Source organism: Ranitomeya imitator, chromosome 4 (genome assembly GCF_032444005.1).
Source record: "Ranitomeya imitator isolate aRanImi1 chromosome 4, aRanImi1.pri, whole genome shotgun sequence".
NCBI lineage: Eukaryota > Metazoa > Chordata > Amphibia > Anura > Dendrobatidae > Ranitomeya > Ranitomeya imitator.
This window is the reverse complement of record NC_091285.1, coordinates 399,348,892-399,420,980: the sequence shown is the minus strand read 5'-3', so window position 1 is coordinate 399,420,980 and position 72,089 is coordinate 399,348,892.

Genomic DNA, 72,089 nt, shown 5'->3' with positions numbered 1-72,089 from the left:
AGGGAATACTTATCTGGTAGTTGCAACATACGTCCGGTTTAGTGTGATAGTACACAGCTGACACAGCGGTGTCAGGAGCAGGAGTGGGAGATCCCAGGTGAAGATAGCCCTCTGGATATGGCGTTAGGCGGGGACACAGCCGTGTCTGTGTAGGTGCTGGCGCAGGCGTCTGGGATTCCAACACAGGGCCGGTGCTGACACAACCGTGTCTAAGCTGTTGCCGGCGTAGTGAGGGTACAAGCTGCGCGCTCAGATATAGAGCGCTGCTGGGACATGTGGCCGGAAGTGCACCGGACGCCGGCGCATGCGCATGAGGAGTAGTGGGACGGAAGAGCGTTGTATGAGGCAAAGGGAGCGCCGTTAGAGTCGGCGCGTGCGCATAGTGGATAGCGTTCTAACTAGCGCAGGGCACGCTATGGCTAGCGGCGTGTGTGCATCTGGGGTAGCGTTATATTAGATCAAGGGGGTAGGGGGATCGCGGACCACGTGATAAGTGATGGTCAGAACAGATGTCCTGTATATGTGCGGATAAATGGGATTACTACGTAATGTATGCGTGGAATAAGAGTGTAATGATATCCTATGGGTCTGGAATAAAGAGTATGAGAGATGGTACAATATATTGATGTATGGGAAAACATATGTGCTGAGAAATAGAACTGATGTTGGAACTGGTACTCTTCCCTACAGTGCTCTGGTGTGTCAGGAGTAGCCAGAGGACAATAATTAAACCAATACATACGTCTTGAAATGTGCAATCATGATATATCAAGTATTGCAGGCAAAGTGTAAAAAACCACAAAAAAAAGCAAATTCTATGTAATGGTGATACATGACATAGCGAAATATGAGTAGGAGTCCAAACCATAGACATAAAAGAAAATTAAAAAGGAAACTTAGAGGAAAAGGTTAGAAAACGGAAGGAAACTTAGACAAAATCTGCACTAAAGTGGGGAATCTTACCAACTCCACAAAGAGGATTGCCGAGTGGTTGCGTGCAACTATTCAGTGGGTCTAGGGGAAAAAAATGCATTATGTTAGCCAGTCAATTTCACGGTTGAGGCCTCTCGGGCTGAGCGTGTCCAACGTATAAATCCAGTACGTTTCACGTTGTTTCAATAGCTGGATATGATTACCACCCCGTCTCGGTCTACGAAGTTTTTCAAGGACCTGGAATCGTAGTTGGGATATGTTGTGTCGGGCCTCTTTAAAATGTGCCGGCAGGGGCAGCCAAGTTTTTTCGCATCTAATCGTAGACTTATGGCTTGTGATTCGATCCCTAATTGCCTGAATAGTCTCGCCCACATACAGTAGGCCACATGGGCATTTGATGATGTACACAACATAGTTTGATTCGCAGGTGTGGTATTCCCTAATAGGGTATGATTTCCCCGTACGAGGATGGACCACTTCACTTCCTTTAATGATGTTGGAACAGCATGTGCAATTCAAACATGGAAATGTGCCCCTTCTTGTCTGGCCACTCAGTGTACGGGTTACAGTTTGTTTAGAAGATCCAACATCGGCCCTAACCAGTCTGTCCTTTATATTAGGTGGTCTGCGTAAGCACATTAAGGGGGGATTTTTGAAGATCGCAATTCTGGGGTATGCTTTTGAAAGAAGGGGCCATTGTTTGTGGATTAAGTTGTGAACCCTCTGCATGGATGGATGGTGGCTGTGGACGAAGGGTAACCTAGATGGTTTAGGTAACTGAGTTGGTATGTGATCTATTTCAGACAAAACTTTGGTCATCTCTGTATTCAGGAGTGTGCATGGATATTCTCTATCCTCAAACTTTTTGGACATTTCGTGTAGTCTGGATTGTCTGACGGTGGGGTTCGACACAATTCTGGAAACTCTCTTAAATTGGGATCGGGGAAGACTGTTTCTGGTAGGTTTGGGGTGACAGCTGTTGTACAGTAGAAGGTTATTCCTATCTGTAGGCTTGGTATAAATATCAGTGGTAAGGGAACCATCAACATCCTTACACACTTTCGTGTCCAAAAATGTGATGGCCTCCATGTGGTGAGAGATAGAAAATTTGAGCTCTGATCGGATGCCATTTATAGTGTTGTAGAAAGCCGTTAAGGAAGTGTGGTCACCTTGCCAAATGCAGAAAATGTCATCTATGTAACGATACCATAGAAGAGCATATTGCTGGAATAGTGTATCGGGATAGATGAAATCTCTCTCAAAGCGATCCATATACAGATTTGCATATGCGGGCGCTACATTTGAACCCATGGCGGTGCCGCATATTTGAACATAAAAGTCATCCTCAAAGAGAAAGTAATTTTCTCTGAGTACCAAATTGAGTAACTCAAGACAAAGATCTTGTGAACGTGTGTCCACTCCTGCTTCGGATAAAGTTAGGGAGACTGCCTCAATCCCTGTGTTGTGTGTGATTGAGGTGTATAAACTGTTGACATCTAAAGTACATAGGATGCTATTAGCTGGAACTATGTTGATGTCCTGAATTTTTCTGAGGAAGTCGCTTGTGTCAAGGATAAAGGATTTGGTTTTGTGGGTATATGGCGTGAGTATCTTTTCCAGATAAATGGATACAGGATTGAGGATGGAGTCCGTGGATGCCACGATGGGGCGTCCAGCGGGATTCTGTAGGTTTTTATGGATTTTTGGAAGAATGTATAGAACTGGAGTTACCGGGTGGTCGTTTGTCAGGAACGTTTTGGTTTTGGCGTCGATGGTTTGTAGTTGTGAGTGTTTGGTCAGAATGGTGTCAATTTTTCTCCGAATATTATAGACTGGGTCTGATTGGATTTTCTTATATGTGGTAGTGTCTGCTAGTTGTCTCCTAATCTCAGCTATATATTGATTTTTGTTCATCACTACGGTGGCCCCACCTTTATCCGCAGGTTTAATTACAATGTGGCTATTATCCTTAAGTGAGGCAAGTGCTTGTTTTTCAAGAGGTGTTAGATTATGTCGGACCGGGAGGAAGCCTAAACGTTGGTCAAGGATGGTTTCTTTAATATCTCTGTCTAGGAGAGTAATGAAGGTCTCTACAGCGTGATTCGTTTTGGGAGGCATAAACTTACTGGGGTTCCTTAACGCTAATTGATCTAATGTGATTAGTGGTCCTCCGTCTCTGTCTGGTACTGTTCCTAGTGTGTTGATAGTAAAGAGTGGGTTGTCCTCAAAGTGCACTTTAAGTTGTATACTGCGGTAAAAGCTCTGTAAATCCTTCTCTAGCTGAAAAGAATCCCATCTGGGAGTGGGGCAGAATGACAGACCCTTATTCAACACCCTAAGTTCAAGAGGGGAAAGAGAATAGTCAGAAATATTCACTACCAGGTTTGGACCCCTACCTGTGAACGAAGAGTCATCTGGCGTTCTCGATCCTTTCCTTCTCGACCTCCTGTTCCCTATATGAGAGACGAATGTGCTAATAGACGTGGTACACCATAGCAAGCTCCCACCCGCCAAGGTCAGAACCGCTATATGCACAAAACAACCAGTTCTCTATAGAAAGTATTGTCTGGTACCAGAGGTTCGGCAAGAACCATAAAGTAAAGCCCATAGTGTACAAGTACGGAACTTCCTAATTTTTTTTAGAAATCCTACAATAAAATGATCATGCCCGTATCATCAACATAAATATAAGTAATATAAATGGAAGCCAAAGTTTTGTGTAGCAAGAGTCATAAAACAGTCAAAGTTAGATAAATGGTCAAAAATGTTTGTGAGTAATCAAGTCCTAGAATTCATTTTCAGATGATTTCACTTTTCAAGATCATTTCTGGGGTCCACATTCTAACGCTTATTGACATAGGTACGTGGACGAGAATTTGTTGGAATAGTAGTTTGGTATGGGATTGATCGAGTCGTAGAATTTTCAGATGACCTGACTTTGCAAGAACATTTGTGGGGTCCACACTCTAGAGCGTACAGACGTGGGTACGTGGACGAGAATTTGTTGGGATAGTAGTTTGGTATGGGATTGATCAAGTTCTGGAATTAATTGTGAAATGGGGTAAAATGGGATCTACTAATTAAAATATTATTTATCAATTGTTCCAAATTGTACTACTGGGGCCACTAAGCAGAAAATAAAAATTATTGAAAAAAAAGCAAACTAATAATTGTAGGTGGTGTGGTAGGTCTCAAAACAGGGGGAGATACAAAGGCCTGGTTGGGATGGGCATGTGGGGCAATAGAATCGGGAATCACTCCGCCTGCCATGCTTTCTGCAAACTCGGCACCTTTTTTGAGGATACCTTTGGGTGGGAGTGACAGGGACAGGGTGAGGAAAATGGCGTTCTGACAGTCTCCGGGAATCCTCAGAGTCGAAGGCTTCCCCCGGTGCCATGGACTCAAATATGAGGCTCTCTACTACTTTTTCCTGAAAGTGCAGGAAAGTTAGCGGTCCTTGAGATTTTTTATATAGGACAAAGCTGTTATAGGTGGCAGTCTGAATTAGATAGATTCCCACCTTTTTATACCACGCCCTGGTCTTCCTCTTGACCAGGTATGGTTGCAGATCCTGGTCTGACAGGTCTACGCCACCCATATGTCTGTTATAGTCTGTGACGCAGACAGATTTTTCTTTGTCCCTGGTGGCACCCCTCTCTCTGACCGTCACAGTGGTGTCCGTATGCAGTGTGGAAAGCATATAGACGTCCTTCCTGTCTTTCCACTTCACTGCAAGAAGTTGGTCGCTTGCAAGTGAAAATGACGCCCCCCTCTCCAAACGTCTGGACACCAACTGTGACGGAAACCCCACTCTGTTTTTCCTCACTGTCCCACAGGCCCCTGTATTTGCAGCATGGAGGGATTTGTATAGGGGGATACTCGTGTAATAGTTATCGGTATACACGTGGTACCCTTGATTGAGAAAGGGCGTCATTAGCTCCCAGACAATTTTGCCTGGGATACCAATTGTCTGGGGGCAGTTTGGGGGGTTTATTTGGCGGTCCCTACCTTCATAAATTAGGAAGGTGGACGTGTACCCTGATGAGCTCTCGCAAGCTTTATATAATTTTACGCCGTATTTGGCTCTCTTGGAGGGAATAAATTGGCGGAATAACAGACGGCCCTTGTAGCTCATCAAGGACTCGTCGACTGCCATATTTTGCTCTGGGGTATAGGTATTTAGAAAGGAAGTTTTTAGGAGGGAAATTAGGGGTCTTAATTTATTTAGCCGATCGTAGTTGTGGTCAGTTCTTGGGAGAGCTTGGGAATTGTCACTGAAGTGGAGGAATCTCATCAGGGCTTCGTAACGGGCTCGGGACATGATGGCTGCAAATACAGGGGTGCAGTGGACAGCTTTTGTTGCCCAGTAAGAGCGGAGAATGGTTTTTTTTACTATACCCATATTCAGGGTGAGGCCTAAGAATTTTTTTATTTCAGGGACATTTGTGGGGATCCAGGAACGGCAGTGGGTTTTTGGGAAATATATTGCCGGGCATATAGATTTGTTTGGTGGACGATTAATTGCAGGACTTCGGGGCTAATGAAAATTTCAAAACAATCAATGGGGGTAAAATTGGCGACATCTACTTTTATTCCAGGGACTGCAGAAAAAGGGGGAATTTGAAGGGAAAATGAGGTGTCATTATACCACAGCGGTGTCTCTGAAGCTTCAGCAGTGACGACCGACTCCGCTACCACCGGGCTGGGGGATCCCGTGGAGGAAGAGTCGTCATCACTGTCTGAAAACTGCTCAACTTCAGGGGCAGAATCTGTTTCGCTGCCGGAGCTGCCGGAGCAAAGCAGGCTGTAAGCTTGCTCCGCGCTAAAAGTTCTGCGGGCCATTTTATCTAATTCCTACCCTAACCCTAACAAAAATTTAAAAAAAAAATTATAATTTTTTTTTCTTCTTTTTTTTTTTATAATCCTCTGCTGATGATGCAGGGATTACGGAGAACGGGGGTGGGTAAATTGGATGCTGGAGGAGGCAGATATTATGTTTTTTGTAACTGACAGGGCAGCACTTGAACTGTAGTCTCTCTCTCTTCTCTCCTAGAACAACTACAAGGAGAGAAGAGAAAGGTACAGCCCAAGTGCTGCCATGTTTATCAAATATTAGGGGTTTTGATCACTGTAATTGGACATATTACAGTAATCAAAACCCAGCAGCCAATGAGAAAATTCTCATAGGTTGCTGGGTCTCTGCTGGCAGATCATGGCAGGTGCACTGCGCATGCGCCCGCCATTTTCTTCCAGCAGAGAAGAAGAAGGGGGGCCAGGAGCCGTGGGCTGAGGACCGGGGACCATGGACTGAGGACCGGGGACCGGGGACAGGAGCACTGATGTGCAGGCGGTAAGGTGGGGGGCTCGGGGGCTCTATTTCTCTCCCTTCTGATGTGCGATCACATCAGAGGGGAGAGAAATGCAAAGCATTTTTTTTTTTTTACAAACTATTTGCAGCGATCGCAACCCCGGGGGTCTGTAAAGACCCCCGGGATTGCGATCGCTCCAGGGGTCGGTAAAAACCGACCCCAATACACTGCGGGGGAAGCTAGGTTTTGGCGGGCGCATCTGCACTTGCGCCCGCCATTTTGGAGCCCGCACAGGAAGGAGGAGGGTCGAGGACCGGGGGGGCACCTTCACCGGTACATTAGGTACCGTGGGGGGCTCGGGGGACCCTATTTCTCTCCCCTCTAATGTCCAATCACATTAGAGGGGAGAGAAACACAACGCAAATCGCGTTTTTTTTTTTTTTTTTGCGATCGCCGGTAAACGGTTAATTACCGGCGATCGCAAATGCGGGGTGGGTAAAAAACCCCCAAATCATGTTCTCTGGGGTCTCGGCTACCCCCGGCAGCCGAGACCCCGGAGAAAATCGGACTCTGGGGGGCACTATACACTTTTTCCACAGCGCCGTTAATTAACGGCGCTGTGGTTTAAGTACCCTTAGCGGCCGCCGTTAAAAGGCGTATCGGCGGTCGCTAAGGGGTTAAATGTCGGCATAAATCCTGTTGTAAACATTTCTTTTGTTGCACCAAATGATGTCATTTGGAAGCAGGAGTTGTACTTCCTGATGTTGTCCAAGAAATGCTTTGATATTGTACTGGTACCTGTCATCAGAGACTTTAGGGGATCGGGTGGTGACAGGAGAGGTGGAAGTTTTATCTTGCCATTTGCACAGCATAAACCTGGTGGTTCATCTTTCCATTTTAGGGCACTGCAGTACATGCAGACCACATCCATTTTTCCTATCTGAACTTTAGGATTATCCTGATAGTTTATGTCTGACTGGTAACAAAAGGCAGCATGTTTCAAATCTCCAACCATTTCCTGTGCCCTGGTGGAAGAAATAGCAATTCTCTTAGCGGCAAGTCGGCCTTCTCTCTGCTGACATGACTCATTGGCCCTTGAGGAAGCAGCTCTTGTTTTCATGTCTGCAAGCCTCGCTTCCCTCTCCTCAGAAAATTCATTGGCTCTTGAGGAAGCAGCCCTTGTTTTCATGTCTGCAAGCCTCGCTTCCCTCTACTCAGAAAATTCATTGGCTCTTGAGGAAGCAGCTCTTGTTTTCATGTCTGCAAGCCTTGCTTCCCTCTCCTCAGAAAGTCCATTGGCTCTTGGGGAAGCAGCTCTTATTCTCTTGTCTGCAATCCTCGCTTCCCTCTGCTCAGAAAGTTCATTGGCTCTTAAGAAAGCAGCTGCTGTTCTCATGTGTGTCAGCCTTGTTTCTCGGTCTTCACATTTTTCATTGGCCCGTAATGCAGCTTTTCTTTTCGCATCAACTGACATTCGTGCCATGGAATTCCTTTTCTTATGAGGCATTATTGTGGTAAAAATAGTCTGTAACTGGCAATTTCTATATCCTCTCACATAGAGGTAATGTGACTGACATCAGCCTTTCCACCAACACACCCTAACAACATGCTATTACCTCACACAAGCTTTGTTATACTGAGAATGTCCTGCCTATATTAACCAATCAGAGCTCAGATTAATTAATTGTAGCAAAGTAGAAGCTGAGCTGTGATTGGTTGCTATTGGCAGACTGATAAATGCCAGCCAACAGGAAGCCCTCCCCCTGTCAGTTTTGTGTGGCGACATGCTTGTAGAAACTTTTTGTGTGTCGAGTTGCATGTGACAGGTTAGTGTGTTTTGCGCGTCGAGTTTTATGTGTGGTGCGTTTTGAGTATGTGCAAGTTTTGTCTGAGGCAACTTTTGCATGTGTTGCAACTTTTGTGCATGTGGCAATTTTTCTGCGTGTGCAAGTTTTGCGTGTGGCGAGTGTTCCATGAGGTGAGTTTTGCACGTGTGGCGAGTTTTGCGTGAGCCTAGTTTTGAATGTGGCGAATTTGGCGAGTGGCGAGTTTTGAGCGGCGACTTTTGTGATTCGACTTTTATGTGGCGAGGTTAGTGTATGTGTGGTGAAATGTGTGCTGAGGGTGGTATATGTGTTCAAGCACCTGGTAGTGTGTGGCGCATTTTGTGTGTGTTCATATCCCCATGTGTGGCAAGTATCCCATGTCGGGGCCCCACCTTAGCAACTGTACGGTATATACTCTTTGGCACCATCGCTCTTGTTCTTTAAGTCTCCTTTGTTCACATCTGGCAGCTGCCTTTTTCCCCTGTATGTAGATAGGGGCCAAATTGTTTGGTGAATTGGAACGCGCGGGGTTAAAATTTCGCCTCACAACATAGCCTATGACGCTCTTGGGGTCCAGACCTGTGACTGTGCAAAATTTTGTGGCTGTAGCTGTGACGGTGAAGATGCCAATCCCAGACATACACACATACATACATACATACATACACACATACACACATTCAGCTTTATATATTAGATTGTATATCTAGTAATACAGGTTGTATAAATAGTGATGTAATCAGGAGTTTAAGAGAAACAGAACTATGGATGGAGTTAAAGTACACTCTCAGTGTTGTAAGTTTACATTGCACATAGGTTTTGGCTTCAGCATCTTCAGAATGAGCTCACAGTGTGTACAATGATGATATCATGAAATAATCCTACAAAGGGAACATAATTGGTTCCCGAAATATTTATCAGTCGACAAAATGAAGCAAGCTTTACGATAAGACTATGATTTCACAATGCCCCAACACTTCTTTTGTTAAGGACCATATCTGACATATTATGTAATGTTTGCTAAGGGTTTAACAATTCTAAGGTTTCCATTTATTTATTAGCTCTTTCCAACCATTACACTTGTTTTCTCTTACTCGTTCAAAGCACTATAAAGCTTAAACATTTCTTTAATGAGCTAAAATATGATTTATGATTATGATAGATGAAGCCATAGTCTGACATAAGATTGGTGCAACCACGCAGGTGCCTAAGAGGTGAGGGGGCCACTGTCGCATCCACCTCCAGAGCAGGTGGAAAATATGCATTATGATGAGCTATTGTGCTGAAAAGGGCACATACATTGTTCTTACACAGTGGCCTCTTCCGTATCCGCTCCTGACCAAAACAAAGTTAAATGCTAGAGAAATGTGATAAGAAATATTGACTTTATCCTTGTTAAGGATGTTTTAAAGGGACACTGTCACCTGAATTTGGAGGGAACAATCTTCAGCCATGGAGGTGGGGTTTTGGGGTTTTTGATTCACCCTTTCCTTACCCGCTGGCTGCATGCTGGCTGCAATATAGGATTGAAGTTCATTCTCTGTCCTCCATAGTACACGCCTGCGCAAGGCAAGATTGCACCTTGTGCAGGCATGTACTACGGAGGACAGAGAATGAACTTCAATCCAATATTGCAACCAGCATGCAGCCGGCAGGTAAGGAAAGGGTGAATCAAAATCCCCAAAACCCCGCCTCCATGGCTGAAGATTGTTCCCTCCAAATTCAGGTGACAGTGTCCCTTTAATTTGCTTGATACCAGATCTGAAGGTGAAATACACAAGAAGAATCTGAAAGAGACCGTGCAGTGCAAACTAAAAGGATAATTAGTAGGAGATATTCATATGCTAGCAATGAGAAAATGCAGAGCAAGACCATCCAGAAATAGGACTCGACTACATTAATTAGGGCCGATTCACCATTTGTTTTTTAATCTTTTTTATTATTTTGTTTTGTGGTATTAGTTGATTTTTTCAGCACCAAATTCTTCAAATTGCCGTATGTGGTTTATAAATTTTGCCCAAACTTTAAAATGCTGTTTATTTTTCTCTTTGACCTGTTTTGTGACTTTTGTAACAAAATATCTGAAGTACACTAAATCACTTAAGGGGGGACCAAAGTATATTTTCACCATATTTTGCAACTTTTTAAAGGATTGCAATTGATGAATCAGTCGAAAACAGCTGAAAATTCGAAACTGCCCCCTACCATGACAAACATAAAAAAGAATGTGAAGACATATAATACAGATTGTTAAATAAGCCCAATTCAATGGTAAAATTAGGAGCAAATGAAAAGCAGGCAAAAATTAGACAATAAAAAAGCTCATAGGGCGCTATTTGTCAAGACTGGTGTTTTGTACACCTTTCTTGATAAACTCTGCACTGCCATAAGATGCACCTTATTCATTAAGAGGTGCGAGCCTTTTAATGACTTTGGCCTTTCTTTCAGCAGCCATGTGCCACTGTAAAAAATGTTGGATCAGCCAGGGCCTGGACAATATTTTTGGAATAATTTATGCCATTGTAAATTGTCATGAGTTTATCTGGAGGGCTTAGTTTATTGCTAACAGTTGGCAAAGCTGGCTGCAATGAGTGTAAAAATGACAAAGTTTTCAAAATTTTAATTTGTGCCAACGTTTTGTGACATTTCAAGGTGTTTTTTTTTTTTTACAACAGAATTCAGGTGAAAAAATCTGGATAAATTGGGCTCTTAAAGTCTAGAGTATTGTAAATAAAAATTGTATGGGAGAAAAAGGTACCATAAGTTGGCTTTAGGAAATAAAAAAATTAAAGCACAAGGTAAGATTCAACTCAACTTAAATTTCAGCCAAGTGGTACCAGAATTTTCACAAAACTTGTAAGCAATAAAAAAAATTCCCTTTTATGACAACAGATGACATTGGATATGGAAATGTCATACAGCAAAGATAATCTATCACCAAGTTTATGCTACCCAGTCTGCGAGAAAGCATGAGGTAGGGGAAGAAACCCTATTTCTAATGCTGTGGTTTTGATAAAACGTTATTTTATCTCCTGCATCTCTGCTAGTCCTCGGAGAACGTGGGTTTTCTCTATCCTGCGCCATTCATTTCCAACTTCTGCCTATGCACATGGTAGGCAGAAAGCTGTCAATCAATGGATTGACAGACAGTAGCATATTTCTGGGACTCATCACCCCACGTCTTTAATGAGTGGTGGCAGTGTGTTGTGCACCTGGGGTGTGTGGACTGTGTCACGGTGTAATTTATGTTCAATTTATAGCCTAGTATAGAGGTTGATTGCTGGACTTAGTAAGAGGAGATAAATTAACCCCTGAAGGTGCACCCCACGTCACGTGCTGAGAAGTGTGTACGTGACATACAGTACGAGTCCTTTAATTTGGCATTCATGTGATTATGGAGATGCTAGATTATCAAATATTCTTAAGGATAAGGTAATTAGAAATTATAGGGGATAGGAACCTTTATATTAACAAACAACAATCAGGACAGATGAGTAAAATTGTTCAGAAAGTAAGATGTGAAAGAGGTATCATCAACTGTGTAATATGTCCCTGCATTATTAACATATTATTTCCAATAAAGAACGTACAATACTATAAAAAGCACCAAAGATGTTGACAGCAGAAAGTAGGAGTAACATAGAATTATAGAATGTAAGAGTTGGAAGGGACCTCAAGTGTCATCTTGTCCAACCTCATGCTCAATGCAGGATTCGCTAAACCATCTCAGACAGATGTCTGTCCAGCCTCTATTTGAAGACTTCCATTGAAGGAGAACTCACCACCACTTGTGGCAGCCTGTTCCACTCATTGATCAAACTCACTGTCCAAAAAGTTTTTCTAATATTCCATTTGCTTCTTGTGTTTCCATGTGCAAATGAGAATAAAGATGATTCCTCTACACCATGACAGCCCTTAAGATATTTGTAGACAGCTGTGACGGGGTGTACGGCAGAGCAGGAAGGGACAACAGGCCGAGGGACGATCCAATGAGATTTATTAAAGCAGGGAGCATACAACATCAAATATCCATAATGTCCTTCAAGTCCACAAGAAGTCCACAATAAGTCCAAGTAAAGAAACAGATCTGGAGGTGCTTTCCAGTAATCCCGCACCCGATAAACGAAACAATAGTCCTTCCACGAGTCCAACAGATCCACCACAATCACACGGATACCGATTGCTTCCTCAGACAGCTTCGGTTCCTTCTCTTCCAGTATCCAACACACAACTGGCTAGATCACACATGGGTCTCTTGTCTGTGCTCCTGGGATCCGCCCATGAAGGGGGGGTAGGGGTCACACCTTCTATTCAATGGTTGGGTCCACCAGAAGATTCTAGACTGGTGGGCTCAGCTAATGGTACCTTCACACATAACGATATTGTTAACGATATCGTTGCTATTTGTGACGTAGCAACGATATCGTTAATGAAATCGTTATGTGTGACAGCGACCAACGATCAGGCCCCTGCTGGGAGATCGTTGGTCACTGAATAAAGTCCAGAACTTTATTTCGTCGCTGGACTCCCTGGAGACATCTCTGGATCGGCGTGTGTGACACCGATCCAGCGATGTCTTCACTGGTAACCAGGGTAAACATCGGGTAACTAAGCGCAGGGCCGCGCTTAGTAACCCGATGTTTACCCTGGTTACCATGCTAAAAGTAAAAAAAAACAAACACTAGATACTTACCTAACGCTGTCTGTCCTCCAGCGCTGTGCTCTGCACTCCTCCTGTACTGGCTGTGAGCCGGAAAGCAGAGCGGTGACGTCACCGCTCTGCTTTCCGGCTCACAGACAGTACAGGAGGAGTGCAGAGAAGCAGAGCGCAGCACTGGAGGACAGACAGCGGTAGGTAAGTATCTAGTGTTTGTTTTTTTTTACTTTTAGCATGGTAACCAGGGTAAACATCGGGTTACTAAGCGCGGACCTGCGCTTAGTTACCCGATGTTTACCCTGGTTACCGGCATCGTTGGTCGCTGGAGAGCGGTCTGTGTGACAGCTCTCCAGCGACCAAACAGCGACGCTGCAGCGATCCGGATCGTTGTCTGTATCGCTGCAGCGTCGCTTAATGTGAAGGGGCCTTAAGTCTATCTAGTATGTACATATGACTAGCCACCTGCTGTGAGGAAGAATGGCTATTCTTCACTAGTGGTGTTGACAAAGCTTAATTACATTATAGCTTAGGGCTGCAAGTATTGGGGGAAGGAGACATATTGTTACAGATGAACTCCCAGCACAAGAAAATACATAAATTACAGCTAATAGAAACCAGAGAACAGTTACATACCTCAAATGGCATATTATTCAAATACAGGACAGGGCAAAAGTACACATCATGACAACAGCTATTAAATCTTCTCTTAGCCTTCTTTTTTGCAAGCTAAACATTCCCAGATCCTTTACCCATTCCTCATAGGACATACTTTGCAGTCTGCTCCCCATCCTGGTAGCTCTTCTCTGAACTTGTTCTAGTTTTTCAATGTCTTTTTTAAAATGTGGTGCCCAGAACTGGACACAGTATTCCAGATGCGGCCTGACCAAGGAGCAGTAGAGGGGAATAATTACTTCACGTGATCTAGACTCCAATGCTTCCTTTAATTCATCCCAAAACTGTGTTTTACTTTTTTGCTGCTGTATCACACCTTCGACTCATTTGCAGCTTAGTTCTTCCATTCTGTCTATGTACTTTATCGTTTTTCTTGCCCAGATGCAGAATCTTGGTTAAATAGCATTCTATTAGCCGCTGCTAGAGTTGAGCGAAACGGGTCGAACATTTTCAAAAATCGCCGACTTTTGGCGAAGTCGAGTTTCATGAAACCCGATCCGACCCCTGTGCGTTGTCGGCCATGCGGTACGCGACTTTCGCGCCAAAGTCGCGTTTCAATGACGCGAAAAGCGCCATTTCTCAGCCAATGAAGGTGAACGCAGAGTGTGGGCAGCGTGATGACATAGGTCCTGGTCCCCACCATCTTAGAGAAGGGCATTCCAGTGATTGGCTTGCTGTCTGCGGCGTCACAGGGGCTATAAAGAGGCGTTCCCGCCGACCGCCATCTTACTGCTGCTGATCTGAGCTTAGGGAGAGGTTGCTGCCGCTTCGTCAGAAGCAGGGATAGCGTTAGGCAGGGTACATTAACCACCAAACCGCTTGTGCTGTAGCGATTTCCACTGTCCAACACCACCTTCGGTGTGCAGGGACAGTGGAAGCTACATTTTTTTTTTTTTTCTCAGCGCTGTAGCTCATTGGGCTGCCCTAGAAGGCTCCCTGATAGCTGCATTGCTGTGTGTACGCCGCTGTGCAAACCAACTGCTTTTTTCAAAGCACAAATCCTCTTGTTCCTTCCTTTCTGCACAGCTATCTTTTTTGTTTGTCCACACTTTTTATTTAATTTGTGCATCAGTCCACTCCTTATTGCTGCCTGCCATACCTGGCTGAGATTACTGCAGGGAGATAGTAATTGCAGGACAGTCCCTGTTTTTTTTTTTTTTGTGGGAGATTAAGATTGGCATGTCTGCTAGAGTGCCATCCCTATGTGTGCCATCTCTCACTCAGTGGGCCATAGAAAGCCTATTTATTTTTTGCTTGATTTGGGTTCTAAAATCTACCTGAAAAAATCACTACATCAATCAGTGGGAGAAAAATATTGGCCTCAGGGCTTGTGTGCCACTCCTGACTCCTGTGTGTGCCATCTCTCAGTCAGTGGGCCATAGAAAGCCTATTTATTTTTTTGCTTGATTTGGGTTCTAAAATCTACCTGAAAAAATTACTACATCAATCAGTGGAAGAAAAATATTGGCCTCAGGGCTTGTGTGCCACTCCTGACTCCTGTGTGTGCCATCTCTCAGTCAGTGGGCCATAGAAAGCCTATTTATTTTTTTGCTTGATTTGGGTTCAAAAATCTACCTGAAAAAATCACTACATCAATCAGTGGGAGAAAAATATTGGCCTCAGTGCTTGTGTGCCACTCCTGACTCCTGTGTGTGCCATCTATCACTCAGTGGGGCATAGAAAGCCTTTTTTTTATTTTTCTTTATTTGGTTTCTAAATTGTCATTGAAAAAATCATTTTATTTTATTTGGTTTCTAAATTATTCCTGAAAAAATCATTTTATTTTATTTTGTTTATAAAGTCTCCCTGAAAAAAAAAATAGGTGGGAGATTAATATTGCCCTTTCTGCTTGTGTGCCAGTCTTGACTCCTGGGTGTGCCATCTCTCTCTCTCTCTCTCAAATTGTGGGCCATAGAAAGCCTATTAATTTTTTGGCTTGATTTGGGTTCCAAAATCTACCTGAAAAAATCACTACATCAATCAGTGGGAGAAAAATATTGGCCTCAAGGCTTGTGTGCCACTCCTGACTCCTGTGTGTGCCATCTCTCAGTCAGTGGGCCATAGAAAGCCTATTTATTTTTTTGCTTGATTTGGGTTCCAAAATCTACCTGAAAAAATCACTACATCAATCAGTGGGAGAAAAATATTGGCCTCAGGGCTTGTGTGCCACTCCTGACTCCTGTGTGTGCCATCTCTCACTCAGTGGGGCATAGAAAGCCTTTTTTTATTTTTTTTTATTTGGTTTCTAAATTGTCATTGAAAAAATCATTTTATTTTATTTGGTTTCTAAATTATTCCTGAAAAAATCATTTTATTTTATTTTGTTTATAAAGTCTCCCTGAAAAAAAAAAATAGGTGGGAGATTAATATTGCCCTTTCTGCTTGTGTGCCAGTCTTGACTCCTGGGTGTGCCATCTCTCTCTCTCTCTCTCAAATTGTGGGCCATAGAAAGCCTATTAATTTTTTGGCTTGATTTGGGTTCCAAAATCTACCTGAAAAAATCACTACATCAATCAGTGGGAGAAAAATATTGGCCTCAAGGCTTGTGTGCCACTCCTGACTCCTGTGTGTGCCATCTCTCAGTCAGTGGGCCATAGAAAGCCTATTTATTTTTTTGCTTGATTTGGGTTCCAAAATCTACCTGAAAAAATCACTACATCAATCAGTGGGAGAAAAATATTGGCCTCAGGGCTTGTGTGCCACTCCTGACTCCTGTGTGTGCCATCTCTCACTCAGTGGGGCATAGAAAGCCTTTTTTTATTTTTTTTTATTTGGTTTCTAAATTGTCATTGAAAAAATCATTTTATTTTATTTGGTTTCTAAATTATTCCTGAAAAAATCATTTTATTTTATTTTGTTTATAAAGTCTCCCTGAAAAAAAAAAATAGGTGGGAGATTAATATTGCCCTTTCTGCTTGTGTGCCAGTCTTGACTCCTGGGTGTGCCATCTCTCTCTCTCTCTCTCTCAAATTGTGGGCCATAGAAAGCCTATTAATTTTTTTGCTTGATTTGGGTTCCAAAATCTACCTGAAAAAATCACTACATCAATCAGTGGGAGAAAAATATTGGCCTCTGGGCTTGTGGGCCACTCCTGACACCTGTGTGTGCCATCTCTCACTCAGTGGGGCATAGAAAGCCTTTTTTTTTTTGGTTTCTAAATTGTCATTGAAAAAATCATTTTATTTTATTTGGTTTCTAAATTATTCCTGAAAAAATCATTTTATTTTATTTTGTTTATAAAGTCTCCCTGAAAAAAAATAAAAAAATAGGTGGGAGATTAATATTGCCCTTTCTGCTTGTGTGCCAGTCTTGACTCCTGGGTGTGCCATCTCTCTCTCTCAAATTGTGGGCCATAGAAAGCCTATTAATTTTTTGGCTTGATTTGGGTTCCAAAATCTACCTGAAAAAATCACAACGTCAATCAGTGGGAGAAAAATATTGGCCTCTGGGCTTGCGGGCCACTCCTGACTCCTGTGTGTGCCATCTCTCAGTCAGTGGGCCATAGAAAGCCTATTTATTTTTTTGCTTGATTTGGGTTCAAAAATCTACCTGAAAAAATCACTACATAAATCAGTGGGAGAAAAATATTGGCCTCAGGGCTTGTGTGCCACTCCTGACTCCTGTGTGTGCCATCTATCACTCAGTGGGGCATAGAAAGCCTTTTTTTATTTTTTTTATTTGGTTTCTAAATGGTCATTGAAAAAATCATTTTATTTTATTTGGTTTCTAAATTATTCCTGAAAAAATCATTTTATTTTATTTTGTTTACAAAGTCTCCCTGAAAAAAAAAAAATAGGTGGGAGATTAATATTGCCCTTTCTACTTGTGTGCCAGTCTTGACTCCTGGGTGTGCCATCTCTCTCTCTCTCTCTCTCAAATTGTGGGCCATAGAAAGCCTATTAATTTTTGTGCTTGATTTGGGTTCCAAAATCTACCTGAAGAAATCACTACATCAATCAGTGGGAGAAAAATATTGGCCTCTGGGCTTGTGGGCCACTCCTGACTCCTGTGTGTGCCATCTCTCAGTCAGTGGGCCATAGAAAGCCTATTTATTTTTTTGCTTGATTTGGATTCAAAAATCTACCTGAAAAAATCACTACATCAATCAGTGGGAGAAAAATATTGGCCTCAGGGCTTGTGTGCCACTCCTGACTCCTGTGTGTGCCATCTCTCACTCAGTGGGGCATAGAAAGCCTTTTTTTATTTTTTTTTATTTGATTTCTAAATTGTCATTGAAAAAATCATTTTATTTTATTTGGTTTCTAAATTATTCCTGAAAAAATCATTTTATTTTATTTTGTTTATAAAGTCTCCCTGAAAAAAAAAAAATAGGTGGGAGATTAATATTGCCCTTGCTGCTTGTGTGCCAGTCTTGACTCCTGGGTGTGCTATCTCTCTTTCTCTCTCTCTCAAATTGTGGGCCATAGAAAGCCTATTAATTTTTTGGCTTGATTTGGGTTCCAAAATCTACCTGAAAAAATCACAACATCAATCAGTGGGAGAAAAATATTGGCCTCTGGGCCACTCCTGACTCCTGTGTGTGCCATCTCTCACTCAGTGGGGCATAGAAAGTCTATTTTATTTATTTTTTATTTGGTTTCTAAATTGTCCCTGAAAAATCATTTTATTTTATTTGGTTTCTAAATTCTTCCTGAAAAAATCATTTTATTTTATTTTGTTTATAAAGTCTCCCTGAAAAAAAAAAAATAGGTGGGAGATTAATATTGCCCTTTCTGCTTGTGTGCCAGTCTTGACTCCTGGGTGTGCCATCTCTCTCTCTCTCTCTCAAATTGTGGGCCATAGAAAGCCTATTAATTTTTTTGCTTGATTTGGGTTCAAAAATCTACCTGAAAAAATCACTACATCAATCAGTGGGAGAAAAATATTGGCCTCTGGGCTTGTGTGCCACTCCTGACTCCTGTGTGTGCCATCTCTCAGTCAGTGGGCCATAGAAAGCCTATTTATTTTTTTGCTTGATTTGGGTTCCAAAATCTACCTGAAAAAATCACTACATCAATCAGTGGGAGAAAAATATTGGCCTCAGGGCTTGTGTGCCAATTCTGACTCCTGTGTGTGCCATCTCTCAGTCAGTGGGCCATAGAAAGCCTATTTATTTTTTTGCTTGATTTGGGTTCTAAAATCTACCTGTAAAAATCACTACATCAATCAGTGGGAGAAAAATATTGGCCTCAGGGCTTGTGTGCCACTCTTGACTCCTGTGTGTGCCCTCTCTCACTCAGTGGGGCATAGAAAGCCTTTTTTTATTTTTTTTTATTTGGTTTCTAAATTGTCATTGAAAAAATCATTTCATTTTATTTGGTTTCTAAATTATTCCTGAAAAAATCATTTTATTTTGTTTTGTTTATAAAGTCTCCCTGAAAAAAAAAAAAAAAATAGGTGGGAGATTAATATTGCCCTTTCTGCTTGTGTGCCAGTCTTGACTCCTGGGTGTGCCATCTCTCTCTCTCTCTCTCAAATTGTGGGCCATAGAAAGCCTATTAATTTTTTGGCTTGATTTGGGTTCCAAAATCTACCTGAAAAAATCACTACATCAATCAGTGGGAGAAAAATATTGGCCTCTGGGCTTATGTGCCACTCCTGACTCCTGTGTGTGCCATCTCTCAGTCAGTGGGCCATAGAAAGCCTATTTATTTTTTTGCTTGATTTGGATTCAAAAATCTACCTGAAAAAATCACTACATCAATCAGTGGGAGAAAAATATTGGCCTCAGGGCTTGTGTGCCACTCCTGACTCCTGTGTGTGCCATCTCTTACTCAGTGGGGCATAGAAAGCCTTTTTTTATTTTTTTTTATTTGATTTCTAAATTGTCATTGAAAAAATCATTTTATTTTATTTGGTTTCTAAATTATTCCTGAAAAAATCATTTTATTTTATTTTGTTTATAAAGTCTCCCTGAAAAAAAAAATAGGTGGGAGATTAATATTGCCCTTTCTGCTTGTGTGCCAGTCTTGACTCCTGGGTGTGCCATCTCTCTCTCTCTCTCTCTCAAATTGTGGGCCATAGAAAGCCTATTAATTTTTTGGCTTGATTTGGGTTCCAAAATCTACCTGAAAAAATCACAACATCAATCAGTGGGAGAAAAATATTGGCCTCTGGGCCACTCCTGACTCCTGTGTGTGCCATCTCTCACTCAGTGGGGCATAGAAAGTCTATTTTATTTATTTTTTATTTGGTTTCTAAATTGTCCCTGAAAAATCATTTTATTTTATTTGGTTTCTAAATTCTTCCTGAAAAAATCATTTTATTTTATTTTGTTTATAAAGTCTCCCTGAAAAAAAAAAAATAGGTGGGAGATTAATATTGCCCTTTCTGCTTGTGTGCCAGTCTTGACTCCTGGGTGTGCCATCTCTCTCTCTCTCTCTCAAATTGTGGGCCATAGAAAGCCTATTAATTTTTTAGCTTGATTTGGGTTCAAAAATCTACCTGAAAAAATCACTACATCAATCAGTGGGAGAAAAATATTGGCCTCTGGGCTTGTGTGCCACTCCTGACTCCTGTGTGTGCCATCTCTCAGTCAGTGGGCCATAGAAAGCCTATTTATTTTTTTGCTTGATTTGGGTTCCAAAATCTACCTGAAAAAATCACTACATCAATCAGTGGGAGAAAAATATTGGCCTCAGGGCTTGTGTGCCAATCCTGACTCCTGTGTGTGCCATCTCTCAGTCAGTGGGCCATAGAAAGCCTATTTATTTTTTTGCTTGATTTGGGTTCTAAAATCTACCTGTAAAAATCACTACATCAATCAGTGGGAGAAAAATATTGGCCTCAGGGCTTGTGTGCCACTCTTGACTCCTGTGTGTGCCCTCTCTCACTCAGTGGGGCATAGAAAGCCTTTTTTTATTTTTTTTTATTTGGTTTCTAAATTGTCATTGAAAAAATCATTTCATTTTATTTGGTTTCTAAATTATTCCTGAAAAAATCATTTTATTTTGTTTTGTTTATAAAGTCTCCCTGAAAAAAAAAAAAAAAATAGGTGGGAGATTAATATTGCCCTTTCTGCTTGTGTGCCAGTCTTGACTCCTGGGTGTGCCATCTCTCTCTCTCTCTCTCAAATTGTGGGCCATAGAAAGCCTATTAATTTTTTGGCTTGATTTGGGTTCCAAAATCTACCTGAAAAAATCACAACATCAATCAGTGGGAGAAAAATATTGGCCTCTGGGCTTATGTGCCACTCCTGACTCCTGTGTGTGCCATCTCTCAGTCAGTGGGCCATAGAAAGCCTATTTATTTTTTTGCTTGATTTGGATTCAAAAATCTACCTGAAAAAATCACTACATCAATCAGTGGGAGAAAAATATTGGCCTCAGGGCTTGTGTGCCACTCCTGACTCCTGTGTGTGCCATCTCTTACTCAGTGGGGCATAGAAAGCCTTTTTTTATTTTTTTTTATTTGATTTCTAAATTGTCATTGAAAAAATCATTTTATTTTATTTGATTTCTAAATTATTCCTGAAAAAATCATTTTATTTTATTTTGTTTATAAAGTCTCCCTGAAAAAAAAAATAGGTGGGAGATTAATATTGCCCTTTCTGCTTGTGTGCCAGTCTTGACTCCTGGGTGTGCCATCTCTCTCTCTCTCTCTCTCAAATTGTGGGCCATAGAAAGCCTATTAATTTTTTGGCTTGATTTGGGTTCCAAAATCTACCTGAAAAAATCACAACATCAATCAGTGGGAGAAAAATATTGGCCTCTGGGCCACTCCTGACTCCTGTGTGTGCCATCTCTCACTCAGTGGGGCATAGAAAGTCTTTTTTATTTATTTTTTATTTGGTTTCTAAATTGTCCCTGAAAAATCATTTTATTTTATTTGGTTTCTAAATTCTTCCTGAAAAAATCATTTTATTTTATTTTGTTTATAAAGTCTCCCTGAAAAAAAAAAATAGGTGGGAGATTAATATTGCCCTTTCTGCTTGTGTGCCAGTCTTGACTCCTGGGTGTGCCATCTCTCTCTCTCTCTCTCAAATTGTGGGCCATAGAAAGCCTATTAATTTTTTTGCTTGATTTGGGTTCCAAAATCTACCTGAAAAAATCACAACGTCAATCAGTGGGAGAAAAATATTGGCCTCAGGGCTTGTGTGCCACTCCTGACTCCTGTGTGTGCCATCTCTCAGTCAGTGGGCCATAGAAAGCCTATTTATTTTTTTGCTTGATTTGGGTTCAAAAATCTACCTGAAAAAATCACTACATCAATCAGTGGGAGAAAAATATTGGCCTCAGGGCTTGTGTGCCAATCCTGACTCCTGTGTGTGCCATCTCTCAGTCAGTGGGCCATAGAAAGCCTATTTATTTTTTTGCTTGATTTGGGTTCTAAAATCTACCTGTAAAAATCACTACATCAATCAGTGGGAGAAAAATATTGGCCTCAGGGCTTGTGTGCCACTCCTGACTCCTGTGTGTGCCCTCTCTCACTCAGTGGGGCATAGAAAGCCTTTTTTTATTTTTTTTTATTTGGTTTCTAAATTGTCATTGAAAAAATCATTTCATTTTATTTGGTTTCTAAATTATTCCTGAAAAAATCATTTTATTTTGTTTTGTTTATTAAGTCTCCCTGAAAAAAAAAAAAAAAATAGGTGGGAGATTAATATTGCCCTTTCTGCTTGTGTGCCAGTCTTGACTCCTGGGTGTGCCATCTCTCTCTCTCTCTCTCAAATTGTGGGCCATAGAAAGCCTATTAATTTTTTGGCTTGATTTGGGTTCCAAAATCTACCTGAAAAAATCACAACATCAATCAGTGGGAGAAAAATATTGGCCTCTGGGCTTGTGTGCCACTCCTGACTCCTGTGTGTGCCATCTCTCACTCAGTGGGGCATAGAAAGCCTTTTTTTTTTTATTTGGTTTCTAAATTGTCCCTGAAAAATCATTTTATTTTATTTGGTTTCTAAATTCTTCCTGAAAAAATCATTTTATTTTATTTTGTTTATAAAGTCTCCCTGAAAAAAAATAAATAAATAAAAAAACAGTGGGAGATTTATATTGACATTTGTGCTTGATTGACAGTCCTGCGTGTGTGGCATCTCTGTGATTTGGTGCCACAGAAAACAGAGTGTGTAACATTGTGCCTGATTTTCCTTGTGGTCTCACCAACCTGTAAAGGGTTATTGAAATCAAACTGAAGTTATAGCTCACCGTGTAAGTTGTTTGACAGCAACAAATAAAGTTACTTTGGTTAAGTTTTTAAAACAATGAGGAAGTCTGATGCAAGAGGTCGTGGCCGTGGGCGTTCATTGTCAGCTGGTAATGATGGTAGTGGTAGTGGAGCATCAGGTGGTCGTGGGAAAAAAAATATTCCACCTAAGTCTGGAGCTGTGGAGCCAGGTTCGTCATCTGGCTACACAAGGCCTCGAACGCTCTCTTTTCTGGGAGTAGGAAAACCGCTTTTAAAGCCGGAGCAGCAACAGCAAGTTTTGGCTTACCTTACAGACTCAGCCTCTAGCTCTTTTGCCTCCTCTTCTGAAACTGGTAAATTTAAAAGCAGCGCGTCGTTTGTGGATGTTCACGGTCAGGGACAAGTCGCTTCCTTGTCCTCTTCAGCAAAAACAACAACAAGAGAGAAGGATGCAGCAGGCGACACAATGGGTTACTCCATGGAGCTCTTTACACATACCGTCCCTGGCTTAGAAAGTGAAACAGTTAACAGGCCATGCCCATTACAAGTAGATTCTGACATGGAGTGCACTGATGCACAGCCACAGCCAGACTACTATGCTGGTCCTTTGACTCAAACCACCATATTGCCCTCTCAGGGTACTGATCCACAATCAGACCCTGATGAGACTATGTTGCCCCATCACGAACGCTATACCACCGACCGACACGGTGACACAGACGAAGTTTCACACGAGGTAGAAGAGGAGATAATAGATGACCCTGTTGTTGACCCCGATTGGCAGCCATTGGGGGAACAGGGTGCAGGGGGCAGTAGTTCTGAAGCGGAGGAGGAGGGGCCGCAGCAGGCATCAACATCGCAACATGTTCCATCTGCCGGGCCCGTATCTGGCCCAAAACGCGTGGCAAAGCAAAAAACTGTTGGAGGACAGCGTGTCCATCCGGTTAAAGCTCAGTCTGCAATTCCTGAAAAGGGATCCGATGCTAGGAAGAGTGCAGTCTGGCATTTTTTTAAACAACATCCAATTGATCAGCGCAAAGTCATCTGTCAAAAATGTTCAACTAGTTTAAGCAGAGGTCAGAATCTGAAAAGTCTCAATACAAGTTGCATGCATAGACATTTAACCACCATGCATTTGCAAGCCTGGACTAACTACCAAACATCCCTTAAGGTTGTAGCACCCTCGGCCAATGAAGCTAGTCAGCAACGCAACATCCCTTCCGTCACTGTAAGGCCACCATTTTCCGCACCACCTGCAGTATCTGTGCAGGTTTCTTTGCCAGCCCAAAGCAGTCAGGGTCAGGGAATCACCAGTTTTGTAGGAGGAAATACTGCATCTAGGGCACCGGTGGAAACAATACCGTCTCCAACAGTCTCTCAGTCTGCCATGGCCACCGGCACACCCGCTAGTTCCACGATCTCCAGCTCTCCAGTCCAGCTCACCCTACATGAGACTCTGGTTAGAAAAAGGAAGTACTTATCCTCGCATCCGCGTACACAGGGTTTGAACGCCCACATGGCTAGACTAATCTCATTAGAGATGATGCCCTACCGGTTAGTTGAAAGCGAAGCTTTCAAAGCCCTGATGGAGTACGCTGAACCACGCTACGAGCTACCCAGTCGACACTTTTTTTCCAGAAAAGCCATCCCAACCCTGCACCAGCATGTTAAACAGCGCATCGTCCATGCACTCAGGCAATCTGTGAGTACAAAGGTGCACCTGACTACAGATGCATGGACCAGTAGGCATGGCCAGGGACGTTACGTGTCCATCACAGCACACTGGGTGAATGTGGTGGATGCAGGGTCCACAGGGGACATCAATTTCGGGATAGTTGTGCCTAGCCCACGGTCTAGGAAACAGTTGGCTGTAGGCGTTCGCACCCCCTCCTCCTCCTCCTCGTTCTCCTGCAGAAGCGAGAGCTCTTCCACAGACCGCAGTCGCCAAATCACTCCATCGTCAGCTGTCACTGTTGCACACCAGTTGTCCCATTATGGGGCAGCTACTGGCAAGCGTCAGCAGGCTGTATTGGCTATGAAGTGTTTGGGCGACAACAGACACACTGCGGAAGTTCTGTCCGAGTTCTTGCAGGAAGAAACGCAGTCGTGGCTGGGCACAGTAGATCTTGAGGCAGGCAAGGTAGTGAGTGATAATGGAAGGCATTTCATGGCTGCCATCTCCCTTTCCCAACTGAAACACATTCCTTGCCTGGCTCACACCTTAAACCTGGTGGTGCAGTGCTTATTGAAAACTTATCCTGGTTTCTCCGACCTGCTCCTCAAAGTGCGTGGACTTTGCTCACATATCTGCCATTCGCCTGTACACTCCAGCCGTATGCAGACCTATCAGCAGTCTTTGAACCTTCCCCAGCATCGCCTAATCATAGACGTTGCAACAAGGTGGAACTCAACACTGCACATGCTTCAGAGACTGTGCGAACAGAGGCGGGCTGTAATGTTTTTGTGGGAGGATACGCATACACGGGCAGGCAGTAGGATGGCAGACATGGAGTTGTCGGGTGTGCAGTGGTCGAAGATACAAGACATGTGTCAAGTCCTTCAGTGTTTTGAGGAATGCACACGGCTGGTTAGTGCAGACAACGCCATAATAAGCATGAGCATCCCCCTAATGCGTCTGCTGATGCAAAGTTTGACGCACATAAAGGATCAGGCGTCTGCACCAGAGGAAGAGGAAAGCCTTGATGACAGTCAGCCATTGTCTGGTCAGGGCAGTGTACAGGACGAGGTAGCGGGCGAAGAGGAGGTGGAGGACGAGGAGGATGATGGGGATGAGTATATTTTTAATGAGGAAGCTTTCCCGGGGGCACTGGAAATTGGTGGCATGGCAAGGCCGGGTTCTGGTTTTTTGAGGGACACAAGTGATGTAGATTTGCCTGCAACTGCACCTCAACCAAGCACAACCGCAGATTTGACAACTGGAACTTTGGCCCACATGGCGGATTATGCCTTGCGTATCCTCAAAAGGGACACACACATTACTAAAATGATGAACGATGACGATTACTGGTTGGCCTGCCTCCTTGATCCTTGCTATCAAGGCAAATTGCAAAATATTATGCCACATGAGAACTTGGAACTAATATTAGCAACAAAACAATCAACTCTTGTTGACCGTTTGCTTCAGGCATTCCCAGCACACAGCGCCCGTGATCGTTCTCACACGAGCTCCAGGGGGCAGCAGACTAGGAGTGTTAGGGGTGCACACATCAGAAGTGGCGTTGGACAGAGGGGTTTTCTGACCAGGTTGTGGAGTGATTTTGCTATGACCGCAGACAGGACAGGTACTGCTGCATCAATTGAAAGTGACAGGAGACAACATTTGTCCAGTATGGTTACAAACTATTTTTTATCCCTTATCGATGTTCTCCCTCAACCGTCATTCCCATTTGATTACTGGGCATCAAAATTAGACACCTGGCCAGAATTGGCTGAATATGCATTGCAGGAGCTTGCTTGCCCGGCAGCTAGTGTCCTATCAGAAAGAGTATTCAGTGCTGCAGGTTCAATATTAACCGAAAAAAGGACTCGTCTGGCTACACAAAATGTTGATGATCTAACATTCATTAAAATGAACCACAACTGGATTTCGAATTCTTTTGCCCCACCTTGCCCGGGCGACACCTAGCTTTCCTATGAAAAGCTCTTGCCTGTGGACTACTGTGAATGACTTTTCAAATGTCTTAATTTGCAGCAGCTGATTGTCCAGCATACGACATGTTTACACCTCCCTAAATGGCCAAACTCCCCACACGGGGCCGTGGTATCGCGACTTGGCGCAAGCACCCGTGAGAGTGCTGTTTGTCTGAAGAGGTGGGTGTTCCCGCTTTTGGTCGACAGCACTGCCACTGGGTCCCTCATAGTACAATAAACTGTCTCTGGCGGTGGTGGTGCGCACCCAACGTCAGACACACTGTTGTAACATGAGGGGCCCTGGGCCTGTACCGCCGTCCACAAGAGAGTTCACCCACCCCCAGGTCAAACATTGCTCTGCCACTTCCACAATTATCTCTCACACTTCCACCAATGTTTAGACTATGCGCTGACATCCTTCCATTCCTGCCACTGACAATACCATTGTGTTGACATGTATAATGGTACTTAACATAGTCAGGGGCAGTGTCCTCTATTTACCAAAGTAAAAACTTTGCGCCAAATTAGTAGGTCAGAAACAACGCAGAGGATTCCACCCCTGTACCTAAAGATTGCACCCTTTAGTGTTTTCGCTGGATTTTAATGTGAGACATTCACATTTATGTATTGTTTTGGACTACTAACTGGCAGACACTCATTACAATCATCCTGGTTTAAGGCCTACTACCTGTGTCTGTCTGCGCCACTCAATTCAGCTGTGTTCCTTTGAAAAAAGCTGAGCGTCAATAGTCTTGTTTTCAGCCTCTAGGAATTTTAAAACTGCATTGGGGGTACAACTTTGGTAGGGCCTACTAACGGTGTCTGCCGCCCCAAGGTGTGCCCCAGGTTTCGTCCACATTGCTTCGGTCTTCCGACTCTCGTTTAGTAGTTGTAGAAAACTACACTGCATTAGGCCTACAAATTGGGTATGGGGTGTAGAGAGATGGTGTGTTCCACTCCAAGGTGTTCCCCAGGTTACCTCGCCATTGCTTCGATCTTCATGCTCTCGTTTAGTAGTTGTTGGAAACTACACTGCATTAGGCCTACAAATTGGGTATGGGGTGTAGAGAGATGGTGTGTTCCACTCCAAGGTGTTCCCCAGGTTACCTCGCCATTGCTTCGATCTTCATGCTCTCGTATAGTAGTTGTTGGAAACTACACTGCATTAGGCCTACAAATTGGGTATGGGGTGTAGAGAGATGGTGTGTTACACTCCAAGGTGTTCTCCAGGTTGCCTTTCCTGAGCTTCTATCTTCAGGCTCTCGTTTAGTAGTTGTTGGGAACTACACTGCATTAGGCCTACAAAATGGGTATGGGGTGTAGAGAGATGGTGTGTTGCACTCTAAGGTGTTCCCCAGGTTTCCTCTCCATTGCTTCGATCTTCATGCTCTCGTTTAGTAGTTGTTGGAAACTACACTGCATTAGGCCTACAAAATGGGTATGGGGTGTAGAGAGATGGTGTGTTCCACTCCAAGGTGTTCCCCAGGTTTCCTCTCCATTGCTTCGATCTTCATGCTCTCGTTTAGTAGTTGTTGGAAACTACACTGCATTAGGCCTACAAATTGGGTATGGGGTGTAGAGAGATGGTGTGTTACACTCCAAGGTGTTCTCCAGGTTGCCTTTCCTGAGCTTCTATCTTCAGGCTCTCGTTTAGTAGTTGTTGGGAACTACACTGCATTAGGCCTACAAAATGGGTATGGGGTGTAGAGAGATGGTGTGTTGCACTCCAAGGTGTTCCCCAGGTTTCCTCTCCATTGCTTCGATCATCATGCTCTCGTTTAGTAGTTGTTGGAAACTACACTGCATTAGGCCTACAAATTGGGTATGGGGTGTAGAGACGGTGTTTTCCACTCCAAGGTGTTCTCCAGGTTGCCTTTCCTGAGCTTCTATCTTCAGGCTCTTGTTAAATAGTGGTTAAATGGAACAACTGCATTTGGCGTACTAGTTGGTTTGGGGCCTACTAACAGTGTCTGCCACTCCTTGCTGTTCTCCTGGTTTCCTGTCCTGAAATTCCATTTTCAGGCTCTCGTTAAGTAGTTGTTAATGTTAGACTGCATTTGGCCTACTAGTTGGGTTGGGGCCTACTATCGGTGTCTGCCACTCCTTGCTGTTCTCCTCCACTGAACAAAGCTGTGCCGCCTGTTTACTACGGTTGCCAATTTTGAACTGCATTTCGACTACTTACTGATTTGGGCCTACTCTCTGTGTCAGGCTCTCATTCCAGTTGTCCTCCACTGCAATGCCCCCTGGTTAGTCCTGTGTTACCAATTTTGAACTGCATTTAGCCCACTTTATTCTTTGGGCCTATATCTGTGTTTCCTCCTCATCCTGCCCATTGCCCAGCCAGTGATAGATGAGTCTGCTGGTACATTGACCCATAACGCAAAATTCCCCATGCACGCTACACAGCAAGATTGTGACCCTGCTGAAAGTCAGGTTCCTCTTCCCTCATACCATACCACCTTACACGGGGACAAAGAGGAAGGTGCAGATGAAAGTGCAGGTTCCTTCATCAGGTGGGGGGAGGAATACTAGTTGGCGACGTCACTGGCACAGGGCCTCTCATAGTACGCAAAAGTGTTGCTGCCGGTGGGAGGCGCCCCCGCCGTGCAAACACACCGCTGTACTTTGAGGGGCCCTGTGCCAGTGCCAATGCCAACTAGTGGGTCCCCCCTGCTTGCTCAGGATCACAGCACTTGCAAAGTTTAAATACTTACCTCTCCCTGCTCCACTGCCTTGACGTGTTCCAGATTTCCTGGGCCCACTAATTACTTGAACCAGCCCTACCCTCCACAACTTTAGCCAAATGACCCCCAATTTCAAATGCCTTCCAATTATTATAAGCTAAATTACGATTGACAAGCTTCAGTAACAAGAATGGATGTTTTTGCCATTAAAATGGGCAGTGTAGATGTTTTCCTGGCCTCCACTCACTGCCGACTATGCTCCCCCATTGACTTGCATTGGGTTTCGTGTTTCGGGCGATACCCGACTTTTCGCGATAATCGGCCGATTCCACTCGACTCGACTTCTAAGATAGTCGGGTTTCGCGAAACACGGCTCGACTCCAAAAAGGTCAAGGTTGCTCAACCCTAGCCGCTGCCCATTGTTCAAGCTTATCTAGATCCTTTTGAATCCTTTGTCATCTCTAGTGTTAATTATCACTCCTAGCTTTGCATCTTCTGAAAATTTGAATAGTTTACCTTCAGTCACCTTATCTATATCATGTATAAAAATGTTGAGCAACAATGGGGTCAGGACAGAGCCTTGTGGTACCCCACTTGAAACACTTTTCCAATTGGATGTGCAACCATTTATTTCCACTCTTTGGGTACGTTCTTTGAGCCTGTTATGAATCCATCTAACCATAACCTTGCCAATCCCATAGTTGGTCATTTTTTTCAATAAGGATAGTATGAGATACTTTATCAAACACCTTGCTGAAGTCGAGATATACGATATCTACTGCATTTCCTTGATCCAGCCAGTCAGTGATTCCATCATAGAAGGACATTAGATTAGTCTGGCATGACTTGTTTGCTACAAATAGTGATGAACGAACATGCTCGCCACTACTTGTTACTCGCCCAAGTATCACGGTACTCGGTGTACTTGGCGAGCACTGAGCATTTCCGGGATTATTCGGCGGGAGCTCGGGTCTCCACCCTGCAGTTTTGGTGCTCTTTAGAGCACCAATGAACATGCAGGGATTGTCTGCCATGCACTGTAATGCCGCAGCCATCTTTGTTGTGGTATTACAGTGATTGGCTGGTCGCACTGTATCATCAGATCTATAGGAGACCGGACACCGCCCTGCTTGGTGCATTCAGCTCCGGACTCAGCTAGTGTAGGGATAGCTGCTGTTGAGATAGGGTCAGATTTGTTCTTTTATTAGTTAGTGTGGGTCTACCATCACAGAATCCACAAATCAAGATAAACCAACTTTTTAGGGCTAATTAGGTGGTATATTGATTGCAGTGCTAGGTAGGCAGGGGAGTCTATGTGCGCATATCCACATCAGTGCAAGGCATGCAGGCACTGTATGTGAGTATATAGATCTCGCTGCATACATCAAGAGGGTCCTTTACTGTCTACTACTGCCTATTTTATACATACCTAGCTGCAGATATCTGTGGCTAGGATTCATTTTTTTGGCATCTGAATCCTGCTAATTTTATTACAAAGCAATCCAGAGCCCCATTTTTTCTACATTTATTTGCTTGGTTTGACTGCAGACTACAGCCAAGTCATTTTAATACAACAACGTGAAAATCTAGCAATTTAAAAGGCTTTTTTTGTCCCAGGCATCAGATGTGAATGCGCAGAAAATTTTGGACTATTTTTTTGGCACTGTAGTATTTTTTGGAGTGTCTGACAACATTTCTGGACACCATTTTGCTGACCAAAAAATCTTTATCTTGCCAAAAAATCTTTAGCTACAGTTCTTATATTTAGCACTGTGTTTTGTACACCACATGCATCGCATATCATTGCACAAAATATTTTACAATTTTAGTACTCCAACATTTTTTTTTTAGTGTCATAGCCTACTTATTGACACAATAAAATCCAGGCCGAATATTTAACAGTGTTCAATCTCCGTCAGACGCCAGATCTATCTGTGCTCTACAATTAGTTGGTTTTCAGGCTTACATTCCACTTTTTTGGCTGTCCGCTACCCTAGATTTATACAGTATTCTGGGGTAAAAAAAATTAGAAAAACTCCAGGCCACATATTGAAGAGTGTGATATCTTCATCAGACTCCTGGTCTATCTGTGCTCTACATGATGGGCTCTATGTAAATGCTAATGATGACTGAGCATTTCATCATGAAGACCACTGCTTGACCGTCCTATCCCCTGATGATTTCCTGTTGCTGGAATGAAACGCGTAGGGAGGTGGTCCTGAAAGGAACGTTAATGGTCTATGGGGTCATGTATCGATTTGCTGGATCGTTCTGACTGACCGAATGACAGGGTGCATCCTCCATGTTGCATCTTTACCAATGGGTGAGATTGTTCCAAATTGTATTTTTGGACCCCTTATCTTTACCTTTGCTGGTATAGTATGGTGATCAGTGGTACTGATCTAATTCCACGTATTTGAGCAAAAGGTATATTGGTACAGACAGCAATATTAGCATCTTTTTGATCTCGGCTCCTTTATTGGGTTTGATTAGATCTATTGGTTACTTTAGTCTTTTTCGTTTGAAATACCTTTGTTTTGCTTGTAGTACCATGACTCTGATCTCTTTGAAATAGGTTTGACCAGACATTGGGGGAACATGTTTGTTTATATATGTTGTGTCATGTGTTTTTAATAGGTATACTAAATGTTATGTCTTAGGTCCCCTTTTTTTGCTATTTAAAGGGACACTGTCACCTGAATTTGGAGGGAACAATCTTCAGCCATGGAGGCGGGGTTTTGGGGTTTTTGATTCACCCTTTCCTTACCCGCTGGCTGCATGCTGGCTGCAATATTGGATTGAAGTTCATTCTCTGTCCTCCATAGTACACGCCTGCGCAAGGCAAGATTACCTTGTGCAGGCATGTACTACGGAGGACAGAGAATGAACTTCAATCCAATATTGCAGCCAACATGCAGCCAGCGGGTAAGGAAAGGGTGAATCAAAAACCCAAAAACCCCGCCTCCATGGCTGAAGATTGTTCCCTCCAAATTCAGGTGACAGTGTCTCTTTAATATAACTCTACAAATAGTAGCTTTTCAGGCCTATATTCCACTTTTTTGGCTGTCTGCTACCCTAGGTCTATACACTATTTTTGGCTAAAAAATTTAAAAATACAGGCCACGTATTGAACAGTCATGTATTGCTATCAGATGCCTGATCTATTTGTGGCATACAAATTGTGGCAATTCAGGCCTACATTCCACTGTCTTTGCTGTCTGTTACCCTAGTTCTGTACACTATTTTGGGGTATAAAATAAAAACTCAAGGCCACATATTGAAGAGTGTGATATCTCTGTCAAACTCTTGGTCTATCTGCGCTCTTCAAATAGTTGCATTTCAGGCCTACATACCACTTTTTTGCTGTCTGCTACCCTAGGTATATACACTATTTTAGAGTAAAAAGAATACAGGCCACATATTGAACAGTCTGGTATCATTGTCAGACGCCTGATCTATTTGTGGCCTACAAATTGTGGCAATTCAGGCCTACATTCCACTTTATTTGCTGTCTGTTACCCTAGTTCTATACACTATTTTGGGGTGTAAAATAAAAAAATACAGGCCACATATTGAAGAGTGTGGGGTTTCCGTCAGACTCCTGGTCTATCTGTGTTCTACAAATAGTTGCTTTTCAGGCTTACATTCCACTGTTTTTGCTATTTGCTACCCTAGGTCTATACACTCTTTTGGGATAAAAAATAAAAAATACAGGCCACGAATTGAACAGTCTGGTATAGCTGTCAGACGCCTGATCTATTTGTGGCCTACAAATTGTGGGAATTCAGGCCTACATTCCACTTTACTTGCTGTCTGTTACCCTAGTTCTGTACACTAGTTTGGGGTATAAAATAAAAAACTCAAGGCCACATGAAAAGTGTGATATCTGTGGAGCCCCTGAGGGTCCAGTCGCCACAGAGGTACTGCATCTCAACCAAAGGTGTGGTACCCTAACTCTCTGGTAAGGAGGGGACACTGCACAGGACCCTAACACTAGCACCCAACACCAGACATACCCAGGCCAGGGAGGGATTAGGTAGAAGGTGTGGGTGGAGAGTGAGGAGTCGTCAGGGAAGACAGGAGGGAGGAGTCATAGTTGATGAGGAGAAGTGAAGCAGAGGAGGCATGTGGGTCTGAAGCTCCTGACAGTCTGAAGAGAGAAGAAAAGAAAGAAGCTCCCTGAAGGAACGAAGGGGTCCTAGGGGCACGGGAAGTGTGGAAACCACCCGTGGGGCCCACATCCACGCTGACCATGGCCAGGTGGAGGGACCAGGTCACTGTAGGGGAACTGGCCCCTGATCTAGTGAGGAACTACAAGTCCCAGCTAGGAACTCAGAGACTGTCGTGTCTGCAAGTGTGACAGCCACAAACACATCTATTCGCCAAAAAGGTGGACACAGAGGGTACAGGAAACATTGAGGACATCGCCGGACAGGACCCGCAACCACCAGCTTGGGACACTAGGTGTGAAGCGCAGGGCAGGAGAGATGAGAGCCAGTGCAGTGAATCGGCCAGGAAAGGCACATGCGAAGGCGGTTCTGGACAAGTGCCCCAAGCTATCGGAGAGTTTGCTGGACTACTGCTCTGGAGAGCACAGCACCCTGGCTGGGGAATAACATCTGAACAGTGAGTAAAAGTGTGGAAACTGCACCCTGCTGTGTCTTCTCAATTAATTCCGGCATCACTCGTCCTGCAAAACTACCATCTGTCAATACCTTTATCATATATGTCTTTAACTGCCCAGGGGACTAAGCTCTACCTGTAGGGAGCTATACCAACTCTGCTGCATCACCATCAGCCCCAGCGGTCCCTTTAAGCGGCATCGGCCATCCCTGGCCGAGTACCACAGGTGGCGTCACGAACATTCCCCTTATCCACTACGAACTTTATTTCCATCATCCATCCCTATTTCATTGCGCCCCCAGGGCCACGGACCTGGTCACCACTGCCATGACCACCCCTTTAAGAACCGTCTGACCTGGTTCCGAGTACCCCACAGCCCTAGTGGGCGTTGCATATCTCCATAATAGTCCTGGTCTATCTGTGCTCTACAAATATTTGCTTTTCAGGCCTACATTCCACTTTTTTGGCTGTCTGCTACCCTAGGTCTATACGTTATTTTGGGGTAAAAAAAAAATACAGGCCACGTATTGAACAGTCTGGTTTCGCTGTCAGATGCCTGATCTATTTGTGGCCTACAAATAGTTGCTTTTCAGGCCTAAATTCCCCTTTTTCATCTGTCTGCTACCCTAGCTCAAAACACTATTTTGGTAAAAAAATACCGCCACATATTAAACAGTCTGCTATCTCTGTGAAACGCCTCATCTATCTGTGGCCTACAAATTATGTCATTAGATTAGAGTCGAAGCTTGCATTTACCTTGTTATTAAAATGGGCAAGGCGAGTGGCAAGGGACAGGGAAGTGGACGTGATGGTGATGGTGCATGCAGAGGTCGAGGCTGTAGACAAGCTGAAAGTGGGCCACAACAAACACCCACATCTTCTCGCAACAGATTCCTGTCAGAATTCATAGGGCACGGCAGAACAGCACTCGTTACACCAGAGCAGTGTGAAAAGGTAGTTGGTTGGATGGCAGATAATGCATCCAGTCACTTTGTCATCACCACCAGCACACTGTCTTCCACATATCAAGTCTGAGTAGCCGTGACTCTGGCAACAAATGCAGTGTGGTACAGAATATTCTAAGAAAACATTGGGGGATCCTTAGAGCGGATCCTGATCTCAAGGATTTTGTTCCTCCCATCCCTCAAATTACGTATAAAAAGGGTAGATCCATCAAGGACCGTCTAGTCCATAGTTTTTATGATCGACCTAAACCATCTGGTACTTGGCTGGATCGTAAGCCTTGTGGTACCTTTAAATGTGGGGATTGTAAATTCTGCCCATGGGTTAGAAAGGAAAAAGTTTTCAAAAGTACCACATCAGAAAGGATCTATTGCATGAGGGATTTTGCTAACTGTAAATCGGAGGGGGTGGTGTATATGGCCACCTGTCTATGTCCACTCAATTATATTGGGAAAACCAAGAGGGAATTGCGGAGACGCATTGGTGAGCACCTTGGTGACATCAAACATAAACGGGAGACACCAATAGCCAAACATGTCAGACTAGCCCATTTGAATGACAGTAGGGCAATCTCCTTTTGTGTCCTTGAAGTTGTGCGGCGTAACCCTAGGGGAGGTAACCTAGACAAACTACTCCTTCAAAAGGAGTGTCAATGGATTTTTAAACTGCGTACTCTTGTACTGGATGGTCTCAATGAGCAGCAGAATTATTGCTGTTTTCTATGATACAGTAATCCACTATCGTAAGCCGGTCTATATTGGGGTATTTTTACCCATTGTTTATCATTATTTATTGTTTATCTTTTGTGTTATATATATTGTTTATTTGTTTTTTTGCAGTACCTGGTTGGGGTTCTCTATTCCTTTTCAACCTGCTCTTGTAGGGTGATGATCCTAATAGATCATCACTATCAGTATATGGCGCACTGTATTTCATGTTCGCGTATATGCCAGTCCACCTTTGTAACTGTATTATAATTTACAGTGGTGCTACATTTGGGCGGTATTCATTGCGCTATAGCGCTATTTTGTTATCCATCGCGTTATATTTCTTTTGGCTACCTGCGCGTGCGCCGTGTGATGTAGGGAATGAAGGAAGGGGGCGTTTTTCTACCTTTTATCATGCGCCTGCGTACTTTGCTTCCACCGCTTCATCAATCATGCAGCCTACAGCGCTTGCGTCGTATATGCCGGTCTTTTCGTTTGAACTTCCGGTTTCGCTGGCGGCTAGAGCATGATAGTCTCCCGCGTGTGTATGGCTGCTTCCATGCACTTCTACTTCATGGAGGCACATTTGATTTGGCATTGCGCCTTCATTCTTATGGTGGAATCATAGTGCTGGTTACATAGGGTATCGTCAAACAGGAAACCAGCTTGGTGTAGCGGATGTATATAAGCGGGACCCACAGGTAATTTACTGCAGCCCTATCTTTGTAGTTTGTCACTGCCATGTTGTTATCTGGTCTCTCCTGATGAACCCAGCCATATGGGGGAAACGCGTCGAGAGGTGTTTTGGAGGTGTTGCTGGCGCAGTTATCATGTTTGGAGCTACTACATCTGGAGTGATCATCAGCTGTGGGCATGAATGCAGTAGATGAGTATATCATCATTATTTGAACTGTATTGTAGATTCACTGCATTATCCACGTTGCCGAATGTATTTATTTGATATTTTTCTAGATGTTTGTGGTGGCGCTTTTTTGTTTATCTATATGGTATATGTATGTTACTGTACAGTCCTGAGTAGCATTGGCTATTGATTCTTTTAGGATCTAACAATAGTACTGGTATACATATTTTGATATGTCCTGTAGTTTTTATCTATGGTATATATAACGGTATTATAATTAGTTGTTTCTATCCCTATGTCTTACATCACATTGGAGGAGAGGGCCTGTGTTGCTGGATTATCATTATCACATATCCCCACAAGTTATTCTCAGCCATCTGACCTTCTGTTTCTTTACCTATCCCTTATAGGGAGAAGTTAGGAGACTAGGGATAGTCATCGTACGAGCGGGGGCGCCATTCTCGATACTTCTTTTAGAGTGCCAACCTCCGCATCTAGGTAGTATCAATTTGTAGGTTTATACTTTTTTGTAGCTTGTAGGGTTATTTCCACCTATATAAATACACCCTTCGAGTTATTTGAGATCACTAATTGATTCATCACATGTTTGTTAGGTTTTGTGCATTTTTTCATGTGGGACATTCCACCAGTATATACGAGGGTTTATTGTAGTGGATTATATTCCTCTCCCCTTAAAGGACTGTATGCATTAGATGGGGTTTTGTAGGTTTTTTCCCTACTATTTTATTACGGTTATCTAATAAAGTATCTACTTTTTATGGGTTTTTTTTTCTTACTGTAAAACATAGCCGTGACTCTGGACCCATATTCCTCATCTTGATCCTCCTTCCTCCCGCCATGCTGAGTGTCCTGAGAAAACTGATCCAAGACTTGGACACTCCAAAGAGTCGATCACTTTTCCATTTATTGATTCGTGCCTCTCTCCCGGTCCACTTGAAGCGAGGCAAGATGACATTCCATGTAGCGATGCCCAGATATTTGAGCAGCCACGGTCACAGGAAGGTGACAGTGTTAACGTGTCACAAGAGGTGGATGATGATGACACACAATTGCCAGAAAATCAGGAGGAGGACCAGGGTGCGGAAGTGGAAGAAGAGTTGGTGGATGATGTAGTAACTGACCCAACCTGGCAGGAGGACATGCAGAGCGAGGACAGCAGCACACATGGGGGTGAAGGCATAGCACCCCAAAAGGCAGGAAGATGCAGTGTGGTGTCCACAGACAGAAGGCAGCCAATCATTGCACGCAACACCAACATGATGGAAGGTGTCAGTCCAACTATAAGATCTTCCTGAGTTTGATTGTTTTTTAAAGACTCTGCTTAAAACTTCAAAAAGGCCATTTGCAACACCTGCCATGCCCGCATCAGCAGGGGTAGCAAAACTACCAGCCTGACCACCACTAGCATGATCAGGCACATGGCAGCAAAGCACCCGACTGTGTGGGCCATACCACAGGCACCAGGAACATTGTCTGTGGGTAACACCACTCCTTCTTCCACTGTTATGAAAGGCAATCTCCTATCCACAGTGCATGTGAAGATGCCTCCTGCCCTGCACTTGCCATTACCCAGAATCAACTAGCACCATCATCGAGCACGTCCACGTCCTTGTCCCAGCGCAGCCTTCAATTGTCCATACCACAGTCTTTGGAACGCAAGCAAAAGTACACCTCCGATGCCCCACAGGCCACAGTACTAAATTCACAAATTTCTCATCTGCTTGTACTCGAAATGTTGCCTTTTAGGCTCGTGGAGACGGAAGCTTTCTGCAACCTGAGGGCGGCGGTCATCCCAAGGTATTCAGTACTCAGCCGCCACTATTTCTCCCACTGTGCTGTCCTGGCATTACACAAGCACGTATCCCACAACATTAGCTGTGCCCTCAACAATGCTGTTACTGGGAAAGTTCACCTAACCACGGACACGTGGACAAGTGCTTGTGGGCAGGGATGGTACATCTCGCTGATGGCACACTGGGTTAACATAGTGGAAGCCAGGACCCAATCGGACCTTGGGATGGTGCACATTCTCCCAACTCTGAGGATTGCGGGCCCTACGTCAATCTAGGTTGCCTCCACAGTCTACAGCTCCTGAACTTCCTCTTCCACCTCCTCTTCAGCCTCCATCTCCAAAAGTAGCAAATCAGTCACAAACTGGAAGCACTGCAGAACTGCCTCAGTCAAGCGCCAACAGTCTGTGCTGAAGCTAATCTGCTTAGGTGACAAACCACACAATGCTGAAGAGTTGTGGACAGCTCTGAAAGAGCACTCAGATCTGTGGCTGACACGGCTGAACCTACAGCCAGGCATGGTTGTGTGTGACAATGGCCAGAACCTGGTGGCGGATCTGAGGTAAGGCGAGCTCACACACATGCCTTGCCTTGCCCATGTGCTTAACCTTGTGGTTCAGCATTTTCTCAAAACCTACCCGGAGCTGCCGGATCTGCTTATGATAGTACGCCGACTGTGTGCCCATTTTAGAAAGTCAGCTACAGCAGACACCCTTGCCGTGCTTTAGCAGTGTATATACCTAGGTTTGCAGCTTCCGGCTCACCGACAGGTTTCTGATGTCTCCACATGTTGGAACTTTACACTGCATATGTTGGAAATGATTTGTGAGCAGAAGAAGGCAGTTGTTGATTACCAGCATCAACAAGGCCGTCATTATTCAGTTCATAATCCACACATAAGACCTCAGGAGTGTACATGGATTCAGACATCTGTACCATCCTCCAAAACTTTGAGGAGTCCACCAAGATGGTGAGCCACGATGATGCCGTTATTAGCATCACCATCCCGCTTCTCTGCATTCTAAAAAGCTCTCTGCTCACAATGAAAGAGGATGCATTGCAGGCGGAGCACGAGGACATGGAGCAAGGAACCATGAAGGATGATTACACACAGCCCAGCCTCATGTTATCCCAACGTGGATTGGTTGACAATGAGGAAGAGGAGGAGGAAGAACAGGAGCTACTTTCATGCAGCACAGACTGTACTATAAGCACAACTATCATACCGTCTGTTCAGCGTGGATAGCCTGAGGACAGGGAGCAGGAGAAATGATACTTCTTGGATCCTGGTCAGACGTCTCTCAGCCAACCAGATCTCCACTTTGCACTGATGAGGGGCAGTACTCCGAAACACAGTGTCAGCAAATTGAGTCTCTGGTTTGTTTTTTATCCCAAGTCATGTGACAAGGCTCCTTAAAAGGGTTGACATTGACTGTTAGGATTGCTACTTCCAATCGGTGGCCGCAATGTAGAGCCAGTGTCAGTCAGGACCAGGGCTTGGTTACAACTGCCTGTAACTGAATAACGAATGCTGGTGAGGAGTATAATGATGCAAACTGTGGTTTGTCCGTCAAACGAATTACATATGATTGCGCTCAAAATTCTGCCATTTCTGGCCTCCATTTAAATGTTGTTGCAGTGTGTTAGCGACGTTATTGACACCAGTTTGCTGTTAAAAATAGTTACCTACAGGCCAGCTATTTAAAACTGTGGTTTTCCATCACATATAAGTTAGCTCCAAATTCAGCCATTTGTATTGAACGTGGAAAATATTGTCCTCCATTTAAAATTGGCAAGGCATGTGGCATTGGATGGGGAACTTAACATGATGGTGATCGTACACGGCTGAGGCCGTGGGCAAGCTGGAATTGTGCCACAACAAAAACCCACATCTTCTCGCCCGACCTTCCTGTCCCAATTACTAAGGGACCTCAGCACACCTGTCATGGGGGTATTGGGTAGACTAAAGCTGATTACCCGCGCCCCTGCGATATCCCTCAGACTAGGGAAAACCCTGTCTGTCCATCTCCCAGAATTTACACTGATGATGTGCTTGTCTGGGCCGCCAGACCTGACCCTGACTCCTGTTTCAGCCCTATGCTGAAACCTCCACCCGCCACCCAGTGATAAGTCCACACACCAACCTACACAGAAAGTACAGACAGGGAAAACTAAAAACGCACCACGCCGCAGAGACACATGAAAACACTATAATGTGCACAGGGCAAAAATAAACACAGATATAGGAAGGAGAAATATGACAAAGGATAATACACCACTAGATACGATACTTCAACTCCTAGACCACCACTCCAGACCGAGATCACCAGACACAAGCTATAATCGTCGACGCCCAAAGTCCAGAATGACTATTTAAAGGCCACAGGCGTGACCCAACCTCCAACCAGATTACCAGCCAGATTAACCCTGGATAACCTGGATAAAATCTAGCCGGCGCCACTGAGCGTATAGTGGACAAATGTGGAATTACCGCTGTCTGTCAGACACCCTAGTGTGAACAGCGTCTGACATGACAGTACCCCACCTTCTACGAGGGACCCCAGGGCCCTCACGACTTATAGGACCTGGCTTGTCTGGACGGCGGCGGTGAAACATACTGACCAACCGGTCCGCATGTATGTCCGAAGCTGGTACCCAAGACCTCGCCTCTGGCCCATAACCACGCCAGTGTACCAGGTACTGTAATGTGTGGTGCACTATACGAGAGTCAACCACCTTGGAGACTTCAAACTCCAAATTGCCATATACACCAAGACTGGAGGTGACATCGGCGCCGCATCCACGGAACCCACCACCTTCTTTAACAGAGATCTGTGAAACATGTTGTGTATTTTATATACCGTAGGAAGCTCCAATCGGTAGGCTACCGGGTTAATGATTGCGGCGACCCTAAATGGACCAATAAACCTTGGACCCAATTTCAGGGATGGTACTTTGAGCTTTATGTTTTTTGTGGACAACCACACCCAATCACCCACACTCAGGTCCGGACCTGGCACACGTCTACTGTCAGCCAATTGTTTGTACCTAGCACCCACACTCAGTAAGCGCTGTTTCACTCTCCTCCAAACAGATGACAGTTGTGCTCCTAGCTGGTCCTCCTCAGGAACGCCAGCAGAGCCACCCTGACGCAGAGTACAAAATTGAGGATGGTACCCGTAAACACAAAAAAACGGTGACTCCCCAGATGATTCCTGGTGGTGATTGTTAATGGCAAACTCAGCCAAAGGAAGGAACGTCGACCATTCCTCCTGGTTGTCAGAAACAAAGCAGCGTAAGTACTGCTCCAAATTCCGGTTCATACGCTCGGTCTGACCATTTGACTGAGGATGAAACGCCGAAGAATGCGACAACTTGATCCCCAGCCTTGAGCAAAAAGCTTTCCAAAACTTCGCCACAAACTGAGTACCCCTATCAGACACTATATCACATGGGACCCCATGAAGTCTGACCACCTCCTGCACAAAAACCTGAGCCAGAGTCTTTGCATTAGGCAACGAAGGCAAGGACACAAAGTGCGACATCTTTGAGAACCGATCAACAACCACCAAGATGACCGTGTTCCCAGCAGAGGGAGGTAGGTCTGTAATAAAATCCATGGAGATCTCTGTCCATGGCCTACTGGGTACCCCTAGAGGATATAATGAGCCAGCAGGACGGGAGCGAGGCGTCTTAGCCCTAGCACACGTGGTACATGCTGATACATACGAGACCACGTCCTGTCAGATTTTGGGCCACCAAAACCGACGCGACACCAACTCCAAGGTACCCCTAACCCCTGGATGGCCAGCCAGAACAGCATCATGATGCTCAGCCAACACCTTTAGACGAAGATGGAGCGGTACAAATGATTTGTTAACGGGAAGCTCTGGGGGTACTTCCTCCTGAGCCTTGGCAATCTCCGCCTCAACCTCTGTCGTGAGAGCCGAGACCACTACACCCTTTTGGAGGATGGGTACTGGATCTTCCCGAGGTTCTCCCCCCGGAAAACACCTGGACAAGGTGTCCTCCTTAGTGTTCTTAGACCCCGGACGGTACGTGACAAAAAAGTTGAAACGCGTGAAAAACAATGCCCAGCGAGCCTGCCTGGGGGACAGACTCTTGGCTGACTCTAAATAAAGCAGATTTTTATGGTCGGTGATGACTGTAACCTGGTGGACCACCCCCTCCAAGAAGTGTTGCCATTCCTCAAAAGCCAACTTGATAGCCAATAACTCCCTGTTGCCGATATCGTAGTTACGTTCGGCGGACGACAGCTTCTTGGAAAAGTAGGCGCATGGACGCAACTCGCCCAAGGATGAGCCTTGTGACAGCACCGCCCCCACTCCAACCTCAGACGCATCGACTTCCACGGTAAATGGTTTTGATACGTCCGGTTGCACCAGAATGGGGGCCAAAGCAAAACTGTTCTTCAGGAATTCGAATGCGTGCATAGCAGCCTCCGACCAGGCGGAGAAATTGGTACCCTTTTTCGTCATGTCAGTAAGCGGCTTAGCAATGGTAGAAAAATCTTTGATAAATTTTCTATAGTAATTAGAAAATCCAAGGAACTGCTGGAGTGCTTTTAGGTTATCAGGCCATTTCCAATGCAGCACCACTTGCACCTTAGCGGCGTCCATTTTAATCCCTGAAGCAGACACAATATAACCCAAGAAAGGCAACTCCTGAACCGAAAAAACACATTTCTCAAGTTTTGCATAGAGCTTGTTTTCTCTGAGTAGCTGTAACACCTGCCTCACATGCTCTAAATGAGTATCAGGGTCGCATGAATAAATGAGAATGTCATCTAGGCACACAATAACGAATTTCCCCAGCACATGCGAGAACACATCATTTATGAAATGTTGGAATACAGCAGGCACGTTTGTCAACCCAAATGGCATCACCAAATTTTCAAAATGACCCTCAGGAGTATTAAAAGCCATCTTCCACTCATCACCTTGACGGACTCTTATGAGGTTGTACGCCCCCTGAGGTCAAGCTTGGAAAACCACTTAGCACCAGCTACCTGGTTGAACAAATCAGGTATCAGTGGCATAGGGTATGGATCACGAACCGTAATCTGGTCTAACTCCCTAAAATCCAGACACGGGCGTAGTCCGCCATCTTTCTTCTTAACGAAGAAGAACCCCGCTGCCACCGGTGAGGACGAAGGCCTGATGTGCCCTTTGCTCAGACTCTCAGCAATGTTGTCCTTTAGGGCTTGCCTCTCAGGACCAGAGATGTTAAACATCCTAGCTTTCGGCAATTTGGCCCCTGGTTTAAACCTAATAGTACAGTCATAGGGTCGATGTGGTGGCAATTCAGAGCAACCCTTCTCAGAGAACACATCTGCGAAATCCAGCAGTGACTCAGGAATGCTGGAGGTCACAGCGGACACACATGTGGCCAGGCAATTCTCCTGGCAAAATTCACTCCACTGAATTATATCCTGAGTTTTCCAGTCAATCACCGGGTTGTGCATAGACAACCATGGAAAACCCAGAACCATTTGTGCAGGAAGATTACTGAGCACCCTACATGTAACTTGCTCAGAATCTAGGACCCCAATGTGGAGTTTAACCTCAGCCACAAACTCAGTAATCTCCCCCTGTGGGAGTGGAGTAGCATTGATGGTGACCACCCGGATAGGATGAGGCAGTTTACTGACTGTGAACCCGGCCGTGCACGCAAACTCCGCATCAATGAGATTAGTGGCCGACCCACTATCCACAAAAACAGTGATTGGCAGCTCTCTGCTAGCGACCATACCTCTGGCAGGGAGCATACATTGAGAGACCCCCATGGAGGATATGCATAACCTCAGATTGGCCTCCTCCACACCCTCTGAGCTTAGAAGTTTTCCGCCGTTGCGCTTTTCTTAGAAAACAGAGGACAAGCATTTACATAATGCCCTTTTTTACCACAGCAAAAACAGGCTCCCTGCTTCCTGAGTGAGGAGGCAAGATGATGTGACACCCCTGCGATTTGCATAGGCTCCGTGGGCTCACCTGCAGCAACCACACGTGCACCTACGCCCTCCCCCATAGGCGGCGTCTCTTGCACCCCCTGACACAAACGGCGATCAATGCGGACCACAAGACTCATGGCAGACTCTAGAGAAGCAGGAGTCTCATACATAAGGAGGGCTTGTTTAACCCTTCTCGAAACCCCATGTACAAATTGACTCCGCAGCGCAGGGTCATTCCATTGTGTGTCCACCGACCAGCGGCGAAATTCAGAATCTTCCGCCATTCACTCCCCTTGGTGGAGAGCACGTATTTTAGACTCTGCTAGAGCCAGTCTGTCAGGATCATCATATATGAGTCCAAGAGCAGAAAAAAAAAATCTCCACTGAGTTAAATGCAGCTGAATCAGATGGTAATGAAAACACCCATGCTTGGGGTCTCCGTTCAGTAATGACAATACCAGGCCCACACGCTGAGCCTCATTACCTGAGGAAACCGGATGCATACGAAAATATAATTTGCAAGCTTCACGAAAAACAACAAATTTACTGCGTGCCCCAGCAAACATCTCAGGTAAAGGGATCTTTGGCTTTGTGACACTACCTGCAGTTTCAGCTTGCACATTAGATACTACAAGACCTTGTTGCTGAACTGCCCCCCTCAACTCAGTGACCTGTAAGGACAGCGCCTCCAACTTGCAGGTTATGGAAGTCATGGGATCCATGGCATCCAAAATTTATTTTGCCCGATTATAATGTCACGGGGGTATTGGGTAGACTAAAGCTGATTACCCGGGCCCCTGCGATATCCCTCAGACTAGGGAAAACCCTGTCTGTCCCTCTCCCAGAATTTACACTGATGGTGTGCTTGTCTGGGCCGCCAGGCCTGACCCTGACTCCTGTTTCAGCCCTATGCTGAAACCTCCACCCACCACCCAGTGATAAGACCACACACCAATCTACACAGAAAGTACAGACAGGGAAAACTAAAAGCGCACCACGACGCAGACACACATGAAAACACTATAATGTGCACAGGGCAAAAATAAACACAGATATAGGAAGGAGAAATATGACAAAGGATAATACACCACCAGATACGATACTTCAACTCCTAGACCTCCACTCCAGACCGAGATCACCAGACACAAGCTATAATCGTCGACGCCCAAAGTCCAGAATGACTATTTAAAGGCCACGGGCGTGACCCAACCTCCAACCAGATTACCAGCCAGATTAACCCTGGATAACCTGGATAAAATCTAGCCGGTGCCACTGAGCGTATAGTGGACACATGTGGAATTACCGCTGTCTGTCGAATGCCCTAGTGTGAACAGCATCCGACATGACAACACCAGTACAACTGTTAGGTCTTCCCGAGTCTGGTTGTTTTTTAAAAACTCTGCCGATAACCCCAAAAAGGCCATTTGCACCACCTGCCAGGCCAGCATCAGCAGGTGTAGCAAAACTACCAGCCTGACCACAACCAGCATGATCAGGCATATCGCAGCAAAGCACCTGACTTTGTGAGCCAAACCCCGCATTGCACAAGCACATGCCTTGCCCCACCGCCATTATCTCAATCAACAGCAAACCACAACTTCCCTAATGAACTGAGGACTTTACAGCTTTGTACTCACTATTTTGCTTCCTGGGGACTGTCCCATTACAGACTACAGTTACCTTTATCTCCAGTGTCATACAATGACATAATGAATAATGGTACCTTCGCTAGCGATCCGTGACGTTGCAGCGTCCTGGCTAGCGATATCGTTGAGTTTGACAGGCAGCAGCGATCAGGATCCTGCTGTGACATCGTTGGTCGGAGCAGAAAGTACAAAACTTTATTTCGTCGCTGGACTTCCGCAGACATCGCTGAATCGGTGTGTGTGACGCCGATTCAGCGATGTCTTCACTGGTAACCAGGGTAAACATCGGGTTACTAAGCGCAGGGCCGCGCTTAGTAACCCGATGTTTACCCTGGTTACCAGCGTAAACGTAAAAAAACCCAAACACTACATACTTACATTCCGGTGTCTGTCCCCCGACGCTGTGCTTCTCTGCAATGACTGTGAGCGCCAGCCGGAAAGCACAGTGGTGACGTCACCGCTGTGCTCTGCTTTCCAGCCGGCACTTACACAGTGCAGAGAAGCAGAGTGCCGGGGTACAGACACCGGAATGTAAGTATGTACTGTTTGTTTTTTTACGTTTACGCTGGTAACCAGGGTAAACATCGGGTTACTAAGCGCGGCCCTGCGCTTAGTAACCCGATGTTTACCCTGGTTACCAGGGGACTTCGCATAGTTGGTCGCTGGAGAGCTGTCTGTGTCAAAGCTCTCCAGCGACCACACAGCACGCTGCAGCGATCGGGATCGTTGTCTAGATCGCTGCAGCGTCGCTAAATGTGACGATACCTTTAGACCTAGGACAGGTCGAAACGTCTACAATTGAGTATAGTTACTCTGTAATTTTTTCCTGCATCTTACCTATTGTAACATAGTAACATAGTAACATAGTTAGTAAGGCCGAAAAAAGACATTTGTCCATCCAGTTCAGTCTATATTCCCTCATAATAAATCCCCAGATCTACGTCCTTCTACAGAACCTAATAATTGTATGATACAATATTGTTCTGCTCCAGGAAGAAAAACTAGAGCAGGTCCATTTGGTATTTCCCTAGGTGGGATTTGAACCCTGGACTCCCATGCCGCAAAGCACCAGTCCTTTCCACTGGGCCACCGTGCTGCTCAAAAAAATTTTTAAGCAATTCCATTCGCAACTTCCCATGGGTGGACTAGAACCCAGGTCTCCCATCCTGCAAGCGCCTGTTGTTACCACCAGGCTACAGTGCTGCATGTTTCCTGTTTTCAATGACTATAATAAATATGATTTTCTGGCATCACCTAAACATTAGAGTGTGCGGTGAATTTTGACTAAATAGACCCGTTACACCAGCACCTCGCTGCATGACAGAGTGCAGGCCAAAACCTCCCCTTTAAAATATGATCCCCACACTGTCCCTCTTACGGAACATGTTGGAACTCCTTGCAGATGTTGTCCTTGGTGAGATTTGAACCCAGGGCCCTAGTGCTGCAAGGCTGCAGTGCTAACCACTGAGCCACCATGCTCCCCTTCCACCCCACACTGTCCTCTCACATTTCTCCACATACTAGCCATTAAAACTTTCCATTCCCATACTGTCCTCTAACACTTTCCCCCATGCTAACCTCTTACACTCACCCACCATACTGTCCCCTCACACATTTCCCCTCCTCTGGGGTCACCTCACCACCTCCCAATAAAACTCTTCAGTATCTTTGGATCCTTTAGAGCACTTAGCTTATCACTGTCCTACTCGTCTGTGTTGTAGGAGTGATGTCAGCAGTTTGATCAGGTTACCTAATCACGCTGCTATTCTTGTCTTGATCCCGGAAGTCCCTGCAGTCAGATATTCAATTGTACTCATGCCTGAAAGATTTGAGTACAATTCAATGTAGGCTGCTGCCATTTTCTGAGCTGGCTGTCAGTTTGACAACCAGCTTGAAGAACAACGGAGATTGATCTGAGACTAAGATCAATATCGGACTAGTCTCTGGACATGTGAACACCACGTAGACTTTAATAGGGACGACACGTAGACAAATAGAACTCGTATAAGAAAAACTGTGGTTTCAAGCTGGAAAGCTGAGTTCCTCTGTCATAGGAAATCGAGACCCTGATTCATCAAAGTGTTTACATCAGAAAACTGTTGTAAAATACTGTATTTTCTGGCGTATAAGATTACTTTTTAACCCCGGAAAATCTTCTCAAAAGTCGGTTGTCATCTTATACGCCAGGTGTCGTCCTATAGGGCAGGTGCGGAGTAATCTGCGGTCACCGCATATTGTGGGGGGAGCGGTCCCAATGACGAGGTGAGGGGGCGCCTCACCGGGAAGGTGTAAGTGAAGCAGAGGCAGAGAAGGAGATAATAGGATACAAGGGCGAGCCAGATTAGTGAAAGAGGAGTGTTTTTCTAGGCACAGCACCGCTCTCTCTCTTTTTTGCATAACCCTGGCATCCCAGACACTGACAGTTTGCTTCACTTAAACCTTTCTGGTGAGGCGCTCCCTCACCTCGTCATCGGGACCACTCCCCCCCACTATATACGTCGACCGCAGATTGCTCCGCACCCACCCTATTAGACGACACCCGGCATATAAGACAACCCCCGACTTTTGAGAAGATTTTATGTTTTAACTGGAAAAGTTGGGGGCCGTCTTATACGCCCAGTCGTCTTATACGCCGGAAAATATGGTACTTTTAAAAGTCACAACATTTTTGCACAACACAAAGTTGCAAAAAAATAGTGCGACTTTTAGTGTTTTTGTGCCACTTTTGGGCAGCTCTGCCAAAACAGTAAAATGTAAAGTGCTGCACAATATGTTGGCGCTATAGAAGTAAAAAAAATATTAAATAGACTGCACTAGAATGAACTCTGGTGGAACAGGACATGGTTACATCTACCCTTCAAATTAATCAAAAGTGGCAGCGCTTATTTTTCCAAAAATGCTGCTCTCATCTTCAATTGGAGTAATATTTTTGTTACACCAATTGAAGGAGGTTCATGCCACTGATAAGATACACCTCTTAATGAATTTGCCACATGTTATTCCTGAATGCTTCTCCCAAGAATGGTGTTCAAAACTCCAGTTGTAATGAATTGTGGCCAATGTCCTTTTCTTTTATGCAGGTCACACTGGAAATTATTACTTCAGGAGTGAGTTGTACTTTTGGGAACAAAGAGTTTACTGTAGGACAGGTTAACCATGTGGATATGCTGGCTACTAGCAAGTGTTAGTCAAAATACAGGAGATATATTTCCTTGTGAGGCTCTAATAACAGCTCAAACTTGTGACCGATTCCCATATGTAAAAGCGGAGTGGAAAATAATGTCGGAAGTATTTACTGAACCTGAGATTACATTTAGAATTGTATTTGGACCACACTATGTCCTAAAATGTTTCTTTGTTCTTGTTTTGCTCTGTTAATACCATTTGGTTCCTGATTTCTCAGAGTTATTGTTCTACCATTACCTAATGTTCAACAAGAGGTTTGTGGTTTGTCTGGAAGACTACTGAAAAGTAACAGAATTATGATAACATACAGTAAAAGAAAGCTTAGCCCAACAGAAGGAATTATTTGAACTTGTGGATAACTATCTATGGTACGTCGCTGACTTTTTGAGAAAGCAGTAGCATACAGATTTTCCACTTTCCCACAGTAATCTGGGACAGGACTGTTAGTGCAGTTAGTGCATACTTTATATAGATATATTGGTAGCCTTTCCATTGAATGTGAACTACTGAAACTTGAAAGTTCTTTGGTACAACTGTTGTTCCAGGAAATTTGCTCTAAATTCCATATTCCAGATGTTCTTGGAGAGCCGATCATCATGTGTCCATCTCACTGTTGTGCAAAAATCTTCCCCAATATCATACATTTTGTTATCTATTTTAAAGACTGTTGGTGATTCATAGCTATGCAAACCAGAATAAATAGATCACTATACCTCCAATGCATTAATTTAAGTTGAATTTCATCTTCTGGTGTTAGGATGCAGCTATTTTAGACTATAAGGAATGTGAATATATTGATTTGCATACAGGGAGAGCTGTCATATTTGTGGGTTGAACAAGAATCTCGTGCTTACTTTATGGGTTCTGAAAGCATTCAAGCAACTTTTGACATAAACTTAAACAGTTCACATAAGGGAACATAAGACACCTACCAGAGATAATTTAATTAACATAACACGGTAAATGATTTATAAAATATAATGTCCATGTTTGAATATGATCTGTCAGCTCTCCTGACATGGTAGTAAATAAGGCATTTAGAGGACTTTCATCTTAAGCTTTGTGTTGTGCTACTCTTCTTTTATTTCTCCTAGAAATGTATAAATACTTTCTTAATTGGATGTGTTCTTACACAACCTACATGGTGAGATCCATCAGCTTAGAAACCACCAAAAACCGAATTAAATTATGATTGGAGTTACATTTTGCTAACTGAGAACATTGTTATGCAGCAGAATATAAATGTTCAATTGTTGGAAATTTCTTTAATGTTATCATTTACTAAAATGCTTTATTTTTTAAATATTCCCTAATGTCCTAGTTATAGCACTCCTCTCATCTTCCAGAAACGTTAGTTCTGCTTTGGGATAGAAACAGGAGAGAGCTTCCTATGAGAAGTGTAATGGGGGCCGGTCGGCTGACTACCAAGAACCCTTTGTCACATAAGAAGAAAATGTTCAAAATGTGTCAACTATCAGGAGAAAATGCTAATTTTAGACCCTAGACCAAACTCATACTTACCTTCTCCACTCCTGACCTTCATTTCAGGTCCAGGAACTGCCATACTCAGTCTTGATGCTGCCAATAACGTGGTATCAATACTTACTGTGGTATTGAATGAACATAACGAGGAGCCCAAGAGTGAGGAGAGAGTAAGTATTAACCGCCATTACCTATTGGATAATTCCAATGGATAATGGCACATTTTTAAAAAAATTACTCCAGTGTTCAGTGGCAGATTTAATTATTGGCACTTTGAGTGGCCAGAAGTGAAAAATCCATATTATAATCCGATACTGCCTGGGAGCTTTGATGTGAAGCCTCGTAATGCAGAATCTTACAAACAATAACTCCCTGTACTTCCATATGAAATGTCAATATTAATGTTCATGATGCCACATTATGTACCGTACGTCATGCAAAATTGAAAAAAAAACATCCTTATCCAACAAATCAGCATTTCCATAAATATTATCAGTAAAGATTGCTGAAGGTGACTGCTGTAGTTAATGACCGTACTTTGTCCTTCAGTATAATACAGTATGTTCATAATTAAAGGCTGGTAACACAGAAGCTGTGGCAGATTTCCAAGAGTTCTCTTTTATGTTCCAACATTTCTTACATCTACGATGCAAGAACTGCAGCAGTAAAGTAGAGTTGAGTGAACTGAATTCCTAGTCAATAGACGTGTTTATTATCTGTTATTCTATTAAACATGTAAAAATTCAATAAATTATATTAAATTAAAGTGAATTGCTCCCCTGAAATTTTAACCTTGTAAGCAACTCCGTCTCATCGTATGTTTAACAGGAAAAGCACATTTACTTTTATCGGCAATCACTCTAGTCAGACATGTTAAGCCTGAAGCTAATTACTGGCCTCTGCAGTGACATTTGCAAGTAGAGCTAATGACCGCTGAGGCCAGTGATTAATTCATACGAATAATGGAATGTCATCACTGTCAGACATCACTGCTGTTGTGCTGGAGCACTGGGCAATTCTATGGGTAACTAATGGTTATTTCTATATTTTCAAATATACCCTACTTTTGGCAAGGTTTTGTAAAATACGCCAAAATCCCTGTAAGTGAATCTTTCATTGGAAAAAAAAGGTATTGTTTATATATTGCCATTTTTATATAGAACTACTGGTGGTTGTAGACCCTCTCTCTGCTTTCAATATAAGTTGGTCATTTATTCCTACTGCAGATCCTATCTTCACTTGGCAATAAACAGATTTTGCCCTTTCTGGGATCTCCTCATACCTCACTGACTAACTCTCCCATTCCCATACTACTTCCTCATCATGCGACTTCTGTTGGTGTCTCTCAAGACTCTGTCCTGGGACACTTTACTCTTCTCTATTTATAACTTTACCCTGGCACAACCCATTAAGTGTTATGACTTCCAGTACCACGTATTTGCTGATGACATTTCTCTGGTCCAGATGTCACCTCGCTTCTGTCCAGAATATTAGAGTGTCTATCCTTCTTCATAATCTCATCACACTTTCTAAAATTCATTGTGGAAACTGAAGTCATCATCTTTCCTCCATCTCAATCATATACCCTACCAGATCGACAGTATCTATGAAAGTGAATGAACCCATACTTTCCACACTTTCCTCTGTCTCACAAGTCCACTATCCAAGTGTAACCTTAGACTGCACTTTGTCCTTTCTACTACACATCCAAGACCTTACAATCTCCCGCCGCCTCCAATTCAAAAACATTTCCACAATTCATCCATTCCTCAACCCCAAATCAACAAAAGTTACTACATGGCCTCATCATCTCCCATTTCAAATAATTATACGTTCTCCTCTGTGGCCTCTAATCGAACACTCTTGCAGCTCTCCAATTTTTCCTTAACTCTGCTCCCTAATTAATCCATATCTCCCCTCACTACTACTCTTCTCCCCTCTGGTAATCTTTTCATTGGCTTCTAATTTCTCAGAGAATTCAATTTAAAATACTAACAATTACCCACAAGACTGTTTTCTTATACATCTCTTGCCTAACCACCCGATACCTCCCCACACGTAATCTCTGGTCCTCAAAAGGTGTTCTTCTTTCCTTTGCTCTTGTAAGTTCCTCACACATCTCCAATATTTCTTCTGAACATTCTGCATCCCCTGGGACTCATTACAGTAACATACCAGATTGTTTACCGTGATTGAAACCTTAAGATACAACTTGAAAACTCACATCTTCAGGAAAGCCTACAACCTGCAATAACCCTGCTGCCACCTCATTACCAACTGGAGTTTTTCTAACCCCTTAAACCACTCTCTCCTTCCCATATATCTTGTTATTATTCCTAAATAATCTTTTTACAGTGTCTTTAGGAAAATTTTAGCAACGTATTTGCAACCTGCAGGTTTTTTTTAACTTGTACTGTACATAATAGTTAGTGACCTCCGTCTGAAGAATCGTCAGGCCACTTCGTAGCATTTTTGGAAATTTAGAGTGGTCAAAAGATGCTCCAAAGACTGTATATATACACAGTGATTTGTTTTTACCTTTTCAGTGCATATGTACATTCCTTTTAGCATTTTTTTCTGCCTGATTATTTGCCTAAAAAGACATTATATGCATAAAGGTGATTCCCAAGGAGAGAGATAATGTCCCGATTTTTCCGAATTGAAATATAAAGCCCATATGGTACACAATTCAAAAAAATAAAATATTGTACAGGCATGATAGTGCCATAATGACATATTAATGTGAGATAACTAAACTTCATCTGTAACGGTTATAACCAGCTCTAATAATAAAGGAGAATACAATATTGGGAGAGAACATGCCATCATTTTTTACTGTCATAGATCTCTCATAAATTCATAAGAACATCAAACCTTTATAAGCACTAGCAACCTTAATATTCAGATTGGGAGCAGCCACATGAGTGTGCCTTACCAGGTCTGGGAAGATGAACACAGAGGTGTGTGCCAGGTTTAATAGAATAACCCAACCTGCACTAGATCATAGAGAGCCAGCTGCAGCAGAGGGAAGATACGTGGACCGTGCTGGAGCCAGGACCGGTGAGCAACAATATTAACGTAATATGGAGGCCGATGTTTTTGAATGTTACTATAAATTCTATTTTCACATTTCAGATTATATAAGTATGCCATAATTAAAATATATCTTCAATAGAAAGTAGCCTTTAACATTAAAAATAGCAAACATTTATAACGAATACATTTACAACTGGGTGTTATCATTCCCCTAAACAAAGAATGTGTCCCTATGTTGTCAGCATTGATGTGATAGATTGAACTGAATCCAAAAACCTGTATCACACAATTATTGCTTTATACCTAATTTGCTAGGAGGAATAACAAAGTAATAGCACAACATAAAGTTTCTTGAAGAGTATAATAACAAAAAGTCTTGTCAGGAAAACTGAAAGGTCCACTTGAACATGAAGTGTACCTGTTAGGAGTCGAGTTTCCTCTGCTGCACAGGGGGAATCTTGATCCGTGTCTGCTGCGGTCTCCCATTCGGTATCGGCCGCAGTGGGCTCTGCTCAGCGGAGACGTCGCTCCCAGCGTCTCGCTGGGGCTGATTCGGTGCATAGGGTCACTACTGCCTTTTCTGGCTTTCCTATGGTACCCTGCACTGATCTGCGGCGAGCGAGCCTCTCTGGGACTAAGTCCTTGTTTACTCACACTGAGCATGCCCAGGGCAGGGTCTCCCATTGGAGGTCGAGGGCCACATGTTCAGTCATATGCTCAGGTGCTGCAGTACATTCCATTGGTCCTTCTGGAAGGTCCTGAAAGGGCAAAACATGCTCAGGTACTGCAGCACTTTCCATTGGTCCTTCTGGAAGGTCCTGATAGGGCAAAAACTTCAGTAGCAGCTTCCTGTGCTGCAACTATATAAACTGCGCATGACCGCACGGCCATGCGCTAGTATCGTCTTTGCTATATGCTTTGCGCCAATGTGGTCATGTGTTTGTATGTGTTCAGGGACCCGGCTGAAATAAGCCCCTAGAATGCTGGCACCTCCGGCGAGGAGATTGTGTATAAATGTGTTCAGGGACCCGGCTGAAATAAGCCCCTAGAATGCTGGCTCCTCCGGCGAGGAGATTGAGTATGCATGCATGACCACTCACTGCTCACATCTGGGTAGTTGGCCTGTGCCTCTGTGAAAGTCTAACAGGGCACAGAGCTCACCTCTCGCGGTTACTCTGTGAAGCTAACAGAGTTAGTATATACCGCCATATAGAGCCGCCATTATTTAGCAGCAGGTACTTTCCTGCACGGTGGATCCCGGGTTGCGAACGCACCAATTCCTTTTAATAAACAATATATTTGGTGCGTTCCGCCAACCCTAACAGTACCCTTTATTTTTTCATTTCAGAGGTGATAAATCTGTTCCCTTGTTTCTGTACAAACTGACCATTTAATGAAATAGTTCAAGTTATGATTGTATGTTTACTAGAATAAGGACTAGAAAAGGTTTATACAAGTTATGCCAAGATCAGATGAGTATAATTTTTTCTATCCCCCACTATGTTAGAACGTGGTCTCAATCTCTGGATTTAGCTTTAGGCATCTGTTACAATTTTATTTTTAAAGGAGTTTTCCAGTGTTGTTTTTATGCTATCATAGTTCTCTCAAAAATCTTTTGAATATGGAGTGGTTAAGTTATATACTCGGCACAACCTTGGTTCACATGGATGTGTGGTCCTAACAGTTGAAGAGAAAATTGCAGATCCAGATGAACATTTGAAACCATTCTCCAAGTTCATACTAAATCACACAATGTTGTACTTTCATTTTAAAACCTGCTGGAATATTGTTCAGCCAGAGAAAACTGTCTGGGATATTCTGGGCTCAAATGAGCTTAAAGTCTATAAAAATAACCTTATTGTTATTGTTGAGTCCAAAACCCAGGAACTTTTGTATCTGCAGAACTAATTCTATTATTTGAATTTCAGTCCTGGCATTTGAAGGAACACAAGGCTAATTTTACCATATACGTAGTTCATCCAGAACTTTGGAAAGGTGCCAACAATTTTGTCTGGCCCATTTTGGGGGATTTGTGTGAAATTATGTCAAATTTGCCTGTTTTTTAAATTTTTTTGTGTTGCGCTAATACACACAAAGGAAATAAACATGTGTATAACAAAACGTGTAATTGCAGTAATTGGGAGAAATACTTAATTTTCTGAAACACTTTCAAGGGTGCCATATTTATATATATATATATATATATATATATATATATATATATATATATGTGCCATAGTGCCCTATAATGCCCCTAATTTAGCATTGCTCCTTCTGCTGCCCCACATATTAATAATACCCCTTTTGTGCCCACACATTAATTGTGCCTTCGCTGTTCTCCCACTTGGTAATAGTGACCCTTTTGTGCCTCCAAATACTGTAACAATAGCACCCTCATTGTGTCCCTCATAGTAATATTGTAATAGTTCTCCCATTGTGCCTCCATATAATAATAATGCCTTTTTGTGCTTCCATATATTAAATAATGCCCCTTTTGTGCTTCATTATAGGTATGGCACTCACTCTGTGCCTATATATAGTATGAGTGCCTTCATGGGTGCCTCCAAACAGTAATAGTGTACCAATTGTGTCTTCACATAGCAATCGTGCCCCTATTTTGTCCCACATAGTAAAATAGTAATCGTTCTTCGATTGTGCCAGCATATAGTGGTAGTGCTCTTATTATCTCCACAAAATGAATAGTGCCCCTTTGTGGCATTACATAGTATTAATTCCCCCTCTGTGCCTACATATAGTATGAGGGCTCCCTGGGTGCTTCCATACAAAGCAGTGCCCCTATTGTGCCTCTTTGTAGAAATAGTGCATCACCTGTGCCTCTATATAGTAATAAATAATATCCCCCCCCCCCCCCCCCGGTGACTGAATATAATACTGTCAGATGGGCAGACAGACTGGGATATACAGATAGATTAGATAGACAGATAGAGGAATATTAATAGAGACTGAGACATACACAGACAAGTAAAGAGGTAACAATGTTTTGACGTTCAGGCTCCATATCTCTCCATCCACTACTGTTTTGATTGTGACACTACCATTTTTGTTTATAGACAATCACCTTGGCTGTCTCATACATACATTTGAATTGCAACTATTTATCATATGATTAATTATGCAGATTCTTGTCATGTCACTGCTTTTTTACTGTTTTGCTCCTGGTTGTGGAAAAATCTTTTTTATTCCTGTATACTACAAATTACAATCCGTTCTCACATTCCCTAACAGCTCAGTGTGTTACTAAGTTGATTCCCAAGTAAACAGTCATTGGTTCGAATCGAGGAGCAGCCATGAAGAAGATTTCCTAAGAAAAGAGAAACAGCATCATCCATCTTATTGATAGCAGTCTCTCGGCCAAGAAAATTGCCCAACTGCATCATGTGAATGCCATAACACTTGGAAGAATACGAAATAAAATCTGTCCATCCATTCAAAAGCCAAGAAGTGGACATCCAGGCAAAATATAAGAATCAACAAGATGGCTAATCACAAGGTCTATCAGTTCTGGAGCAACAAACATGGCAGTGCAGGTGGCTTGTTTGCTTCATAATAGTGAGATCACAGATGTCCATGCAAGCACCGTGCGACGCATGTTGCACATGTCTGGAAAGGTGGCCCAAAACAGAGGCCCTAAGAAGTATTTGCTCGAGCTTGCAAAAAAGTACAAAAAGTGGACAGTAAAAGATTGAAAACGGACGATTTGATATTTCAATGAGATGAAAGTCAATAGACTAGGCTCTAATGGGTGCACATGGGTCTGGAAGAATCAAGGGAAAAAGGGGCTAAGAGATCAAGAAATTGAAGGACCTCTCAAGTTCAGTGGAGGAAGCCTGATGATATGGGGCTGTATCACAGTCAAAGGTGTTGGATACTTGACCGGGATTGATGTTGGTCTCAATGCTGAGCTATATGTGAGTATCCTACAAAACGAGTTACTTCGTACTCTAGAGTACTTTGCTTATGTAAAGGATATCATAGTGTTCCAGCAGGACAGCAGCTGGAAGCATATGTTGAGATTGGCAAAGAAATGGTTCATTGACAATGAAGTAGGGGTGCTGGATTGGCCCCCACATTCCCCAGACCTCAACCCAATCAAACACTTGAGGGTAGAGTTGAAGAAAAGGCTGTATACATAACCAAGTGAATCGACCAGGTACCAGCAACTTTGGAAACGTGTAGAAAAGACCTGGGATCAGATTTTAGTTGAGACTTGCTTGAATCTGATCAAGAACATTCCCAGTAAGATTCAGGCAGTGTTGAAAACCAAAGGTGGATTTGCAAAAAATGAAAAAAATAATACAAATTAATAATTTAGATTTTTAGGAGCAAAACAGTAACGATGCAGTGACAGGAAAAGAACCTGCATAACTAATCATATGCTCAGTGGCGTATCTAGGGGAGGGCAGCCGGGGCATGTGCCCCGGGCGCAGCTGGCAGGGGGGCGCAGTCCGGCCGCCTAAAGCTGCGGTCGCAGTGTCTCCCCTGGTGTCTGCATTCTGCCGTCTCCCCCTGCACTGGGAGTCAGCTGTTCTCTGTGCCTACTGTCAAGCTGACAGTCGGCACAGAGAAGCTGCAGCGCGCTGGCTCCCAGTGTTCAATTGTACTGCATCTGAGATGCGAGTACAATTGAAGCTCTGACTGCCGGGTCAGAGTGATGCCAGCAGCGTGATCAGGTAGTGTGATCACGCTGCTGACGTCACTCGCCCGCGCTGCCGAGCAGAGGCACTGAGACGTAGATTGGTGGTAAGTGCTCCAGTGGGGCTGAAGACACTGAAGGTGCAGGGGGGGATTTAATGTGAGTGGGAATGGGGGGGATATATTGTGGTGGGGATTTAATGTGAGTGGGGATGGTGGGATTTATTATTGGATGGGGGATATTTAATATGAGTTGAGATGGGGGGATTTATTGTGGGGAAAAGATTTAATGCGAGTGGAGATGGTGGGATTTATTGTGGGGGGGGGAGATTTAAGGTGAGTGGGGATGGTGGGATTTATTACTGGATGGGGAGATTTAATATGAGTGGAGATGGGGGGATTTATTTTGGGGGAAGGGATTTAATGTGAGTTGAGATGGGGGAATTGATTGTGGGGAAGGGATTTAATGTGAGCGGAGATGGTGGATTTATTGTGGAGGGGAGATTTATTGTCAGTGGGGATGGGGGGATTTATTATTGGATGGGGGAGATTTAATATGAGTGGAGATGGGGGGATTTATTGTGGGGAAGGGATTTAATGTGAGTGGAGATGGGGGGGATTGTGTGTGGGGAGAATTGGAGTGGAGATGGGGGATTGAATGTGTGTGGGGGGAGATTTGTCATGGGGATGGGGGGATTTAATGTGTGGGGGAGATTTGTCATGGGGATGGGGGTGTTTAATGTGTGGGGTGATATTTGGAGTGGAGATGGGGGGATTTAATGTGTGGGGGAGATTTGTCATGAGGATGGGGGTGTTTAATGTGTGGGGTGATATTTGGAGTGGGGATGGGGGATTTAATGTGTGGGGGAGATTTGAGGACACAAAATGAAGAGCAAAGGGGGAGATGGGGGGCATGTATGAGGAAACAATACCGGGGAATGGGGGGCATATATGAGGAAACAGTATGGGTGCAGACAGTTTGGTGAGCAAACGGGGGAATATATGCAGACACAGTATGAGTAGCGATGTGAAAAACGTATGTGGACAGAGTACGGGCAGTGAGGGTGTTGGGATGTGTGCATGCGTAGCATGGGGGGACAGTGTAAGGGCACAGCCAGGAGGGGACAGTATACCAAGGAGGGGGAGTATGATGAGAGAGTACAGTAAAAATACTAGGCACTTTAGGGGGGACACAGTATGAGAGGACAGTGTGAAAATGGGGGCCGGTATGGAAAGGGGAGGTCCGTGTAAAGAGCATGTACCATAAGAGGGACAGTGGGGGGGTCATATTTTATGGGATTTGGATGTTTCTCCCCCAACAGTTTGCCCCCAGTAGTTCGCTCCTGGGTACATTTCACCCCCACACATTTTGCCCCCAGCAGTTTGCCTCCAGCGGTTCGCCCCTGGGTACATTTCGCCCCCTAACATTTCATCCCTAGCATTTGGCCCCCAGGATGTTTCGCACCCACACATTTTGCCCCCAGCAGTTCGCCCCCAGCAGTTTGCCCTTGGGTACATTTCGCCCCTGCACATTTCGTTCCCAGCATTTTGCCCCCAGGATGTTTTGCCCCTAGCAGTTCACCCCCGAACGATTGTACCCTTGCGGTTCATGAATTCCCGTCCGTCATCAATGTTTCACCCCCAGAAGTTTGCCTCCAGCAGTTCGCCCCCAGATGTTTTGCCCCCGAATGTTTCTCCTACAGCATTTTGTCCCTGGATGATTCCTTGCAGAAATTTCCTGAATAAAACCGGACATTTCTCGCGATTTTTTTTTGTGTGGATTTTTCGTGTTTTTTCCGGAGGTTACCAAAGCAATAATATAGTGGGAAATCCGCAAAAAATCTGCAAAATTAATGAACATGCTGGAAAAAAACGCAACATATGCACAAAAATTGCAGAATGCATTATAAGGCTATGCGCACATGTCAGGATTTCTTGCAGAAATTTCCTGAAGAAAACCGGACATTTTCTGAAAGAAATCCGCATGCGTTTTTTCGCGTTTTTCTTGCATTTTTACCACTTTTTTCTGGAGCTTTCCCAATGCATTATATAGCAGTAAAAACGCGAAAAAAAACGCAAAATTAATGAACATGCTGCGTTTTTTTACCACGATGCGTTTTTTCGCGGAAAAAAACGTAACATATCTACAAAAATTGCAGAATGCATTATAAATGATGGGATGCATATGTATGCATTTTTAAAGCATTTTTATCGTGTTTTTATAGCGAAAAAAGGTGAAAAAACGCAAAAAATCCTGAACGTGTGCACATAGCCTAAATGATGGGATGCATATGTATGCGTTTTTTAAGCGTTTTTCTCGTGGTTTTTGCGCAGATTTTTTGCGTTTTTTTTTCGGAGGTTCCCAATGCAATAATGTAGTGGGAAATCCGCAAAAAAGCTGCAAAATTAATGAACATGCTGCGTTTTTTACCACGATGTGTTTTTTTCACGGAAAAAACACGACATATGTACAAAAATTGCAGAATGCATTATAAATGATGGGATGCATATGTATGCGCTTTTTAAGCGTTTTTATAGCGAAAAAACACAAAAAAACGCGAAAAATCCTGAATGTGTGCACACAGGCTTAGAAAAGTTTTGGAAAATGTCTTGTTAAAATTGTGGGCAAAATGCTATGACACTATAATGCAATCAGTTGTGAGGTTTACAGATGGAAACATGTCACAAAAGTGCTGCACTCTGTACAGTACTTTTGTGGCATGTGGATTGATGATGGACGGGAATTCATGAACCACAAGGACAAACTGGCAAAACATCCAAACACAAAATTCTGGGGGCAAAACGGTACAAACATCCGGGGGCGAACTGCTGGGGGCAAACTGCTGGGGGCGAAACATTGATGACAGACGGGAATTCATAAACCACAAGGGTACAAATATCCATGGGTGAACTGCCGGGGGTGAAACATTGATGACGGACAGGAATTCATGAACCACAAGGGTACAAATATCCGGCGGCGAACTGCCGGGGCAAAACATGGATGACGGACGAGAATTAATGAACCACAAGGGTACAAATATCCAGGGGCGAACTGCCGGGGGCGAAACATGGATGACAGACAGGAATTCATCAACCACAAGGGTACAAATATCCGGGGGCGAACTGCTGGAGGCGAAACACTGATGACGGAGGGGAATTCATGAACCACAAGGGTACAAACATCCGGGGGTGAACTTCTGGGGGCGAAACACGCTGTGGCGAACTGCCGGGGATGAAATGGGCGAACTGCTGGGTGCGAAATGTGTGTGGGGTAAAATGTGTGGGGGCGAAACATCCTGGGGGGCCAAATACTGGGGACAAAATGAATGTGTGCGGGCGAAATGTACTCAGGGGCGAAATGCTTGGGGCGAAATGTGCGGGGGTGAAATGTGCGGGGGCAAAACATCCTGGGGGCCAAATGCTGGGGACGAAATGTGCAGGGGCGAAATATACCCAGGGGCGAACTGCTGAGGGCGAACTTCTGGAGGCAAAATGTGTGGGGGCGAAATGTGCGGGGGCGAAATATCCCGTGGCCAAATGCTGGGGATGAAATGTGTGGGGGCGAAATGTACCCAGGGGCAAACTGCTGGGGGCGAACTACTGGGGGCGAACTGCTGGGGGCGAAACATCCTATAACCATAGTTGCAAGTCAATTTTTGTACGACAGAGCCAAGTTGATTGTCTATAAAATGATGGTAGTCTCACGTTCAAAGCAATAGTGAATGGTGAGATATGGAGCCTGAAAGTGAAAAGTTCAAAACATTGTTACCCTCTTGATCATCAGTGTAAGAATTATCTACATTGAAGATGCTTTACATTATAAGGAAATTCAAATAAGATTGTTGGATATAGTAGGAAGTAAATAATCTAAAACCATGAAATGATTCAGGGTCTGTGTCTATGGGTATCCCTGGGGAAAGGTGGAGCCTGATAAAGAGACATTTATTGTACATATCACAAAATGTCAGCATTTACAGTGTATGTAAATTTAGGATATTAATATTTTAATTAGGTAATAGTCCTGTTGGTTTCAGAGAAGGAGACCACTGGAGGGAAGAGGAGAAGCAAACATGTATAAGCCATACATGGCATAAGGTAGTAAATATATGGGAGGAATGTTAAGGTGTCAGCTAATCTGTGGTTACAGGCTCCTGAGACTCTGCATCAAATAATTGTTTTTAAGCATAAGGATTTTTCCTCCATTCCTCAATTATTTTAGGATATTCTGCACAATTGAACTTCTATGATGATGGCTTAAATGTTCTGTAAACATTTCAACCAAATTTTATTTTTTTCCATTACTTGACATATTGTTTAAATAAATATTTTTTTGCATGAGTACATGAGTATACTTCATAAAACATGATTAAACAGGCCACAGACAGCAGTCTTATAACTTATTTACAATGAATTTTAACTCTACCGCTGACAACATAATTTTGCCATTTTGCTTTTTCTGAGTTTTACTGGCCTCCACACCCCACTACACGTTTTTTTCCAGTAGATAGTAATCTGTTTTCTCAACATCTAACTAAATATATTTTATTGCTTAGAAAGTGCTATTTTCGAGGAAATAAAGTTCTAAGTGTGTAATTACACCATCAGCCTAGCTGCCTAATCTTAAATGACTTAAAGAGAACTTGTTATTAAAAAAAAACAGTTTTTACCTACTATATCACTAATTGGCAGGTAAATGGTATTAAAAATATGCGGCAGTCTTACCGTGTGTACAACTTCAAGGAGTGAATGTACATACTGTATGCAGCCACTTTGTTCCAGTCAAGTAGGCAGCAGTCACTGCTCTCTTCAAGGCGAGCGCACTGTAAACATGACTTCCTGAACCATGTAGCTCAGCCACACAGCCCTGAGTGGCTGCAGGGAGAATATTTGTTCATTTTTTCCCTGCAGCCACACATCCAGTTACACTGTTGGATATGTTTTAAACTGTTATTTATCAGCAGATTAACTTATGGCTGCAGGTAAATACTGTTTTTTTTTACGAAAGGTTCCCTTTAAAGTAATTCAACAATTGCAAAGTACTATTAAAAATATCTTATTAAAAACAGGCTAAGATGGACACTGGTATAGAGTGACCACTACCTAGCTGTAATTATGCAGCCATGCTCTAATTCATTCTGCCTGTGGTTTGAGCACCATTAATCGAGTGACGGGGTCCTAACAAGTCTCTATGGGCTCTTTATGGAATGAGCTTGGAGAATTGTGACGTGTGCTCTGACCAATCAGATGTCTGATGTCTGCTGCCCTTGTTACAGAAATAAAGCTTACACATCACTTAGCCAGAGATACAGAGACACTGTAGCATCATACCCACTTTCCCTTTTCTTTTCTCTCCTGTGTGACTTGCTGTTTATCTAAAGACAAACATTTTGGGATCTGAAGAAGTTTTAAAATATATGCAAAGATTCTGCAGGTAAGGAAAGGAAACTTCAGGCTGCTATAACGTGAGGGAATGCCACAATTCTCTAATAAGATTTATTACATAGGTTTGTGCAGTCACCTGAGCTACTAATTTATGAAAAAAAAAAATTGACATAATAGGGTTCATGCAGTTGTTTCAGATGGGAGTCACATGAATGTTTTTTTTTATATACTAAATTTCTACTCACTAACAGCAAACTGGGACCATTTTGAAAATCGTAAGAAATGAAAGTGCAAGCACATATTGGGGAAAACAAGGATTTGATACACTGCAAATTTTGCAAGTTTTCCCACCTACAAAGAATGGAGAGATCTGGAATTTTTATCGTAGGTACACTTCAACTGCGGGAGGCAGAATTTAAAAATAAAAACCAGAAAATCACATTGTATGATTTTTAAATAATTAAACTGTATTTTATTGCATGAAATAAGTATTTGATCACCTACCAACCAGCAAGAATTCTGGCTCTCACAGACCTGTTACGTTTTCGGTCCTGCCAAGGACCTTTGTCAGAACTGAATGCCATGTGGAGGGAGGAACCCGTGGAGGCTAGCGCATGGTATGTGCAAGCTGCGTCGCTGTGATAGGCGTTTAACTACAATAAATGCACAATAAAAGGAACTTTATTCTCACAAAATACTACCTTCTGAGTGCCAAGTTTATTTCATGCTGTATTTCACGGGCTGGATACCCTACTTGGCCACCACATTTCGCATTGTAATAGAGCCATGTATCATTTGTACTGTAACAATCTTCATCAGTCTGGGGCCCAATGCAAGATCTCGCCTCGTGGGGCAAGGATGATTCTGAGAAAGATCGGGAATCAGCCCAAAACTACATGGGACATGGTTGGTCCAGGTTAATGATCTCAATACAGCTGGGTCCATAGACTCAAACATTACCATTAGTACCACACTACGCAGTCAAAAATTAAATCCTGCAGGGCATGTAAGGCCCACTGTTGTGAATTCTGTGGCCAAGCTCCCTCCTGTGGTCGAGAGTGGTGCTTCGGCTGGTTCTGTCTATGAGCTTCCTTTGGTGGATGGGAGTGGTACTGCGGCTTCTGAGTTTCCTTCCTCAGGTGATGAGGTTAAGTCGTTAGGTGCTGCTCTATTTAACTCCACCTGGTGCTTTGATCCTGGCCTCCAGTCAATGTTCTAGTATTGGTCTTGCTTCCTCCTGGATCGTTCCTGTGGCCTGTCTATCCTGCATAAGCTAAGTTTTGCTTGTGTTATTTTTTGCTTGCTATTTTTTCTGTCCAGCTTGCCTTATTGGTTTTTCTTGCTTGCTGGAAGCTCTGAGACGCAGAGGGAGCACCTCCGTACCGTTAGTCGGTGCGGAGGGTCTTTTTGCCCCTCTGCGTGGTTGTTTGTAGGTTTTTGTGTTGACCGCAAAGCTATCTTTCCTATCCTCGGTCTATTCAGTAAGTCGGGCCTCACTTTGCTAAATCTATTTCATCTCTGTGTTTGTATTTTCATCTTACTCACAGTCATTATATGTGGGGGGCTGCCTTTTCCTTTGGGGAATTTCTCTGAGGCAAGGTAGGCTTATTTTTCTATCTTCAGGGTTAGTTAGTTTCTCAGGCTGTGCCGAGTTGCATAGGGAGCGTTAGGCGCAATCCACGGCTACCTCTAGTGTGGTGTGTTAGGATTAGGGATTGCGGTCAGCAGAGTTTCCACGTCTCAGAGCTCGTCCTTTGTTTTTGGTGATTGTCAGGTCACTTTGTGTGCTCTGAACTTCAATGTCCATTGTGGTTCTGAATTACCTGTTCATAACAGTACTGGAGGCCCAAAGTACTAATGCTTCTCAATAGAGGGAAAAGAGAAGTTCTGAGACCATTTTTTTTTCTTTGCACTGTGTTCTGTCTTTCTTTTCCCCTTTACATCAGGGTGATTCAGAACATAGGTGTGGACATGGACATTCAAGGTCTGTTCTCTTTGATGGATAATCTCGCTATAAATGTACAGAATATTCAAGATTTAGTGGTTCAGAATCCTATGTTAGAACCTAAGATTCCTATTCCTGAGTTATTTTCTGGAGATAGAGCAAAGTTTTTGAATTTTAAAAATAATTGTAAACTATTTCTGGCTTTGAAACCCCGCTCCTCTGGTGACCCAGTACAACAAGTTAAGATCATTATTTATTTATTACGTGGCGACCCTCAAGACTGGGCATTTTCCCTTGCGCCAGGAGATCCTGCATTATGTAATATTGATGCGTTTTTTCTGGCGCTCGGATTGCTGTACGACGAACCTAATTCAGTGGATCAGGCAGAGAAAAATTTGCTGGCTCTGTGTCAGGGTCAGGATGAGATAGAGATTTATTGTCAGAAGTTTAGAAAGTGGTCCGTGCTCACTCAGTGGAATGAGTGTGCGCTGGCAGCTATTTTCAGAAAGGGTCTCTCTGAAGCCCTTAGGGATGTCATGGTGGGATTTCCTATGCCTGCTGGTCTGAATGAGTCTATGTCTTTGGCCATTCAGATCGGTCGACGCTTGCGCGAGCGTAAATCTGTGCACCATTTGGCGGTATTATCTGAGCATGAACCTGAGCCTATGCAGTGCGATAGCACTTTGACCAGAGCTGAAAGGCAAGAACACAGACGTCAGAATGGGCTGTGTTTCTACTGTGGTGATTCCACTCATGCTATCTCCGATTGTCCTAAGCGCACTAAGCGGTTCGCTAGGTCTGCCACCATTGGTACGGTACAGTCGAAATTTCTTTTGTCCGTTACTTTGATCTGCTCTTTGTCTTCCTATTCTGTCATGGCATTTGTGGATTCAGGCGCTGCCCTGAATTTGATGGACTTGGAGTTTGCTAGGCGCTGTGGGTTTGTCTTGGAGCCCTTGCAGTGTCCTATTCCATTGAGAGGAATTGATGCTACGCCTTTGGCCAAGAATAAGCCTCAGTATTGGACCAAGCTGACCATGTGCATGGCTCCTGCGCACCAGGAGGATATTCGCTTTCTGGTGTTGCATAATCTGCATGATGTGGTCGTGTTGGGGTTGCCATGGCTACAAGTCCATAACCCAGTATTAGATTGGAAATCAATGTCTGTGTCCAGCTGGGGTTGTCAGGGGGTACATGGTGATGTTTTATCTCTGTCTATCTCATCATCCACCCCTTCTGAGGTCCCAGAGTTCTTGTCTGATTACCGGGATGTATTCGATGAGCCCAAGTCCAATGCCCTACCTCCGCATAGGGATTGTGATTGTGCTATCGATTTGATTCCTGGTAGTAAGTTTCCTAAGGGTCGACTGTTTAATTTATCTGTACCTGAGCACGCCGCTATGCGGAGTTACGTGAAGGAGTCTTTGGAGAAGGGTCATATTCGCCCGTCATCGTCGCCATTGGGAGCAGGGTTCTTTTTTGTGGCCAAGAAGGATGGTTCGCTGAGACCTTGTATTGATTACCGCCTTCTAAATAAAATTACGGTCAAATTTCAGTACCCCTTGCCGCTGCTGTCTGATTTGTTTACTCGGATTAAGGGGGCTAGTTGGTTCACCAAGATAGATCTTCGTGGTGCGAATAATCTTGTGCGTATTAAACGAGGCGATGAATAGAAAACAGCATTTAATACGCCCGAAGGCCATTTTGAGTACCTTGTTATGCCATTCGGACTTTCTAATGCTCCATCAGTGTTTCAGTCCTTTATGCATGACATCTTCCGAGAGTACCTGGATAAATTCCTGATTGTATACTTGGATGATATTTTGGTCTTCTCGGATGATTGGGAGTCTCATGTGAAGCAGGTCAGAATGGTGTTCCAGGTCCTGCGTGCTAATTCTTTGTTTGTAAAGGGGTCAAAGTGTCTCTTTGGTGTTCAGAAGATTTCATTTTTGGGGTTCATTTTTTCTCCTTCTACTATCGAGATGGACCCTGTTAAAGTTCAGGCCATTTATGATTGGACTCAGCCAACATCTCTGAAGAGTCTGCAGAAGTTCCTGGGCTTTGCTAATTTTTATCGTCGCTTCATCGCTAATTTTTCTGGCGTTGCTAAACCGTTGACTGATTTGACCAAGAAGGGTGCTGATGTGGTCAATTGGTCTTCTGCTGCTGTGGAAGCTTTTCAGGAGTTGAAGCGTCGTTTTTCTTCTGCCCCTGTGTTGTGCCAACCAGATGTTTTGCTTCCGTTCCAGGTCGAGGTTGATGCTTCCGAAATTGGAGCAGGGGCTGTTTTGTCGCAGAGAAGTTCTGATTGCTCGGTGATGAACATATCTCAATGGATTTTTTTTCGGATCTCCCCGTCTCTCAAAGAATGTCGGTCATTTGGGTGGTTTGTGATCGCTTCTCTAAGATGTTCCATTTGGTGCCCTTTTCTAAATTGCCTTCCTCCTCTGATTTGGTGCCGTTGTTTTTCCAGCATGTGGTTCGTTTACATGGCATTCCAGAGAACATCGTTTCTGACAGAGGTTCCCAGTTTGTTTCGAGGTTTTGGCGAGCCTTTTGTGCTAGGATGGGCATTGATTTGTCTTTTTCCTCGGCTTTCCATCCTCAGACAAATGGCCAGACTGAACGAACCAATCAGACCTTGGAAACATATCTGAGATGTTTTGTTTCTGCTGATCAGGATGATTGGGTGTCCTTTTTGCCTTTGGCTGAGTTCGCCCTTAATAATCGGGTCAGCTCGGCTACTTTGGTTTCGCCGTTTTTCTGCAATTCTGGGTTCCACCCTCGTTTCTCTTCAGGGCAGGTTGAGTCTTCGGACTGTCCTGGTGTGGATACTGTGGTGGATAGATTGCAGCAGATTTGGACTCATGTAGTGGACAATCTGACTTTGTCCCAGGAGAAGGCTCAACGTTTCGCTAACCGCAGGCGCTGTGTGGGTCCCCGACTTCGTGTTGGGGATTTGGTTTGGTTGTCATCTCGTTATATTCCTATGAAGGTTTCCTCTCCTAAATTTAAGCCTCGTTTCATTGGTCCATATAGGATTTCTGAGGTCCTTAATCCTGTGTCTTTTCGTTTGACTTTTCCAGCTTCTTTTTCCATCCATAACGTGTTCCATAGGTCATTGTTGCGGAGATACGTGGCACCTGTGGTTCCATCTATTGATCCTCCTGCTCCAGTTTTGGTTGAAGGGGAATTGGAGTATATAGTGGAGAAGATTTTGGATTCTCGTGTTTCGAGACGGAAACTCCAGTATCTGGTTAAGTGGAAAGGTTATGGTCAGGAAGATAATTCCTGGGTCTTTGCCTCTGATGTCCATGCTGCCGATCTGGTTCGTGCCTTTCATGTGGCTCATCCTGGTCGGCATGGGGGCTATGGTGAGGGTTCGGTGACCCCTCCTCAAGGGGGGGGTACTGTTGTGAATTCTGTGGCCAAGCTCCCTCCTGTGGTCGAGAGTGGTGCTTCGGCTGGTTCTGTCTATGAGCTTCCTTTGGTGGATGGGAGTGGTACTGCGGCTTCTGAGTTTCCTTCCTCAGGTGATGAGGTTAAGTCGTTAGGTGCTGCTCTATTTAACTCCACCTGGTGCTTTGATCCTGGCCTCCAGTCAATGTTCTAGTATTGAAAAACCTTTGCACTCAACTTAATGCTCAGGTGAACTTTATTGTAGTACTTAAACGTTTCGGTCCAAAACATACAGGACCTTCATCAGTAACTACAAAGGTGAAATAAATATATACATAAATACAGTGCAGTGAAAAAGTAAAATATATACAAAATATATACAAAATCCTGCCAGTATATAATGAAGCTGAGCCAAAACTAAAATGGATCACATGAAGGAAATATGTACTTAGACATAACGTCAAGCAGAGCGAGAGGTATAACATCTGGCACCAATATGCACTTAGAGAAAGGTGAAAGAAAATGAAGGATGGAAACAATGAACGAAACTACAACATACCGTACTAGTGGGTAAATGAAGGAATAAGGTATGAGGTATGGAACAAACTAGTCCCAGGACACGAGGAAGGCAGCGCCTATATGGAAAATTGTGAGGGGTGTTATGTGAAAGGAACCACATCTAAATGCCCAAGTTATAATAAAGGGAAGCCGTACCTGAAATAACCCTGAGAGTAGCGCCCAAAAGGCTGAGGGAAGGGAAAAAGATGTATATGTAAAACATCTAAAAAGGTACCAACGGAAGAATACAATGTGCCAAGGGAAACATATATATATATATATATATATTATATATTACCTGCGGGATGATAACTACGTGTGCCCCGGATAGACGCGGTATCCCCCGCTAGTCTGTGCTGAGGCCGGCAAGTACGCGTACAAATAGGAAGGGGGCGTGTCCCAAGAGGTGGCGCGCACGAATCAGAGAGCGCCACACGTGGGCGGAAGTGACGCCGCGAGAAGAGCAACAGGCGCGTCTCCTAGGAAACGAGGTGTATCGCCGATAACTAGTCCGCAGGTATGGGGAAGTACTACAACAGGAGCCTTCCCCCCGGAACGAGGAGCGACAAGGGTGGTTCCTGATGGGGATGTAGCACTAAACAAATAGACAAAAGGGGGAAGGACCTATAATAGAATGACGTGGCCACAGTGGGTGTACACACAAAAAGAGAATACATGCTGAATGGTGAAACATATAGTGTTTCTGAGGTATATGGCATAACAAATGTGCAGTGGGTGAAGTCCAGTGGTACGGAGTCCGGGCGGTGATGTGACAGCAATGGCAGTATAGCAGAGATATACTTCAATAAAGACGACTCTATAATAGAAAAAAGAAAATTAGGACCAGAAAACAGGGCACATCTGTATAACATACTCTGTATCTTTGAACAATGGTAATGAACCTACACAGAGAACTAGTGACACCTGGGAAAAACCCGAAGGGCTAAACACAGAGACATATGTCTGATATATCAACTGGTGACATAGATGAGCTAACACACCTAGATATAGAGACATACACAAAAATATATGTATATATACATAAATATGCGTGTGCCCACTTCAAGACCCCCACATGATACCTGGACTAAAAATACATACAACTACATGGGGTATAAGGACGGAACCTATGGATAAGGTGGATCCCATACTAATATGTGGACAAATGAGACCGGGCCCAAGATAAAAGTGGGGGGGGGGGCTCACGATTATAAGAAGGCTGCCAGGTCGTAGTCCCTATTGAGGCCCTTGGGGTATAGAGTGTCCAGAGTGTGAATCCAGAAGGCCTCTCTGCGTTTTAGGTGAGATATTCTATTCCCTCCCAGTCTGAGTATGGGGACATGCTCAATGACCTGAAATTTGAGCTGTGAGACGGTGTGACCCTTATCACTGAAATGTGCGGGGATGGGTAATAACAAATTTTGACAGCGTATCGTAGATTTATGTTTTGAAATACGGTTGCGGATGGCCTGCGTTGTTTCACCCACATATAGTAAGCCGCACGGACATTTGATTATGTAGATGGCCCATGATGTGTCACAGGTGAAAAAATCCGGTATAGGGAAGGTTTTACCCGAATGAGGATGGTGAAACGAAGAGCCCTTGAGTACGTTGTTACACTGGGAACAGTGGAGGCAGGGGAAGGTTCCTATACGTGGAGTTTGTAGGAACCGTTGGCGTGGTATCAATTTATTGGTGCCAATATCCGCTTTCACCAGTGAATCTTTAAGGTTTGGTGCCCGTCTAAAACAGGGAAGGAAAGGTTCATGAAATTCAGGAACCTCCGGGTGAGCACTTGATAGGAGATGCCAATGTCTACGGATAGATTTGTGTAGGACAAATGCGAAAGGGTGGAACGAATGTACGAAGGGGACGCGTTTAGCTGATTTATTAGGTCTCGGTTGAGAAGGGGCCAGTGCTGTCTGGAGTATAGAAGCTGGGTAGCCACGTTGTGAAAATTTGGATGCCATTTCGCGCAACCTGGTAGGGCGGAGATCTGGGTCCGAAACTATTCTGGAGACTCGGTGGAATTGGGACCGAGGTATACACTGTTTTGTAGAGGGAGGATGAAAGCTAGTAAAGTGTAGTAAGCTATTGCGGTCGGTGCTTTTGGTGTATAGATCAGTCGAGATGGCCCCATCTGGTTTGCGTATAACCATAGTATCCAGGTAGTTGATCTTACTGGAATCATGTGACATCGTGAAAGAAATCCCGGGCCAGGCTGTATTAAGCCACTCGAAGAAGGAGGCGAGGGCTTCCAATGTGCCCCCCCATATGCAGAACACGTCGTCTATATAGCGTTTCCATAGGAGGACGCTGGATAGAAACACCGGGTTAGGATAAATCTTACTCTCCTCAAAGTCGGCCATATAACAATTAGCATAGGGGGGTGCTACATTGGAGCCCATCGCGGTGCCACGGACCTGCAGATAGAAATCATCCTGAAACATGAAGTGGTTAGACGTCAGAATAACAGTTAAAAGTTCAATGCATAGGTTGATCTGGTCATTGTGGAGACCTGACTGTGTTAATAGCTTATGTACCGAGTTTATCCCCTCTATGTGTGGAATCGAAGTATAGAGATCTTTGTAGTCCATAGTTACTAGTAAAGCTGTAGGTGGGATATCATTAAGACCTTGTAAGACTTTAAGAAAAGCTCCTGTATCAAGAATGTAAGATCTAGAATTCTGTATCAGAGGTGTCAGGATCTTTTCGAGATATACTGCTAGAGGTGATAAAATTGAATCAGTGGAGGCCACAATAGGCCTCCCTGGGGGGTTTTCCAGGTTTTTATGTATTTTAGGAATGGTATAGAAGACCGGGGTAACCGGATCTGAATTGGTTAGAAAGTCACAAGTTTTCGAGTCTAAGGTACCCAATGAAGTGTATTTGGTAAGTATATCAGAAATACTCTGACGAATGGACGCCGTGGGGTCCCCAGGGAGTATACGGTAAATGGATGTATCATTTAGTTGTCGGGAGATCTCACGTAAATAATCCGTCT